Source organism: Castanea sativa, chromosome 3 (assembly GCF_040712315.1).
Source record: "Castanea sativa cultivar Marrone di Chiusa Pesio chromosome 3, ASM4071231v1".
Lineage (NCBI taxonomy): Eukaryota > Viridiplantae > Streptophyta > Magnoliopsida > Fagales > Fagaceae > Castanea > Castanea sativa.
The window spans coordinates 47083734-47155822 of NC_134015.1; the positions used below are offsets into that span (position 1 = coordinate 47083734).

The following is a 72089-nucleotide window of genomic DNA, read 5'->3' on the forward strand; positions in this document are numbered from 1 at the left end:
AGATTTTGGCTTTTTGCTTAAATCAACTTGGCTTTGGATAGAAAATCAGCTTGAGATGGTGATTTGTTGGTTCAAAGTTTGAAATACAAGGGGGAAACAAGCTTTGCTGATGATGGTTTAGTGAGTCAATGAGCCGTGTCCATGGCTCACAAAAGCAAAGCTTGGTTGGCTGCCACAGAAAATGGGGGATTAGTGGAGAATTAGGAGGATTTTGGAGTTGGAAAAAGTAGTAGATGAGCATCAGTTAGTGGATCCACTGATACAATACAAAAGTAAAGAAAGACTCCAATTATCAAAAGTAATGCACCAAGAGAAGAAAAAAAAAAAAGTAGTCTGGATGCTCATCTTTTGTTATATTGACTTTAATATCCTTTTGTTGCAATAAAACTTTTTTTTTTCTTTTTTTGCATAGAAATTCCATATTGACTTTTCAATAATGAGTGATATATACAAATACCTCTTTATCAGTGAAATTACTATTTGTTCTAGTGGGCTATATATTTGGGAGTAATCTTACAAACACATCATTTTCACAATCGTTGAATTGACAATTAAGTTTTAATTTTATATGGGTTTATTATTGATGTAATTTTATTGTTTATTATTAACAACTTACTTTCTCAACAATTATGAAAAGTGATGTGAGAATAGTTATTATGACTCTAGATTTATTATTTATAAACTAATGAAACAAAATTAATGAGTAATGGTAGTTAGTTGTAACTTGTAAGTAGTCATCTAAAACCATAGTTTCAAATTTGGATTATAGGCTTCTGACAAGTTTTTATGTTCTAATTGGTGTTTTAGTCTAATAATAAAAAGCATTATAGAGCAAACGCCATAATAAAAGTCAACAAAATATGTCCACCTAAACACATAAATGTTTAACAAATTCTGGTATTTAGGTGAGTGGGTATGATTGTCATATGATGGGAACAAGTACAAATTATTAGTAGCTTTTCCTACCATTGCAACTTTCGATGGCTAAAGTTTAATGAAAAAAGCAAGAGTGATGTTGTAGATAATGAACAGATAACATATCAAGGACATACCACACCACTTCTCAAACATCAGCTATTTAAGGCCATACAGCCAAAGAGTAAATTCTCTACTAGCTTTCCATAGAGCCCATTGGAATCTTGGATGTCATGAAAGCTTTACATACTTATCAGATTCTTGAATCTGATGAGTATGGAATTCTGCTACTGATACAAATCCATCCATGGGTCCTAAAAAGCATGGGGTTGGATGGGGTTGGAGTGAGGGCTTCATCACCCTCACTCTGCTCCTACATTCAACTGTTTGCCTTTGCATAGTCATTTACCTCAGCTCATGAAGAAGAAGCACATTAATTCTCTTTTAAGTGGTACTGGTCTTTGGCTAAAGCATGGCAAACCGGCAAGTCAGAAAACGGCATCAGATATTGAAGTATTTTTAGCTCTCTCTCTCTCTCTCTCTCTCTCTCTCTCTCTCTCTCTCTATATATATATATATATATATATATTTCCTTCTGTAATGTTGGTGTAGTTCTTGCATGAGAGCAATAAAAGTAGTGTGTGTTAAGAACTTGTTTCCAGACCTACCAAGGTGAGCTTTCAGAATTATTCCATTTGCAGTAGACTAAACTATTGTTTCCTGCAAATTTGAGTAATGATGTGACCACCTTTCTTTCTGTGTGTGCGAGTCCATGCATATGTGTGTTTCTGTAATTCAAATACGATTGTAATATGTAGTTCCTATATGAGCGGTTGAGATCTTATTTTGTTTTCAATTGGTAGTCCATCAACCAATAAAAGCTAAGAACTTCGACAAAAATTCATTCTATTTGAGATATGTTCTAGTGTATGATATGGGACATGACTGAATTTCTCTTCTGAAGAGCCAATTTCACCTTGTACTCGATCTATTTAATTTATATTCTTTTCGAGTTTGAATTCATCAAAGCAAACATTGATTATATTCTCAGGCTACAGTATGGGAATCGATCAACACATTCAGTACCATAAACCAACGAAAATTCTGCTTGTTTTTTGGACAAGTAACTAATGGCTGGTTATGGAACTAACATAGAAAATCTCAGAATTTTGAGCATCTTTTGACTGCTTCCAACCAGCCCATGTGTAAAATTCAGTACTTTGCAAAACTTTAACTGCAATGAACTCGATCTATACATTTCTGGTACATAACTGAAATAGAATGAATTGCAAGTAAAAAAATTCATCTCATTTCTGATATATTGAAATGCAAAATGTACATAACTTGTGACAAGTGACTCTAAATCCACCCACTTTGCATAGATTAAAACTCAAGACAACCCATTTGGCCATCTGGATCTATAGCCTAAGAAAAAAACTCACAACACATATGAGCTCAGATAGGATATCAAATTACCAAAAAGAAGAAAAAAATGGGTTGTTGATAAAGAATAACAAATTAATACGTAACCAGCATCTTGTGTACGACCCTCATTCAGTTTTTCCAAGACCCCTTTCCTAACTTTAAAAGAGAAGCATATAGCAATTCATTCCAAGTATCTGGTACTCCAGGCAAGCACCAATGGCTGCAATCTTGAAATTGTTCAGCGGCGGCATTCTGTTCTTCTACTGTCTTGTATTCCCTTCTGTAAACAGACGGGTGTCCATCTTTTCTGTAATCCGTAAGCCTACTTATGTTCATATATACTACAGGAGATCTCATGCTTTGAAGCACGTGCTCTAGAGTTCTCATCTTTGAAGGGTACTTTGCTAAGTATGTTTCATTAAAGATTGGCTCAGTTTCTTTGTGGCACTGTCCTCCTGAGTTCCATTGGCCCCCTCTGCAGCAACATTAAACAGGTCAGTGGCGCATATAACGCAGGTAGAGACAGAACAGGTCTAACTTCCATTATTCATATCTACATCCCTTACAGAGTTACAGTGAGCGAAAATATCAAGGATGACATAAGTTTTTGCCAGGTTCAGAATATGTTTTAGCCTTTTCAATGTAAAGCAGCATTAGATAAATTCAAATGTTGAGAAATGTTCTCTTAGACTCAATATAAGAGGACATCATTACATGAGAGAATATTTACTTCATCAAAAAAGCTCAGAACTGGATAAGCTTGAAAATTATTTGGTATAGCACTATATAAAGTCAGTCCACTCAATTTGAATGTGTCAGGTCCATGAATAAAAATATCTGACAGAACTGATGGGAGGTTTGCAATTACTACATTATTTAGTTGTGAGGTTAAATTAGCAATTGACAAGTATATATTTCTTCTGAAATATTCCACAAGTTTTGCTATGGTTCACTACAAACAAAGACTTCCCGACATATTCCAGGTATTTATCTGTTAATTCAATTTATCAAAAAACTAAAGTATTTTACCAGTTAATTCTAGACATCAAAATTCCAACAATGAGCTTATGCCAAGTTTCAATAATAAATCAACACATATAGATTAGGTCCCCTATGCAAGTTTGCATCTCAAGATTTTAAATGGTCAATTATGCATAGAGTTTATGATGCAGGAGATGCAGGAAAATTATTATTTAATATTATTTATGTTTGCAAGTCAATTGTATTTTTATGTTTTAGGTCCTAGTAGTTTATTAGGCTATTAGTATTTTAGCATTTTAATTTGGAAGCAAGGTTATTTTTGTAATAAGGCAATTAGGGTTTCCTAGCCAATTAGAACTAGGGTTTAGCAATCCTTTATAAGCAACTTATTGTACTCCTTGAGAAAATAGTTGATATTTTGATGAATGAAAAAAATGGCCGTTTAGCCTTTTTTTGGTCTGGTGCTGACTCTAGGTCTACCTAGGTGCTGACTCCTAGTGGTTTTCCCGCTTGGTGCTGATTCCAAGCAAGGCCTAGGTGCTGACTCCTAGGTCATATCCTTTATTTTTTAGTTGTTTTAATTTTGTTCTGGTTGTCCTACGTCAGTTTAGCTGTACAAAATTACTTTCTTAGCCTAATAACTCGAAAAGCTACCAGAGTATGGCACTGTGAGAATGGAGCAAAGAGAAAAATGTAGGTTGTTAGTGATTAGCACATAAGTGGAGGTAAGCTAGATTAAAGAAATAGTCCTAAACCTGAAATGGGTGAGTGAATATCCTCTGAAGAAAACCTGAGTCCGGTTGAAATCGATGTTCGTGTCAACCCATCTAGCCCAAGTGGTGAGAGCCCTCTTGTATGCTTCCAAAGCCTTGAGTCTTGGGTGCACATAGTTGCCTTCTTGATAATAGTCTTCACTGTAGGACCACCAATGCAAGAAGTCAAGAACACACAAGCTTATTTTTCATGATCACAATAACTATCATGCCATACAGATAATAGTAATATGGTAATTTAAATGCAACATTCTATTATTTGTTCCCAATTTACAATACAGGCTAAAATAGATTTTATTGCCCCTTAACTTTAATGTCGTTTGTCATTTTGGTCCCTACCTTTCAAAACTTACAATTAATCTCCTAAATTTTCAAATTTGACCCTCCCGTGAAGTTCCATTAACTTCTGATTGTTAACTATCCCTAAACAACATTGCTGTGTTAAAAAAAGGGTGGTGGGGGGAAGTAAACCTGAGCAACCACAATGACAGCAATTCAATAACTTGGGATAATTGCAATTTATAAAACTTGAAGGACCAAAATAATAGTAATTCGAAAGTTCAGGCAATTGCACATTCTGAAACTTGGGGACCAAAAATGACAGCAATACCAAAGTTTAAAGGAACTAAAATGTATTGTAGCCTAAAAAATATCGTAAACAATGGCTTTCAGCATTTTCAATACCACAATGTTAGGCATACACAACATAGAACCAAGCTTGTTAAAAAGCAGAATGACAACACTCACCCTCTTGATGTTTTCTCATGGGTCCACCAGTGGCCTGTATTGAAGACTAAGACATCGGCATCATGATACATTGAAGTTGTCTGGTCCATCAAATCCAATCTTAATGTCTCAAATGACCCATTTCTACCGTTGAAAGATGATTCTCTAACAAGGAATGGAGAAGGAACAAAATCCAGAGAACAGTTATAGTCCTAAAATACAGTAAATGCATGGAGAATTAGACGGTTACATACCAACATCTTAGATTATGTTTTAAGGATATTAGGATAATACTCTCAGAAACTTGCCTCAAATCTGAAAGCATAAATGCCCCTCTTCTTAAATTCTTTCCTTCCTGAGATCTCATAAACCTTATCCTTGTTTTTGGCTACATGGCGGAGTATACACACCAAAGATTCCCACATGTTCCTATTCAGTGAATCTCCCACAAAAGCCAGCCTCTTTCCTCTCACTCTCTCCAGAAAATCAGTGGCATTCAGACTGAGAATATAACATCATAAATTAACAGAGGAATAACAACAAGGATTTTACATTTTTAGTTCATAATAGACAAAATTCAATTCAGAGGTTCCCATATTAACAAACATCAACCATACTACACTACAGGGGAAGATCCCCTACCTTTTAAGTCCTCCAATTCTCTCCAAAATTTATCCAGACATGAGACACATGGTATTCAAGAAATTCAATGGTCTTAAAAAACCTATGAAACCAAACAAAGACCATCGGATTTTTTAAACACCAAGTGCCTTGGACTACAGGATACAAATAAATATGGAATGTCGACATTATAAAGATTTGGTCATTTATCCATAAATAAAGTTGATTAAAAGAACAAATCTGGTAAATTTTTCATATGGGAAAAACCAACCATTTGATATGCTACCAAACATTGGGTATGATTCCTGTACCTTGCTATGAATTTTATCCCATTCACCAATTTCTAGTACCTATGAAACAATGCCGAATAACAAGTAACAATACTCACTAAGATGACACCAGATTTTCCAGGTCACCTCACATTAAACATTTAAACTCTAAGTTTGTATATCCAACTTGTAATTATGGAACACATCAAGCTAACAATGTAACTTCCCTATTAAGTAACTGTTTGTTCATTCTTTCAAGAACACTATGCAATTAAAATTCGAATTTTCAATTCAATTTTTCTTGCTCACAAAATCACCAAAAGCATCAAGAGAGACCATACCTTGGGATGACACACCCATTTGGCTGCCATTTCCATTTTAAAAATCCATCATCTGGCCTCTGATGAAGGTGGCAATCAAAATCCCTATCAATGTGAGGGCAAGAACCAGCAGGATAGTAAGGCTTTGAATCATCTCTCACCCATCTACCATCAAATATGTCACATTTCTCATTAGAACCACTACCCATTAGTAGAGAACCATAATTATAAATTGTGCTTTTGTTTTTCTCATCCGAATTTCCTTCTTGACTTGCCTTGTAAGCAATTTCTTCTCTAGTAGCAGCTTTATCTAGTCCTGCATTGTACGAAAAATTGCCCACATTCTTATTTTCTGTGCCATTATTCCGATTACTCGAATTCCTTGCAGATTTCCCTGCTTCTGAATTCATATCTTTTACACTAGAAAGGCTCAAATTCTCAATAACAATTCCTTCTTTACCACGCAAGCTTTCATCTTTCACAGTCTTAGAGAAGTTACCAGAATTATTCTTCCTTAAAATCAATCCTCCATCTGAAGCAAAAGAATCTCCCACTTTCTCTTTATCAGGAAAGCTTCCATTTTTAAGGCTCTCAGTTAAATTCCCAAAATGGGTTGTCCCTGAACCCATCCTTGCCTCCTTAAGATCTCCCATTTTAGTGTCCCCTGAAACATTTGCTTCATGGGTTTTGTAGGGCACATGTCCTTCTTTACTCCCTTGAAACAAACCCACATTGTTCTCCACCTTTGAAGTAGCATTGGAATTACTAGCAAAAGAAGATAGAGACCCAGAAGTACTTGAAAATGGCAGTGTAGAATTAACACCGACACTATTAAACCCTTGCAACCAAGGTTTGCCAACCAATGACTTATTCAGCAAAAGCACAACAACAACAACAAGAGAAACTCCAATCCCCATACCAAACCCAGAAAAAACCTTTCTTCTTGGCAGTGCAAACTGCTCTGAAAGTGGTAGTTTTCTCATTTCCATGTACAATGGAGGTGATGGAAATGTGAAGGGTGAGAGAGGGAATCTATGTGAGCGTAAAAAACGTTTGGATTTTTGGTAAAGGAACAATATAAAGTAGGAAGAGAACTTGAGGTTCGGAGATCACAAGAGTGAAGCATCGGATAATGCTTGATCTTTGGTTCTGTTTTGAAAAAGATAAAAGAGAACAGAGTAGTAGCGTTGAGGCAGAGGTGACAGTGTTTGAAAAGGTTTCTACTTTCCAGTTTCCACCGCTGTTTCGCAGAGAGAGAAAACTGCAAGTTGTAGTAGAATGACCATAATACCTATTCTTTTTCTGTTGTTCCAATGGCAGGAACTAGGAATAATATTATTATCTTCAAATTTATGGCCAAAACTCACATTCAAATTGTCGATTTAACAGTTTCTCAAAGAAAAAAATTGTCGATTTAACTCCTCTAAAAAATATATATATATATATATATTTTCGATTTATCCTATCAAAAAAAAAATTGTTGATTAATTCTATAAAAAAAAAATTCATTTTATCTCCTTTTGAAAAAAAAATGTCGATTTATCACAAGCCTCAAATGTTTAAACTCTTATATTATTAGGGTTTTTTTTTTAATATATACATTTTACATGAGGGATGAGAATTTGAATGTTTATGTTAACCTTGAAAAACCAAGAAAATTTTTTAACTTAAAAATTATAGGTCTATTTCCCATAATAAATAATATTTGACAAAAATACAATTTTTTTAATCCTTAAAATTAAAATTTCATTTTATGAGTTTGATGAATTGTTATTTTTGTCATATTAGTTCGTTAACTTTGACAATGTTGGCATTTTAATCATTTGGTTCATTGTTATTAGAAAAAAAAAACTACATTAACTCTCTTAATACAACACTGATTCACGTCTTTAATATTAAATTAAAAAATTATTTGAATAATATTTTATTCATATAATTAAAAAATTTAACAAAACAGAAAAAAAAATCTTTTTTTTTTGTGAAACCTCATACACCCCAACTCCAACACCAACAAGAAGTCCAAATTTTTCATCAAATTTGAGCTCAAATTAACTTTCCCATTACCAATTCTCCAAAACCCTAATCCCATTCAATTTAATTCCACTTTCCTCTCCTCATTTCCAATCCCCTCACAAACTCATTTTCTCAAAATTGTGGCCAAAATTACCACTTTCTTTACAATCCTTAGAATCCCTTATTCGATTCGTACTCAAATTCCTATGCTCCTCTTATGCTTTAGTACTAGCACTGACACTCTCAAAAACCCTTCAATTAGAGAAAATCTTAATGAGGTCAAAAGGTCTAGGGCTTCTACCTCTTGAGACAGATGTCATGGACCACTAGACAAGTGTATCGGCATTGTTTAAGGGATTAGGGAATGGGTGTGTGCCAAGGAAGCAGTGTGTTTTAAGGTGTACCTAAGGGAAGCAGCGTGTCCTATATTGCCTTCTTTGTGTTGTTGGATTCATATTTGTGAAGATTTTCATGTTATAGGTTCATTGGGCTTTAATCCCACACTCCCACTTTAAAATTTCTTATATTGTATGCATACTTGTGTTACACATATGAACAAAATTTAGATACAGTACTTATATACTATTCCTTAAGTTCACCTCTTAAGATTCTAGCATGTAACTTTTTTTCATTGCTGGAAGTGTATTTTTTTAGTTAAATGGCTACATGACAGAATTTTAAGAGGTGAACTTAAGAAACAACACCTATATATTGTATATAAGTTTTTTTTCCTACACGTATATATATTTTAGGCCAAAATGCAAAACTCACCATCTAAGTTTTACCTTTTGTCATTTCAGTCTTCTAAGTTTGACTTTTATCATTTCGATCATCTAAGTTTCGATTATACTCAATTCAGTCCTCAGTTTACTATTTGTTAAATTGGACCATTAACTTACACAAAACGACACCGTTTTACAGTTTAATTAATATTTAATTTTTTTAATTTATGACTTTCAGAAGAAAAAAAAAAAGTTAATAAAAATAATAAAAACTAACTAAACCCAAAGTCTAAAACCCGTGAAGAACAAGAGGGGGGATAGAGAGATTGAGAGGGAGATCTATGTCATAAAACTAAAAAAGCCTTGAAAATTACAAAAGATAAGCATTGACTTTTTGGTTGTTGATTTGAATCCAAAGAAGAAAATTAAAAACGCGCATACCATCCAAGTCTTCTTCCCCATTAATCGGAAAATCTAACCACGTCTTTGGATGCATACCGATATTCCTCGCCCAGAACCTCATCGGTGATCCCAATGCCACCAAATCCATGCTCTTCCAAATCTAAATCTAATTCCATTTCCGATCCAAACAAGGTGGTGTTCATCGTCTTCAAAATCTAGGCGCTAGCATCAAAACGGAATAGGAGCTATTTTGACTTTGTTCTTCATGGTTTCAGACTTTTGGGTTAGTTTATTTTTTTTAATTAATGTTTTTTCTAAAATTTAGAAATTAAAAAAATTAAATATTAATTAAACTATAAAACGATGTCTTTTGTGTAAGTTAACATGTAATTTAATAGATAATAAACGAAAGATTGAATTGAGTATAATTAAAACTTAGAAGACTAAAATGACAAAAGTCAAATTTAGAGAATTGAAATAAAAAAAAATGTGAAACTTAAAAAATGAATTTTGCATTTTGACCTATATTTTATAAAAAACCCATCTCATGTATAGTTTATTTTAAGTTTCTAAGTTGATAGATTGGCATGAGATTGTTGTACGTGTAGGTTTATCCAATTTGCAGTTTGCATCACACATTTCTGATAATCAAATTTAAACCTTACACAAAAACCATGTGGTAATTGATAAGCTTTGAAGAACAATTTTATTGCTATCCATCGTTTTCTTTTTGAAAGAGAAAAAGAGATTTAAAAAAAAAAAAAAAAAAAACCGAAAAGCCTGTACGATATTAATCTCATATAAAATTAGGTCTCAATCTTATCATAACAAGAATGCAATGAAATCTGTCTAGTATAAGTCTTTTTTTGTTATATATAATTTATTTAGTTTATAAATAACTTTTTAAAGCTTTATTTATTTATTTATTTTTTTTGATAAAAAAAAGTGCAGAGGTGCTGAGGGGCTTTTATGTCAGAACAACGCAAATTGAAAACTCGGTTCCCGCCGACACTTGGTGGAACACGTGGCATATGCTAGTAATAAATACCGTACCAACAAAGTTTTATAGTGATGGTGATGCGCACGTGCCGCTGTCTCACAAGAAAAGCATATATGGGGTCCATGGACCATAATGATGCACCGCAAATTGCAATAATTGGAAGTTTGAAACGTGGCACAGTCTGGGAAGATCAGAACTGTCCATCACTTCAATCAATGGTCTGCGATACTCTGGATTCTTGGCTGGAATCTGGACTATGCAGTAGTAGTACTTGCTTGCACTAGAATAGACCGACGTTCTACATTTTTGAGACATCCGAGCACAAAAGAAAACAATAAAGTTTGGGCTGAACCCTGTGTTCATTCGGTTTTGGAATAGGGAGTTGAGTTTTGTGGGCTTTTGATAATTGGGCTTTTTAGATTTCTAAATTACCATAGTTTGTCAAGAATTTGGGCTGTATCTTTTTACCAAAATTTGGGTTGTATCTCTGTATATTTCTATATATTAAACGATTCATAAAGTTAGTTTTAACTTTCAAAAATACCTCTAATCTAATTAGATAATTCTTATTCTTACAAAATAAAAAATAGGATTAAAATTGTAATTCAGCAAAATTCAAAAAAAAAAAAAAAAACTACTAGATTAACTTTTTTCTTAAAAATTAGCACATTCTCTATATTTGAATATATCTCATGCACATTTAATACTTTTTTTTTTCTAAAAAATAGCACACACTAAACCCAATAATTTACTATAAAAAAAAACCATCATCGCAGGTGCAGAACGTGTGTGATTAGGCTAGTATAGTTTAAATACATGATTGAACAACATCTGAGGTGGATTGATACTTGCACAAGTACTAACTAAGGGTTAATCTGATGGTTGAATAAGAGATCTATGATTCAATTTCTGCCTATACCAAAAATCTATTGGTGTCTTGGTCTAATAATAAACTATTATCAGGAGCATACACCATAGATTGAAACTCTCTTAAAAAAAAAAAAGAGTACTAACTAAGGGTCCTTTGGTTGAAGGTGGAATAGGGAGGACAAAAAATGAGAGAAAAGTTGAGAGGAAATATTTTTAGTGGGTGCTTGGTTGAAAGAAGGAGAGGAAAAAAAAAATGATGAGGCTCAGGTGTTTTCTCTCTTGGCCCACCAAAATATTTTCTCTTCAAATTGGAGAGAAAAAGTTTGGACTAAAACACCCTGTGCTACAATGTGCTTGGTTTTCTGATTTGTTACTTTTTTATTATTACCTAGTATGGGCATGAAAGTAAATTTATTCGAATTACATTTTCTATCCCTCCACTTTTCAACCTCCACATTTCTATCATCTCTCTATTATTTATCCTCCCACTTTTCTACACTTCCAACCAAATGGACCTAATTTGGTTGGAGGGGAAACAAGTTCAAGTTGTGGGGAAAGTGTGGCAATGAAAATATAAACAGTGACACCTCAAGAAGATACTTAATGATACAAGAGATACTATAAATTTTACAGCATTAAGCCACTAACTCTATTTGATTTTACTTTTTATGACTTGAATCGTGTGAAGGCAAGTGGGTAGTTTGGGACAAGTTTGGATTTTTCAAATATTAATGGAATTAATTTGGGATTGTAGAAGTAATTACTTATGTTTAAATTTTATAAATTGGTTTCTAAATATTCAAAGTTTAAGTTAACTTAATATGATTTGACTTGTTATGTCCTGATCTGTGGGAAAATAAATGGGTAGTTTGGGACAAGTTAAAAAATTTAAAAAATAAGTGGAATTGATTAGGGATAGATTTTCAAAATTTTAATAGGATTTTGTAAGACCCCGGAAGCCTGAAGGTTTGGTATGTAAAATATTTAGAGGGTATGGATTTGAAAAACATTTTTCCCCAACCCGCGATTGCCATTCCTATTTTGGATGTTGATGCACAAAAGATAATATTTAGATGTAAAAAACTCGGATAGTTGGACGGCAAGCCTAATTGGAAGTTTGGAACATATGCTCGATAGTTAAGGGCATGCACGGGTCAAAATGAATCGAATTTGTGACATTTTTCAATCCAACTTATCCCACTCAGGTTGAGAAATCCTCAATCTAGCCGAACCCATGGTGCCTCTAAAAATCAACTCAACGTAACTAGTAAAAAACTTTCAATACATCTCTTACCAAAAAAAAAAACCACACACACAGTATCATATTGATAGCCCAATATAAGTCTCTTCAGTATGGTTTACCTATTTCTAATAGTTAACTGCTAAGAGCTTTGGAACTCAATTAGCATCTCCTGCTGTTTTCAATGCACACATCCATTGAAATACAAAAACACCCCCCTGGGGTCCGAACCAAAAAACAAAACCCAACCAGCATATAAAAGCATGTCTTTGGATTTTTCGAAAATGTCACACCAACCCCACCAATCCATAATTAGTTGCGTGGATCTTGTTAAAGATACATGTTTATGTGATGGCCCAAAAGTTTCAAGTATATCATAGGCCCAACTAGGGTTAATATTTTATTATATTAGTTCAATATTGGAAATATATATATATATATATAGAGAGAGAGAGAGAGAGAGAGAGAGAGAGAAAGAGAGTAAAGATTTAGCATACCAACTTTAGATGCAATCCATTCAACAAACTCCCTCTCAAGTGCCCGTTTGTTTCGACTTTAATGGGCCAAAACGCGCATTTTCTAACCCAAAACTCAAAACGCATGTTTGGTAAATTTTTTTAAAAGTGCGTTATTCAAAAGTGCATTTTCTAGCTCAAAGGATTTCTACGTTTTGACACGGCAGCTTTGAGCTGCAGTTGCAAAACGCATCAATGCGTTTTCTCAAAACAAAAATATTACCGTTAGTGAGTTTCTAAATTGCCCATAGTATTTTCTGCTCCTCTATGCTGCTGTGCTGCGGCATCTTGTCTTCTTCTTCTTCTTCTTCTTTTTTTTTCTATTTTTTTATTTTATTTGATTTACGTCTTACATATCTAATCTCAAAAAACCCCCCTTGCTTTGCTTCACATTGGCTGGTAAAAAAAAGAGCTCAAACATAAGGGACTTAAAGCTCAAAAGATAGTCACATATACACAAAACACAAAAGTCTCAAAACACATTGAAACTCACACACACAACAATGGAGTGTACTTGGCCTGAGAGCTTACCTTCTAGCAAGAAAAAGGCAATAGTAGAGCTTGTTCAAGTCCGTGATATTGAAAATCAGCTATGTTCTTTGCTTAATAAGTCAGCTGGAGCCAACAAGGGCTTGGCTCAGCTGGCATGGATCGTTCGCTTCACCTAACCAGCCTAGGTTCGATTCCCGCTGCCAGCGGGCTCTTGTTGGTGGGCTGCTGTGTGAGGGATTTAAGGGAACATAGGTTCGAGCCTTGGCGAGTACCTCGATGGGATCTGTGGGTCTTGTCCCTCACATGGTCTTTGTAAACCGGGTGGCATAATACAACCATAAGGGCCCCCATTTTTGTTTATCAAAAAAAAAAAAAAAAAAAGTCAGTTGGAGACAACAACAACAACAAGAAGAAGAAGGCAGCCCGGCTGACGATCTTGTTCTGAAAATCTTGAAGTCCTTTACTAATATGCGGTAGAGTGCGTGGGGGCTTTGTGTGGAGGAAAGTAAAAGATAAGGGGAATAAGAAGATAAGGAAGAAGTGAATGAATGGATGAGAAAAAAGTGAAAGAAAAAAGTTTAAAAGAGTTTTTGGGTTTGGGTCAAGCAACGTGGGAAAAAATAAAGAGGGAAAGAATACAGATTATTTCACAACTTATTTTTAACAACTGTGATGTTAATAAAATTTTATTTTACAGAGATTAATTTTAAATTAGTACTGTAAAAATATTGCCACATTTTATTATATCTCTAAATTTTATAAATTAGTACTATTTTTCTTTAGAAAAAAAAATAGTAATATTGATAGAATATTTTTATAACAATTTCATAATAAAGTTTACATAATAATCTGTTATTAGCTCTCATTTAGATTTACAGATTATTAGTTCTCATCTAGACTTACTAGTAATATTTTTTTTTTCCTACAGTTAACAATTTGTCATATAGACTTTGTTGTGAAATTTTTGTGAAAATATTGTGTCCATAACTTACATTAAGAGAGGTAATTAAAACAAAAAATTCTCTTTATATATATATTGTCCTTTTTGGTAATTTACCTCTCAAATTACCACTTTTAAAAGTGTTAACCGAACACTTAACTTTTTCAAAAAACATTTTTTAACAGCTTTTACCAAACACTCAGCTTTTACAAAAAACTCAATTTCATATCACACTTCTTAAAAACCCCACTTTTTCAAAAAACCCAATTTTCAAAAAGCTGAACCAAACTCACCCCAAGTCTCAACTAAGTTCATCTGCAACACTTTAGCTTGGATATCATAATTAGAGTACCAATCTAGCTGATATCCAACACCAACAACCATCAGATAATAATAATATACTAGAAACTCGAGCATCAATGCTGATTAGGGTCCATCCAAAGAAATACATCTCTTCCAGCCCAATTCAATGCTTCAAGAACCGCCAATCAATTCCTCCAAGTTAGCATCCCTCTCCAAACCAATGTAGCATCTTGAGGAATTTCAAGGATTGCTATTCTGTAGTCCATACCATACCTTAGCAAAATGTCATCATTATGTGTGGCCCTGTAGCTTGTTCTCATTTTTGCTTTTTCTTCCCTCTTGGGTTGTTTTCTATTTGGTTTCATGAAAGTTTTTTTGGGTCTTAGCCAAAAAGAAAAAGCAAAGAGATCACAATATGTCCACTAAAAAAATCAAATAAAAATCAGATCTTTGGAAATTTAACTACATACCAATTCGGCTCAGTCTATTGAAGCTACAATTTAAGAAGTGTCACGCTCATGAGCTAAGCTCAGCCAACCATAAGGCACCTTACACCTTATGGGCCATGTACATACAATCAGTATTTGTCAGCCTCAAAAACAAACTACAACCATAATAGAAACTACAAGAAAACCTGTAACAAACTCCCAAGATTTCTAGCAGAGGCTCAATAAACTCGATTAATTTTACGAGAAAGAACGATGATACTTATACAACAATTTCCTTTTACTTTATACAGATGAATACAGCAGCTATCAACACCAATCACATATTCCAATTCAAACCACTAGAACTTAAATGATGCCTTGTAAAGGCAAGAGGAAAAGAATAAAAGAAAATTAAAAATCACCTAGGGCCAGAAAGCTCCATTGCTTCTATGACAAGCGAAGATTCTTCTATAAAATCTGAGTATCTTTGAGGAGGGTTTTCACAAGATCGAAATCTGGGTGTCTCAACCTTCTGTGAGGCCTCCCATTTCTCAGCTAAACCATCTCCTTCCAACATTTTTAATACCTCTGACATTTTCGGTCGGTGGGAAGGATTAAACTGAGTACACAAGAGGGCAACCTGAACCATTTCTTCCAATTCAACCCTGTCAAAGTTGCCCTTTAGATCCTTATCCACCATTTGACTTAGCTTTCCTTCCTGATGGAGCTTTTTAACCTGCAAAAAAGTAAGGCTCACATAAGCATCTGCAGAAGGAAGAGTATATTATCTGAGCACTAAAAGGATTCCCCAACTCTTCCCCAGTCATGAGGTGAATTCTTGGCATATATACAGTTTTAGCATACAGCAATTTACTTTTAAGAGCATTATATGATCCTAAACAGGATCAATGTCACAAGGCACACAAACTTTGACACTAGGAGGAGAAATACAGAGAGAATGCAAGACAAGTTGTACATACAATTAGATTGAATTGAAAAATAAGTATGACTTTCATTTACATAAACAAGACACTTCAGACATTTCAAATTGTCAGTTATGTTTAACTTTGCAGCATAATTTGCATTACCAAAACACCCTGAGAGAGAGAGAGAGTACCCAATCAAGCATTACGCCTTTCTGATTTGCTACACGTCCAAAATCTAAGGCTTTATGACCTGTGATTAGCTCCAGGAGCAAAATTCCAAAGCCAAACACATCAGTCTTTTCTGATGATTGACCGGTTGACAAGTATTCTGGAGCAATGTGGCCAACAGTGCCACGCACAGCTGTGGTGACGTGGGATTCTCTGTGATCCAAAAGCTTTGCCAACCCAAAATCTCCAACAACTGCCTCAAAGTCTTCATCCAACAATATATTGGCTGCTTTGACGTCACGGTGGATAATTTTGGGGTCACATTGCTCATGCAAATATAATAGTCCCCTTGCTGTACCTAAAGCTATTCCCTTCCGTCTTGTCCAGTCTAATGCTGGCCTGCCATCAATATGATCTGAAAGGAAACCCAAAATAATGTCATTGATTTTGGGTTGATGCAAATTCTAGCAACTTTCTTAGCAATATAAGGCTGAAAATCTCAAAGTTCAATTGCCAAATTAGCTACAAGCCTGCAACCAACCAACTTAGCTATATAATAACAAGGAACAAAAATGAGATTGAGTAGCACTAATGTCTTCGGGAATGCGACACAATAAATTAACACTTAAATAATATCTTTAAAAAAATTAAAGCTTTTACATTGGACATTTTTCAAAGGCTATATATGACACATGGATAATCTGAGCACTAAATATGAATGTTAAATTCAATGATAGAAGTGCACAATTTGAAATTTACCATTAGGATGATTGCATTATTTGCATCTGAGTGTGCCAGTGTAGTGAAGGTTTGGACCAGTTGTACCAGGAAAGTGCCTGGTGTTGGAAGCTAGATAGATTAAAAAGACAATGGCAGGAAAAGCAGCACCATCATGGTGAGAAGGTAGGGTTGGTAGGGAGTTGAATAATGTGTGGCACAGAACCATTGGCTGAGGTAATGTCTCCCCACCAGGCTAGTGCAACCGGAAGTGGCATTGCTGGAGTTGCCAGTTGAACCATGATCGACAAAGGTAAGAAGCAGTATTGGATAAATAGAGTGCAGTTGGTGCTACTGTAAATAGCAATGATGTACAGAAGGCAATGGTGGGGGCAGTAGGTTTGATTTCTTACATCAGATGTAGTCAATGATTTAATAAGTCTCTGGTAAAAAAACAATACAAGCAGTGAATACACACATATAACCAACTAGTACTTTATTAGCTAACCTCTTAGCCGAGAGGCTACACTTCCGTTGGGCATATAGGGGTAAACAAGGAGACGTTCATTCTCAGTAGAGCAGAACCCACATAGTCTAAGAAGATTCCGATGAACAGCCAAACTTATCATTTCAACTTCAGTCTGAAATTGAATTTCACCAGCAGCCGCATTAAAGTCCTTCAGCCTTTTAACTGCCACTAGAGTTCCATCATTAAAGCGCCCCTTGTATACAATCCCAAAACCACCTCTCCCCAGGATATTCTTAGAGTTGAAGTGGTCAGTTGCAGCTCGAAGCTCCTTAAATGTATACCTTCTCAAATGGCCCAGGCATACTTCCAGGTCATATTGATCTGCCACACGACACATTATAACTGAGAAAACAGGGATAATCATAGAAAGGGAAAAAAAAGAAGAAATAATTACATGCAGCAAATCAGATTTGTAAAAACAAGTTCCTAAAAACAACAAAAATCTACTATAAATAACACTGCTAGGTGTGTTGAGTCACACCAAATACAGGAACAGTAACTATGTCACAGCTTCAACTATTACTTTTTCTAAAAGGGTGCAAATGGTCTTGAAATTTGTGTTTTGACCATTAAATTCAGTTTCTCCATCTTTTCCTTACAATACACTTGAATTATGTCATTCCTTGCTTAAGCAAGGGCATATTTTTTCCATATCACCCAAGCAACGATTCCAATTTCCATTTTTCTGTCTTTAGAATAGAAATTTAATGACTCAGTCCAAAATCCCAATGTTTTAGAACAAGAGCTGTTCCAACAGCTTGAAATACTTCCAGCAGTACAAAAACTAATTATAAAGAAAAGTAACATTCAACCCCAGAAATGTTTCAGGAAACTGAAAATAGAAATCTATTAGAAAGCCATGAGAACAAAAAAGCACCTATGAATGACTTTCCACATAAAGAGACTTCTGAGTATATATACTCCATTCATTCATTTGTAACTGTTAGAATCACAATGTTATAACTGAAACATCAAAACAATAGAGATGTAGCACAAACAAATCATAACCATCTGACACTTGCAGTTGATGTACATCATTTTCATCACGATATGCATCATAACTTCTAACATAGATTTAACCATGAGTGAGCTATAAGATTATGGGTTACTGAAACTGAAATACTAAGTATAGAAAGATACTAACCATTGACATCAAAGAAAATCTGCTGGTTGTGTCTGTATCGCCACCAAACAACAAACCCAACAATAAGAATGATGACAAAGACAGCACTAAAACTTGCACCAAAAGCAATAATCACATGATGGCTTTTTCCTCCAAAGTCGGATTGACCTAAGAAACCATAAAACCCATTTTAAAACATGTCATGAAAGATTAATGGAGAAGCAAGTTGAGAAAGAAAGAGAAAAGTATATAACATAGTCATAAACACCTTTTAGGGCACCTGGAGGGAAAGACAGTGGCTCTGGATTGCCAGCTGAACAATTGTTGTCAGCCTTAGCCCCACAAATCAAAGGATTACCAACAATTCTGAAGAGGGAAATTGGCAAGGAGCGTTAACAATTACCAAATACCAACTTATTGAGGGATATTAAGTGCTACAAGAAAGATGGAATGGTGGCTCACTTGAATGTTCTTGCAGATATTTTTGGCAAGGAACCACTGAGATTGTTAAAAGAAAGGTCCCTACATGTTCAACTTATAAAGGTCAATACATAAGTTTATAAAAGAAACGATAATTTTGTTCTGAGGGTTTGATAAATATGCAGATAAGAAAGTAAATAATTGACTGCAAAGGACAAGCACATACATGAGAGTGAGACCTTTGATTTTGGACAGAGACTCGGGACAAGGTCCAGTTAGGCTGTTGTTGTTCAACCTCCTGACTTGCTCAAAAACAATGTTAAAAGCTGTAAGAATTCTGAAAGCAACGACTTAAGCATGTGGTAAATTGCACAACATTTCAAAAGTATTGTAAAGGAGTCAAAACCAGTATAAAGTTTTTGAAACTTACAAATAATTCAGGTTCGTGAGGTCCCCCAAGGAACTAGGTATCTCACCACTGAATGTATTGTTGGAGAGATCGAGTGTCTGAAGCTTCACCAACCTCCCAATGGCAGAAGGAATTGAACCTGAAATGGCATTATTCTGCAGCAACCTGCATACATATAAAATCATGGTATAAAAATCAACTTAAATGCTATAGCACTACACAACCAGAACTCTCAAGCTGAAGGAGTCTTGGTCTGAATACTTGAAGCAAGATGGAAGTAAAATTAACACCAAAAACAATTAACACTACGAAAGTAATACCCAACTGCCAAGAAGAAGCAAAGCTAAATTCAAAGATCATAGAAAAAGGATGCAATTACTTACACAGATTGCAAATTACTAAGGTTTCCAATAGCTGGAGATATGATACCAGACAGGTTCTGACTAGGCAGTCCCCTGATTACCAAAAATAAATAAATAAAATTGAAAGTGAATGAACTAAAAATACTTCTCAACTTATTTTCTTGGATCAAAATCCATTGGAAAATTAAGGCAACTTACAAAGCAAAAACAGATCCCTCTGCGGTACATGTAACCATCCTCCAGCTACAAGGATCTACAGAATTGCTATCCCAATTCTCCAGAACATTACGTGGGTCAGTGAGAGCAGTTTTTATCGCCATCAAAGCTACAACTGTCCAAAGTTAAAGGGAAAATAAAAATGAAAAATTATTATCTTTGTGCAAAAAACAAATAAATGAAATAAAAGGCAATAAAGGTACTTTGAAGCCCGAGCTGTATCTGGCTAAGACACAGATGAATGTTGTAAATGAGATACAAAAAATGGAAAATGTTGGTAGTTAAGCAACTGTAGCTAACCAAGAATGCATTAACTGAAAAGAAACAATAATTTCCTCTACCCCATATTCAAAAATAATTAGCAAGCAAGCATAACATGAAGGGTTATGTTACTCTTACTCTCTCTTTTTTTGCCAGAAAAGTCTCACCAAAAATTACAAAAATGAAAAAATAAATTCATGCCCAATCTCTGAGTTGCAATTGTAATGAACAGTGTTTATAAATAAAAACAAAAACTTTAAAAGAAGAAGAAGATAAAGGAGGAGAGGAAGAAGAAAAAGAATGACCAAAGTGAGAGTTCAATTGAAGAAAATCAAAAGGAATCATTTGAGAACTGACCTTCATAGTTTATACCAGTAGGAGAAAGAGTAGCAGAAGAAGCCTCCATCAATGCCAAAACCAAAAGACCCACTTTCCAGAACATGAAACTACTTCTTTCCATACTCTCTTCTCAGTTCAGTAAAAACTCTTACTTTCTTTGCCCAACCACAACAAGTACCCACTCATCAAAACCAATATAACCCACAACCAAACAAACCATTCTCACATGAACTTACTTCTCAAAAACTTTTTTCCTTATACAAACAAAAATCCAATCTCAGAATCAGAATCCCATAAAAGCAGACCCACCCATTTACCATAACAAGAAGTCAAGACACTCAGAAGCTGTTACTTTCACTAGCATTTTTTTTTTTTTATAACTCAAAAACAATAAAGACCCAGATGATAAAAAACACTTGGCCACAAAATGCCCAGCTGGGAAACAGAGAATTATGAATCAAAGTGAGTGGGAATGGGCACCAAATGAGCTCAGACAAACAAAACAGCAAAAAAGAAAGAGAATTTTCTCGAGAAAACAAGTGACCAAACATCTAAGCCTGAAATTCTGAGATCCTAGAGATCTGGGAATGCTTGGTGTGATTTCTATATGTTTTGGACAATCCCCACAAATTCCATTTGGTTATGCTTTTGGTTTCTACTTCCCCTGTTCTACTCGTCCCCTTTGATTCCTTTACCATTATCTTCTTTCCTTTCCTTTTCACAAGCACAGCAACAAGTGAGTACAGATTAGTGAAAATAAAAATCACTCACTCACGCACATAGAACCAAACACGCAAAGGCCAAAACAAAAGGCCAAAGTTGGACACAGATACAAATGCAGAACTATTAGCCTTTTTTTTTTACTTCTTCTGAAAAAAAAATAGTAAAAAACATTGTAGGCAGTGAAAAACTGAAATGGGTTGTCTTTTTATTAAAAAAAAATTTTGAGAAAATGAATTTAGTTTGATTAAAAAATAGTGAGTGATTGGATTGGACTGAAGGGATGTGTGGGAGTAATCAGAGAGAAGAATGGGATGTCTAAAGGCAAAGAAAATTGCAGTAAGTTTTTTGGCAGGTCACGTGGTTTGATTGTCTTGACCTCTGTTGGCTTTTTGGCTTGAGATTGCTTTTTTGAAATTTTAATAATCACATTCTGTTAAAGTTTTTGCAGGCTATGGCCCACTGTGCCAGATATATATAATATGCATGATCATGATGTTTAAACCGAAGTTTGAGATGCAATTAACAAAAAGGAGGTATAACCGTGTATGACCCGAACAAACATGAAATTCTTGATGTTGTCGAGTTAATGCGTATCTTTAGTATAATTGTTAATAAATTATTTTAAAGAAGTTTTGGTATTATTATTATTTATTTTTTTTGACAAACAAGGTCAAGATTTCTTTAAGCATTTGAGTTTATGCAACCTCTTATCATATATGCATTATTTTAATACATTGTAAAATCTTATGAAGTGGCCTTAAAATGCTAATAAGAAGTTTTGAATTCAAAATATCACGAGACTTTAGGTACTCTAAGTCAACTTTTTAGAGTTTTTTATACTACTTTTGTTGATATTATAAAAAAATTTCTAAAAATTACTCTTTTTCTTAATTATTAAATTGATAAGAAATACTACACTTGATCTTAGCCAAAAGGCCAAGAAATGTTTTCTTTTTTTTTCATTAATTATGATGTTACTTGATTTAGGATTTTGAATTGGCTAAGTTTATGGAGACAAATGAAATATAAAACATGTTCTGTACCCTGGCCTGGCCATTTTTGTGATAATTTGAAGTTTCTTGAAGACAAGCCTTTTGCTTGCTGGAACAATCCTTCATTCAAACACTAGTAAATCATTAAAGTCAGCTCAAGCAAAAATTATTATTGGTTGAGCGAGAAAGCCCTAAGGAGACATGTACAATTCCTTACTAATTGAGGGGACCTCTTGCTTAGCTAACATTTAGCATACCATAACACAAAAAGGCTTTAGGCCATTCTACCAAAAATGTACACATTCGGAGGGTTGTGTTTTTATGTATGTAGGTGGAATGTTGTTGAACATATGAGTGAGAGCTAATGCCTTGTATCTACTCTCTTTCTCCTTCTTGCTTAGCCTCGAAAACCTAGACCTAGCAAACGAGTCAAGTCAATCGGGGTCAAGTTAAGAAACTTGTCATTCCAAATGGGTTGCAAACTCTATAACTCTTACTTGGTATTTTGAGGATCAAATCAACTTGGTATGACCTTTTTTTCTAACATGCCCAAAAAAAAATTAAGAAACTTTATAATATTGTTTGGGCTTCCTTTTTAATACAAATTAGATAACAAATAAACAAAGACACTCAAAAATAAAAGTTATATAATACGCAAATTTTTAAGTTTACATAATTCAATGTTCACCAAACCTAAATATCCAAGCCTTGACCTTGTGAATAAAGAGTAAGTGAGTGATTGTGAGAATAAAAGAATTTAGAAAATAAAGGGGACAAAAAAAAGAGGGGGGAAGAAGTAAAAGTGTGAAACAAGTTTACACATAAAGCACTAAAAAATGCACACAAAAAATAAATATAAATATTTTTAATTTTAACAAAAAAAATCCCTTTGAAAAAAATGGGTTGACCCATGTGTCTAATAAGTTGAGATCCAATTTTGCCAAGTCTTAACCCACCCATGATTTGATCATACTCTTTATATGTTATTGGTTTCATACCTTATTGATATGCATGTATCATACATCATCTGAAAAACCAATTATATTGAAACCATAGAGTTCTTAACATGCATTGATATCTTGGAGGTATTGGCATGAAGCAAATGTCTCGTTGTAAGAAAACCCTAAGAAGAAGTGTAGAGGTTATGGAGTTGGTGTGGTGAAACCAATGAGTTGTACGTCTACTAAATCAATAAGGTATAGTTTCAAAGGTTTTGTCATTTAGTTTGTCAACTTCTTCTTTATAAGGATTTGCGTTTTGGGGTTCCTTTCCTTCCCTTGTTTAGGGTTTTTTTTTTTTTTTTTTTTTTTTTTTTTTTTTTTTTTTTCTACCTTTCTACTCGAGAAGTTCTCATTTGGTTTTCTATTCATCGCCAAATATTTTTGCCTTTTGTTTTTGTAATATAATTTTCACTGGCATCATTTATCTTTTTTGGTGAAATCTAATTTTAATATTTATAACCGAAAATATTCATCATGTGGTTCTTGTAGAAAAAATAAGAGTAAGTACAATCATTTCATAGATAAGTTGGTAGGTTGTTGATATTTTAATCTTTACTAACCATTTGGCATATTACATAATGAAATGATGATGAATAAAACATATGTGTGCTTCGGAGCGATGTTGTACCATTCTATAAAAATTTTGTAAAGAAAAAAAAAACTAATATGAAATATATAGAGGAAAAAAAAAAAAAAAAGGAAATGCATGCAAGCACAGGCTTATGAGCGCACACACATGCGAGTAAGAAACTAACTTAAAATATAAATAAAAGAATAATTTTGTGTGAAAATCCCTAGTCTCTTAAGGCCTGTTTGGTACATGTGTTTAAACTACAGTTTTCAGTTTTTTTAAAAATACGCTTGAGCGAAAAAATATATGGAAGTACGTGTAATATTATTTAAAAACTGAAAATATGTGTTTAAAATGGTGCACCAAACAAGGCCTTATTTCTCAATTTGCCCTTAATTTTCTAGCAACTACAAAATACCTTCTTTCTTTTTGTTCATTAAAGGAGTTTAGCAGCACAAACACCAATCAATCTAAAGTATAACCCATCAAAGTTTTGTGGCCTTCACTTTTTTTTTTTTTGGTCCTCTCACAGTTCAGTAGGGCTGTAAACGAGCTGAATTTGGTTGAACAGTGAATGTTCAAATTCAGCTTGACAACAAATTTAAAATGTTCAAATTTTACTTGAGCTTGAATTAAGTCTATAAATAATGTTCAAGCTTTAGCTCGTTATTAAGTATAAAAGTTTGAACTCCGCTTAGTTTTAATTGATTCATTATACCTTGGCTCAACTAATTTATTAAACAAACTTAAAGCTAAAGCTTAAAACCTGATTTGTTTATAAATAAAAAAATATAAACAAATTTTTTATCGAATCAAATTTAAACTATTTACAAATGGTTTATTTCATTTATTGCCGTACAGTTTAGAGGGATGATGAGTGTTGTAAGTTATAACGTCAATATTACACTAATTAAAAAAAAATTATAAAATATGGTATGAATTATGTGTCTCTAAAGAACGTGATAATTGAGAGACAGGTAGAGGTGTGCATGGGTCGAGTTGAGGGGATTTTTTGACCCAACCCACCATGATGGGTTAAAAAAATTCAACCCAATCCAACCCATCACATAAGTCCAATCCAACTCACATGAGTCGGGTTGAACCCATGAGTTTGACAAATTTTTTTGTTATTATTATTAAATTGAGTAGAAAAAAATTTAAATATAAATATATTAAAAAAAACCTAAAGATTAGTATCAATGTAACTCCTTCAAGGCAAACAACACTAATGACTTAATAACAATAGTAATTTACTAGGGTTTGTATGAACTAATTGATTTTTATATAAGATAGGAAGAGCTAGTTATTTTAAAATTTTTATTAATTATATAATATATTATATATATATATATTAAATATATGGGTGGGTTGAGTTGAGTTTGGTAGATTTGAAATTTTATGACTTAAACTCAACCCAACCCGCTATCAAAAAATTTTTTGTGATTCAACCCAACACACTAAGGCCTAAAAATCGACTCAACCCGTTAAATTAGGTCAATTTTGACGGATTTGTGGATTTGCTGCACACTCTAGATACAGGCATGAAATATGGTACAGGGAAAAGATCCTTGTATGATGAGCATCTGTTTGGGAGGTGTGATAGTCCTGTCAAGGGATGGGATTAATCCCAATAGGCAATAGGGCTAGGTAGAGTGTGGTAGCTTTCAGAGCTAAAAGCAACAGAACAGAGTTGAGGTCCTTGAGGAGGATAGTACAGAGCATGGGCATGTGGGTGGCAATCTTTGTCTACACAGCGGTCATATATCTCTTCCCCAAAACAAAAAAGAAAAAAGAAATAATTTTTATACTTCACTTTTGGTCTAAGGAATCGTGAGTTTAATATAATATATATAGAGAAAAATAATAATAAAGCGAGGTGGAGGTGCGTGCATGGTTTTTGTACCCTTGTTTATTCTTTGTTGGTTACTGTGTGAGAGAATCTCTAAAATGCGCACACCGCAACACATGCCGCATGCTTTGGGCCACATTCACAATACAATACTGGAATTTTATGCTGCTTGTATCGTATTCTATGTTTTTGGGATGGAAATATACTTACAGTATCTTACTATTGATTTAAAAAAAAAATAAATTCAAATATATTATAATTGCATTGAAATTAATTTTCTTTATCTTTCTCAAAAAAAAAAAACTTTAAAAAGGATAATATTATTTAAGCTTTTTTTTTTTTTTTTGAGAATATAGATTTTATGTAACTTGGGTTGCATGAATTTTATGCAATCAATGGCGGGTAAAAAAATTATCTACATGTAATTATAGTCAAATGACATTTTAATGAATTATGTAGAAGATTTTTTTTAACCACCACTTAATAGGTTGTATTAAAATTTTTGTAACTCAAATTGCATAAAAATCTTGCTCATTATTTAACACTTGGGCTAAAACGTTAATTGATTTTTTATGGGGACAAGATTTGAATCTCATATCTCTTATTAAAAATTAAAAAAAAAAACTCTTCATTTGATCAAATAACTAAAGTCACTTGAGTTGATTCAAAACCATCGAATCATTATTATAAAGTAGAATCATCACACGCATTTTGTGCGTGTAATAATGCTCTTTTTTATGTATTTGATTTTTTGGTTGAGTATTATAATATTTAAAAGTGATATATAAATAACCATTTGTATTTTTTTTTTAAAGAAAGATGTAAGATAATGTGGAATAATGTTTAAAAATAAAATAGAGATAGTGTCCTAAGTTTTAGGTTGAATAAAGAAGATAAAGGAAAAAACTTAAAACTTAGGAATAGTAATGTTGTTTTTAGGAAATACATGTGGGTAAAAAATTGTATGAAAATACGTGTAATATTGTTTAAAAACTGAAAACATGTGTTTAAACCCATGTACCAAACATGCCTTAAATTACTCCTTTAACCAAACATTAAATTACACTTTTAATTAGTTTGCTTTTTTAATTTAAAATTATTTAACTAAAAGATAATTGTATTTTAGAGAGTTTAAGAATTTTTGTAAGGGTATTTTAGTACGCAAAATATTAAAAACCAAACAAAAAATCTTGTTATTAATAGTATAAAAGATAAATAAATAAATAAACCCCTCACAACCATTCCCCCACTTTCGGCAGATAGTAGAAAGCTAGAAAGTGGGGGGCAAGGGTTGGAATTCAAGTCTCCAGAAGGAAGTTTCACACACATTTACACTTAAATTAGGCTAGAGTAGAATTCTATCTTTGTATATAAAATATATTAAAAAGAAGAAGAAAGAAAGTAGAATTGTTTTGAGAAGGACAAACCATCTATATTAATTTTTAACATAAATCAAATGTTAAATTTTTGTAGAGTATATTTTTATTTGTAAGAATACTTAAATATAGGATTTTATTGGGTCTTGAAAAATTCTCGCCTTATTTATATTCATATATATGATCTGTAATAAAATCATGGGAACAAATACAATATAAAAACTTTCACTATTAAACAAAGGAGTTTACAACAATCATCTCCTGAACAAATGCTAGAGGCTATCAAGAACATTTCATTCTTGAATCGAGGGATAAAATAGACCATGATTTCAATTGAGGAGAGCCACAGTATGAACACACACAAAAAAAAAAATCATAAAAATTCAAACTATCATCAATTTAGTATTAACAAAATATCAACAAGTGAAAAGATATAAAAATAATTGTTTCTTTAATATATTGCAATAAAATTATTTTTCAAAATGAAACTTCACAATCTTTTAAATCTTGAAAACCTTCTATGATTGATTTTGTACAAGATATAGCAACAATTTCCTTTTTAATGTATAAAATCAAAGAGTCTATTAAATCAACTACAACTTAATTACGTTATTATCTTATTATATGTCCAGTAATATTCTAACGAAAGGACTAATTACCATTGACAAAAAAACAAGAAAATAAACAAATCAAAAATAAAATAATTATTAAAAAAAACATGTGAGGAGGTCTATTTAGTAAGCCTAACAATGTCATAATGCTTAATGCACAAAGACATATCACAAACTTGATCAAAATTAGTGGACCACTCAATGAAATAGATAAGACAAATAGATTAATAAAAACTAGAGTTTTAAGCTATTCAGTTAAATATTAATGACTCCAACCCATTTATCAACAATCATTAATTATAAATTTCTAAATTCTTATTATGATATTAACGAATTGTATTTATGTCAGGGTGGTCGATACCGTACCGATACCGGCCATACCGGCCGGTACATACCGTACCAGCCAGTGTACCAGTACCGGTACACTTCTATATTGTACCGGAAAAAATACCGGCCGTACCGGCCAATTTCGGGCAATACCGGCCGGTACAGGAAAAAGCTTTTTTTTTTTAGTTTTGTAATTTTTGAATTTTTGTAAGGGCATAATGGTAACTTATTTACATTAACTTATTAGTATTATTTGTTTTCTTAGTATGCAATGAATAACTAAGCTTTCTATTTTTTATATTGTGTTTTTCTTTTTCTTTTAATTGATACTAAAGTCTAAAACTATGAATAATTTGTTCTGAATTGAGGTAATGTTTTATGATAAACTTTTATATTTACTATAATATAAGTGATATATTATATATTTATAAACATGGTTCTAGAGATTTTGGTGTGTGTGTTTATATATATATATATATATATATATATATATATATATATATATATATATATAAAATAGCGGTAAACCCGAAACGGTACACCGGTATTGACCGGTATCCGAAATATATCGTACCGGTGGCCAAACCGGTACAGCCTCCGGTACGGTATTGACTTCCTTGATCTATGTGCATTAGCCATTGAACAATGTGCAGTATGTCGTGTAGGTGTGACATTTTAAATTTTATTATCTAATTGCTAAGTATGTCACTAACTATGCCACTAACGAAATCTAAGTAGGATAGTGCATTATGTATTGTCAACATTTTGAACTAAAAAACAAATGCATCTCGTTTTATAAATTTATATTCAATTTTGCTCAACTTTTATAAAGCAAAATTAATCAACACATTTTATTAATTGCTCGGCAATGTTTTGTAGAGCAACCCCTCTAATGCAAGCACACTGCTATCTTTACACACAGAGAGAGAGAGAGAGAGAGAGAGAGAGAGAGAGAGAGAGAGAGAGAGAGAGAGAGAGAGAGAGAGAGAGAGAGAGAGAGAGAGAGAGAGAGAGAGAGAGAGAGTACCAATGAGCATGTGAGACGCTTAATGGCATGGTGCAAATCCCCAAATGAGTAACAATCTCTCCAGAATGGAGTAGGGTTATGGGTGGGACAATTTTCGTGAAGATGTTGAGGTAACATGTCGTGTACACGAATAGGTTATGTGCTCATGAAATAACAATGAGCATGTGAGACGCTCGATGGCGTGGTGCAAAACCCCAAATGAGTAGCAACCTCTTCGAAATGAGGTGGGGTTATGGGCTGGACAATTTGTGTGAAGATGCTGAGGCAACATATTGTGTACACGAATGGATCATGTGCCCATGTAGTGGAGAGCATAGGAGGCCGAACAATATTCTCTCTCTATTCAACTGATGTTGTATAAATATGGTGGTTTAAAAAGAAATTGATAGATCTAAGATTTGTCAATCAAACCTGATAAGTAGGTTTTTTTTCCTAAGGTTTGTTGTTTGTTGTTTAGGCTAATTTTTATTAGTTATTTGGACTAATTTTTTTTTGTTGTTGTTTGGTCAAATTTTGTAGTTATTGTTTTTTTTTTTTGAAGGGGGTTAAGGATTATGTTAGAGGAAGCGAAAAAAAAAAATCTTGGACTAGAATTTTAAAATTTCATAATTTGCATATACAATTTTGGTAAGGTAGTTCAAATAATAGTTTTTAGTGTTTAAACACTGAAAACTATGGGTTCAAAAAAAAAAAAAAACTTGTGGTAAGAAATTTTATTTAGGAGTGTTTGAGTTACATTTCTCATTTTATGGTGTTTGAACACTAAATTTAGAGAATTCCTCATACCAGTTTTCAGTTTTCAAATAATATTACTCAATAGTACTTTTGTAAATATTTAGAAAAGTGTGGGACTTACTTGTTAAGTCCTCACATAATTACAACTCTCTCTCTCTCTCTCTCTCTCTCTCTCTCTCCCACACACACACACACGTCATCTTTTTTATTTTTTTCTTTCTTTTCCTCCCTTCTCTCTAATAAATATTAATAAAATAATTATACATGAAAGTTACCACTTAAAAAAAAAAAAATACATACACATCCCAAACACATAATTATATATATTTTTCACATTTTAAAATATGTTGTTTGAAACATGGTACCAAACACATTTTGCATTATGAATAATTTAAACACATATTTTCACAACATTTTTTAAACCACATTTTTTACATCATTTTGAACAACAGTACTTGAAAGCTACTACCAAACAGACCCTACTAATTTTGACAAGAAAGAGCTTTTTTTTTTTTTTTAGAGAAACTTTTCAAATTTCATTTGATCTCCCACTCCAAACTTTACATTGTGTCACAACTTTCATTTTTCCCTAACCCAATACCAAAAAGAAATGAACACAAACAGTACTCTCTCTGTGTGGGATAATTATTTTTTTACAAGGAATATTATATTTGTAACTTTTTCACAATACTTTCACAACAAATATTAGGTAATAGGTTGTTATTAATTGTTACGGATGAAAAAAAAAAAAGTAATTTAAGTTATAAATTTAAATTAGAATTAATAACAATTTATTACCTATAATCTGTTATGAAAATGTTGTAAAATTGTTGTGGGGCGTAACACTTTTCTTTCTTTTAAGATGTACCATGTCTGCATGTTATATTATTATTATAAAAAGTGTGGTAAATTGATAATATTACTGAACTAAAGAACTCACAGGACTATACAAAATCACGCTCCACAAATATATACACGACATATATTAAAACATTCTAATGTTTTTTTAATCCATAACAAACAACAATGGGTGCGGCTCCCCTCCTGTTATATAATTTCTCCGGTTCTCTCATATTTTTACACAAATGAAAGACACTTTGCAAGCAATAAATCCTTTGGTTAGAAAAACCCCAGAAAAAAATTATTGAAACATTCAAGGGGGCATGTGGACAGTGGTTTTCCTAAGGAAGCTGTTGAAAGAGATAGAGAAAATTATGTTTGACGTGGCTTATTATTAAGCTTTAGAATTGTTGCCTGGGACGTGTCTTTTATTTGTGTAAAAACATGAGAGAGCTAGAGAAATTATAACAAGAGGGTAGCCATCCCCATCGATAATCATATATTACTATAGGATATGGAAATTTTTTTCATTTTTTTCACCATTGTTAATGTGTTATGTTGTGATTAATGTATAATAAAAATAGTATAAATTATAGTTTCATATAAAAACGGTATTTTAATCACAAATAATCACCTTAACAAATTGTCAAAAAAAAAAAAAAAATCGTTGTCACCAAATTAAAAAAAATGTTGTTTGAAAATACCTGCTGAGAATAACTTAAAAAATGGCAAATGTTGTTAGGACTTTTTATTTTTTTTGGGTTGGTCAGGTTTCTGTTCCCCTGAATTTGCCAAATTTGCATTTAACAATCCACTTTAATAACCAAAAAAGCTTTTAATTGAAAAAAAAAAAAGTAATTTAATAATAATTGTACGATGCCTTGATATGCTCCAAGCTTGGAACCCAAGCCCAAGGGGATGTTTGTCGCTTTGGGAAAACTGAATATTCTCCGATCTTTTTATTAATACTTGGGATTTACTTTATTTGTACATTCATGGGAGTAGTACTCAATACTCAAACCATTCTTTTCTTTATCAATAAAAATGGCAGAGATTTCAGTAAACAAGGTGACCAAATTCAAGGGTATTTTGGTCGCTTTGGGAATAGGGTAATTCTCCTATTAATCCGCCCCTCGGCTCCAGAATATGATGCATACTACTATAGTAGTAACTGGAGTAGTATGTCTTTTTATTTATTTTAATTCACCCTAAACATGTTTTGTTTACCACATAGAGAGAAAGAGTGGTTTATTGTTTAGAGCTTTACTTTTTTAATTTTTATTTACCACATTGTATAATGGCCTATTAAAATATCATTGTTTTAGTAGCATAATTGTCATTTTCAAGGCATTATTATTCAATAGTCATGTTTGGATTGCTTGTGAGGATTTTTTTTTTGTTTGTTTAATAATTTTCACAAATTTTTATTAGGGCTTCAAGGCCTTGCCCACATCCTCTCCCACAGTGGTTGAACATGTTAAATTGTTAATGTCTTGATTAATGTTTTATATAATCTCACTTGGAAACCTTAAAAACTTGTTTGCAGCTTTTTTTTTTTTGTTCATAATTACCTGTAAATTAATATCCCAGCACTTATAATCCGTTTAGATTGAGAGGGAAAAAATGGGAGTAGATGAGAGTTGGTCGAAAATTAGTCTAATTTTCGGTCAACTTTACTCCACTCTCCTTTGCTCTCTCTCTCTCTCCTCAATTCAAACAGGGCTTTAGGCTTTAGGCTTGTTCTTAAAAAAAATAATAGTATCCGGGCTAGAAGGCAACTTGTGATTCCTGTATATTAAAAAAAAAAAAAATGATTGTCCAACATAATTTATTTTCGAATGGTGCCATGCTTATTTGGTAGGTAGATTTTGGAGGATGGATAAGCTGTCAGCGTGACTGTTGTGAGAGGAGAATGAGAGGAAAGAATCTTGTGTCTCTTGTCTGGTTGACAAATTAAGGGGAAGGACATATTCTATTTCTTCCACCATTATCTTTGTGGGTGTGTTTTAGAAAAGAATGTAAATTTAGCTCCCTTTTTGGAAGTGGAACAATTGAAAAAGATTGTGTTTTAATCGTTCACTTGAGTGAGTTGTCAATTTGCTGCGAAATTGGTCAAGGGAAGTGACAATTATATGATCAAGTGAAGTGACAATTATATGATCATTTGCATGAGATGTAATGCAAGGATACACAAACTTTCTATTTGAATTAACTTGTTAAATAGTTCGCTTGAGCAAAGGGTAGATTGGGTGAAACAATTTGAGATATTAGAATTTGGTAAAATTATATAATAAAGTGTACCTTAATTAAAAGGTGGCTAACAAAAACTTTGTAGTCCAATTGATACCTTATGATGTTTTTAATAAAGAAATCTAAAGTTTAAATCTTTCACTCTGACCATTGAATTATTAACCAAAAAAAAAAGTAAGATTGACTATTTCGTAACTTATCTAGTAACAGTTTAATAGTGTTATTTTGGAAGGTTTGCTACAAAGAAAAAATTTATACATACAAGATAATTACAGAATTATTAAGAATTGCTACTATTAAATTCATACTTTGTTGTATCTTAGAGACAATTTGATAGGAACCCAATAGCAAAATCTTTTGAGTTTAAATATTTTTTCTTATGGCCTGTTTGGGAGTTTAGAGAAGGAGGAGAGTAGAGGGGAGTAGAGGGGAGGGGAGTAGTGGGGAGGAGAGTAGAGGAGAATGATTACCCTCCACCTTGTTTGGATGTTTTTTTTAATTAGTAAGGGGGAAGGGAGTAATTAGCCCTTCCCCTTGTTTTTAACATTGTAATTTTATAAATATAATAAGGGTAAATTAGGTAATTTACTTTATCAATAATTTTATGTGCTCTACTCTCCCTCCAAATCTCTCCAATTTGGGGGAATTAAAAATGAGGGGTTGGAAGTAGTTGAAACCCCTTCAAACCCCTCCAAACCCCTCCCCCTCCTTCCTTAAAAAACTCTCAAACAAGGTAATTGAATTACTCCTCTTCCCTCTACTCTACTCCCCCTCCTTTTTTAAACATCCAAACAGGCCATTAAAGAACCTCATAGGCAGGATGGTACCTCTCCACGAATTGGGCACGTAGAGGTTTTAAGAGTGAGATTTGAAATTCGGACTGCTGGATTAGTAACAAATTAAGAAAAAATACCATGAGTAGCAATTACCTGACAATCAGCTGACAAAACAAATAAAAAAAGGGAGGCAGCAGACGGAGATAGGATCATAATTCATATATATAGGATGGTACCAATAATACAAGATTTTTGGATAAGGAGGCACCTCTGTCACCACCACTTCTTCTCTCACAATAATTTTTCTTCTTGGTTGCTAGAAGATTTTTGGGTGTATGCTTTCATCTCTAAAACATAAAGTAATATGTAATCAAATACAGAAGTCTATGAGGGTCCCAAACCAACATCCACCAAACTCTAGCAGATTAGACAGATTGACCTTGATGAAAATACATATAGTTTTTTTTTTTTTTTTTTTTTTTTTTTTTGAGAATAAATAAATGTATTCTTGGTGATGTTGTCCATTGTTGATTGGAACTCAAAGTCCAACATTGATGTTGCCCTGCATGATTCGGTATCACCTTTTGAAAACTTTTCTTGCTAAAAGGAGAAGAAAAAAGCAAACTTTGAATGATGAAAAACAACTTAAAAAAAAGAATACTAGAAAGTGGAAAACTTATATAGACTCAACAGTTGCTCATAACCCTTTTGTCCTCAGATTTGTTCCCTTCAATCACATTACTGATAAATTTTTCTATAAAACAATTTGACTTTAATGTTAACGAATGTTAAAAGGCAAGAGCTTTCTAATTCAATTACTATATTTTAGTGTTTTTATGAAAACGTTTAAGATTCAAATCACTCATTCCTTAATCACCGAATTATGAAAAAAACGTGTTGGTCATAAAAAAATTGAACATTAAAATTCTATTTGGTCTATTTCTAGATGCTGGAAATTTTAATTTCGGTGTCTATCAATATCTTTGAATTATCGCAAAATCACTTTTCTAATAATACTTTACAGTGGATTTGCACAAATTATGGTAGCATATGAAATCCGAGGAGGGGGGGAAGAATGAAAATTTAGATGATTTCGTAGGGGCCCATGATTGAGCCACTTGAGTCATTTCTTGGGCTGGGCCCGTTTTGCACGTCTTGGCAGTGGCAAATCAACTGCCTATACCAACTGGGATTATCTTCTTCTTAGTTTTTCTTTAGGTTGGTAAGAAACACTCTAAAATGGTTGGTGAGGAAGTAAGATGTATACAATTATCTTTCAATTATGGACGTCAAACTGATTTATTAAACATTTTGTGTTCGGTTGGGAAGAATATAAAGTGAATTTAAAAAAATGTTGAGTCATTTTGACTAATATTGTAAGACTTTGTCTCTCAAATAAGCAATCTGAGGTTCTTTCTCCGCTTATACCAAAAATTAATTGGTGTCTTAGTCTGATGATAAAGGGCAATTATCAAGAGTGAATATCATAGATTGATGAGGAAAAAAATAAATAAAAAAGAAGCCATGGTAAGACTTTGAAACTTTCAAAAGATAAATTCCCATAATTTATAAGATTTTGGAATATTACTAATCTTATTCTCCCGCATCTTACACTTAAAACTTGTGAACTTTTCTTATAGGATTTCACCTAGCTTTATTAAACTTTTCATGATTTCTAAAAGTAGTTTCGTAGTGCCTACTAAACACTAAAGATCCAATTTCTTAGGAATTTACATTTATAGAAATTTAAAATAGTAAAAAATCTCAGCAAATGAGCAAGCCCTAATAACCACGAGTCAAGATTGTATTTTTTTTCAAAGTACAATTTTTTTAAATGGGGTTTTTTTTTTTGGAAAAAAAATTGAAACAGATGTAGCTTCAAAAAGCTAAAAAAAAAACTATATTGAATGTTAAGAGATTTGCATCAGCTCGTGCAAATATTTTTGTCTATTTTAGCATAAGAACCTATTTTTTCTATTTTACATATTTACTTTTCAAAACACCTCACACTAGATTATTTATTTTAAACTACATTTTATTGAAATATCAATTTTTCTTTATTTTTTTAATTGTTTATCTTTCTTCACACATAGCAACCACCATCCACTTTTTCCTTCATCCTTAAAATTTGAAAAAAAAAAAAACTAAATGCAAAATGAATAGTATTAGTGTAAATTTACATGGTTACTATAGTAAACGTGTAAATTTATACAATCATACACGGACTGATGTAGATTATTTTAAAGCAAAATTGTGTAAATTCTATACTTTTTTATTATACACGGACTGATGTGGATCATTTTTAGGCAAAATTGTGTAAGCATAGTTTTTTTTTAATACCAAAAAATGGTTATTTTTATTTTCTTAATCAAGGTAAGGTCCCTATTCTCCGAGTGATTGACACTTAAAAGATACATATGCCCTATAGTTGTAAGAAAAAAAAAATGTATGTAAGCATAGTTATTTTTATTTTTTTACCAAAAAACAGGTTATTTTTATTTTCTTAATCAAGGACAAAGACCCTATTTTCCAAGTGATTGAAAAAACTTTAGAGTATTTGTTAGTTGATTGGTGTAACTAATCCAAGGAAATGAGTAAGACAATGAACCATTGATCGTGATGTTTACTCAAATTTTTAAAGCAAATTTGAGAGGGATTTAGCTTTTTAAAAAGCAATGGCTTTTGTATGAAGCAACAATTGAGCTGCTTGCCAAAAACTACAGTAAAAAGCTGAATCATCCTCATATTAGACATTCCGCAGGTAACTTCTGCATTTTATAAGCTTAAAACATTTTTCGAGAAACCCACAAAGGGACCCTTATTTCACTCTTTGATTTACAATTCTTAAATCTAAATCAATGGCTTCGTAGGATCAAAGTCACCACTGCAATATTAGAAAAAGTCTAATAACTTTTTTCCTGTTTTGCTTGGAAGGACCACAAATTACATTTTGTCATTTGGAAGAAAATGGGACCATTTTTCTTCAACATGACATATGTTTAGTTTAGGCCTACATTCTTTTTGTGGTTGGCAACCAAAAACTATGGAAAAGGTTTTGGGCCTAAATCTCAGAGACCTTTTTGTGTTCGGTTGGGAAAAATATAAATTGTTTTAAAAAAAAAATTGAGAGTTATCAGTCATTCAGTTTGACTAACGTTACAAGATTGAATTTTAGTTTAGATTTTAATTGGTTAAGTCTCTTTTCTCTTGAATAAGAGATTTAAAATTCTATCTATGTTTATACCAAAAACTAATTAGTATCTTAGCCATATGATAAATGACAATTATCAAGAATAAACATTATAGATTGAAACTTTACCTCTACAAAAAAAAAAAAAAAAAAAGTCACGGTAAGACTTTGAAGTTTTCAAAAGATCTATATTCCCATAATTTATAAGATTTTAGAATATACTAATCTTATTCTCCCGCATCTTACACTCAAAACTTGTGAACTTTTCTTATAGCATTTCACCTAGCTTTATTAAACTTTCATGATTTCTAAAAGTAGTTTCGTAGTGCCTACTAAACACTAAAGATCCAATTTCTTAGGAATTTAAAGTTTTAAACTCTTAGAAATTTACATTTATAGAAATCTCAAATTGTCAATAGTAAAAAATCTTAGCAAATGAGCAAGCCCTAATAGCCACATGAGTCAAGATTGTATTTTTTTCAAAGTACAATTTTTTTAAATTTCATTTAAAAAAAATGATTTTTAATTTTTAATTTTTTATTATTATAAAACAAGTGTAGTTTCAACAAGCTAAAAAAATAAACTACTCCAGTATATTGAATGTTAAGATATTTGTGTTAGCTTGTGTAAATATTTTTGTCCATTTTAGCATAAGAACTTTCTTTTTTTATTTTACATACTTAATTTTCAAAATACCACGCACCAGATTATTTATTTTAAACTACATTTTATTGAAATATCAATTTTTCTTAATTGTTTTTTTTTTCATACACAACAACTACCATCCACTTTCTTCTTTCATTCTCAAAACATGTAAAAAGATAATAAGAAATTAAATGTAAAATGAATAGTGTTAGTGTAAATTTACATGGTTATTATAGTAAATTTGTAAATTTACACAATTATACATGGACTGATGTGAGTTAAATTTAGGTAAAATTGTGTAAATTCTACACATTTTTTTATTACACACGGATTGATGTGAATGCTTTAACACTTAACAAATACAAATGCCATTAAGAAAAAAAAAATGTATGTAAGCATAGTTATTTTTATTTTTTTTACCCAAAAAAAGTTATTTTTATTTTCTTAATCAAGGACCCTATTCTCTGGCCGATTGAAAAACTTTGTAGTATTTGTTACTTGTTAGTTGATTGGTGTAACTAATCCAAGGATATGAGTAAGACAATGCACCATTGATCGTGATGTTTACTCAAATTTTTAAAGCAAAATTGAGAGGGATTTAGCTTTTTAAAAAGCAATGGCTTTTGTATGAAGCAACAATTGAGCTGCTTGCCAAAAACTACAGTAAAAAGCTGAATCATCCTCATGTTAAACATTCCGCAGGTAACATTTGCATTTTAAAAGCTTAAAACATTTTTCGAGAAATCCACAAAGGGACCCTTATTAGTATTTGATTTACAATTCTTAAATCTAAACCAATGGCTTCGTAGGATCAAAGCCACACTGCAATATTATAAAAAGTATAATAACTTTTTTCCTGTTTTGCTTGGAAGGACCACATTTTACATTTTGTAATTTAGAAGAAGAGGGGACCATCTTACTTCAATACTACATAAGTTTAATTTAGGTCTATTTGTGAGTTTCAGTTAACTCAATTGGTAAAATTTTTATTGATTGTATAAGAGATCTGGGGTTCAATCTCTATCTACATCAAAAACTGATTGATATCTTAGTCTAATGATAAAGAACTATCATTAAGAATGGACATCATAGGTTGAAACTCTCATTTAAAAAAAAAAAAAAAATTAGGCCTATATTCTTTTTGTGGTTAGCAACCAAACACTATGGAAAAGGTTTTGGGCCTAATTCTCAAAGACCTTTTTATTAAAGCCTGAGCAAAAGATTGCAATGTCAGTCAGTCATGGGCCTCGAATGGAATTGGCATTGGCATTGGCATTGGCATAGCTCGTCCAAATGATGAAGACTTTTTAGTTTTAGTTTTTGTTTTAGTTTTTTTTTTTTTTGTTTTGTTTTTTTTAAGATTGAGAAGACCAAATATAAAGAACAAAGTTTCTCTTCAAACTAGTTTCAAAAGAAACTTTTCAAACTTCTCATATATCACTTTTTTGTGTGTGAATTTTGAAAATCTAACCATTGAATTTCATGTTTCTTATGTTCTTAACATGCATATCAAATTTCATTCAAATTAGATATTATTTATTATTCAATCAATAAACTTATTTTTTATACACAATTTTAAATCATAAAAATTTGAAATTTTAACATTTATTTGATGAGATAGTAATTGATCTTTGATCTTCTTGAAATTTTACATGCATGAAGAATATAATAACAATATGCAATCTAATGGTTAGATTTTCAAAATTGACACTTAATATATATCTATAAAGATATATGAGGAATTTGTAGAATTTTTCTCACTTTATTCAAAAATAAATGATCTCCCATTTTGTTTTGACAAATGGGCCATGTTGGATTCGGTTCATATGACTTGTTCAGATTAAATTAAATTCGTTATGCATTGGACTGAAATAGATTGTTATTCTAAAAACACGTACCTATCCATTACGAATTTACGACCAATATTTTTTGATGAAAAGAAAAACTTTATTGAAGTCGAAAAGCCAAAATAGCACACAGAAAACAGAATAGGGACTGCCTTAGCCTTACACAGATTGATTAGCCTCCCTTAAAATTACATTTACAAAGGCATGGCTATGCCCTAAATCAAAGGATCCAAAAATTGAATTAAGTAATGCCCATCTGGCAAAATTATGAGCTTTTTTTTTTATTAAAAAAATTATGACCCATATTAAAAAAGAAAACTTGAATATTTTCTTTTTCTTTCATTCAATATAAAAATAATAGACAAATAAATCACTTAAAGATGATAATATTTGTGGCTAGCCTTTTTATGATATTTCGCTATTGAATTAATGAAAGTTATTACCCTTTTCAAAAAAAAAATTCCCCCCCCCCCCCCAAAAAAAGCTCAATACCATGGTCCTATAATATTAATTAACCCATGGTCCAATAATGAGCATCGGGTGCATCTATTTTATATAAAATATGAAATAAAGTTAAATCATTTATAAAAAAATAACTAAGTATATAAATGTAGGGACACAATTTAGTACCTAAACCCAAAAGAGGAAAGGGAATAGGCTCAAAGAGCCCAATACAATGAATTTATAGAGAATAGGTTGGAAATCTAGATTCTAATGAGTTTGGATAATAATCATAGTGGGCCAAGATGACAATAGAATAAAGATGAAGCAAATTTATATAAGGAAAATCGTCATCGGACTCAATCCGAGGAGGCTAATTCTTCTATTTATCTCACTTAGGGACAAATTACAAATATTGTTCTTCAGTTTATAGTGTTTTTCTCTCTTTTTTCTCCAATTTTCATCATCTGGGTCCTTTCTCCATTTTATACTATCTTCCCCCTCTGTCTCTACCCTCCACATGTAGATCAGACTGCTGGTATTCATCCTTGTCCCATCAGCACCTTCTTGAAATTTTTGGGAGTAGCTGTAAGATTGAAAACTGCTGTTCAGGCATCACTTTCTCATTAATGCAACTAGAGAGCTAGCTACAGGGCATTCATGCAGTGGTAGCAGCTTTCTCTTAGATATTTCATAGCTTTTCTTGGTCCTACGCTCTCATGATGTATATCCTTACCAATAGAATCTCCTGGAATATTGCTTCTAGGGGGCAGATCACACCTTTTGACCTCTGACACATCCAGCCGAGGATGCATCTCTCCTCGTCCCCCCCTCCTCAGACCATTGTAACTAAACCTTGTTCTCCGTTCATCAATGTTGATCTCTATAGCAATGTCTATCCCGTCCTCGGACAATTGGGCATCCTCGGATCGGGCCCCCGGCCCAGTTTACACGATTGGGCCTATCCTCCCTATAGTAGCCCCTCGAAATCCCCCCCTTTAACTCCTCACAAAGAAGAGGAGGATTTCGATACTAACCCAAGTACCCTATTCTTATCGTGCATCAATCCTATCTGCGTAGATGCCTTTTTAATCGCCCAACACATGCTCCTAAAGCTTCGGCATCCGAGACGTGCCTTCATTAAATTCTTGCGGCTCCATGTTCCCCACGTTCTACGATGTAATGCAAATCCAACGGCCAGGGATTTTCTTGAAACTTGAGCGGGAAATTTCCCGCTTATCTCTCTCCCTAATACAAATATCACTTAAATCCTTCATTTCCTTCATTTTTGCACTCATAAATATCAAGAGCTAGTCCGAGGAGAGTTTCTTTCTACACATAAGTCCTTTCATCCCTTTTTACTTACTTTTCTCTCTACTTTACTTTACACAATCTCCTTTTCTCCTTGGCACCCTTAATTTCCCTTCACAATCCTAGTATCTTCATCCTTCCTTCACACATGGGTAGATTCGCTTGTTTGGTAGACTTCGAAGAGAATATAGAAAGCTTCAAAGCTACATATAGGATCCCACCAGGAGTTTCGATTAGATATTGTAAGGAAGGGGAATGGCACTAGAAAAGATAGGAGGGAGAAGTAGTAATCCCGATGATTGCCTTTATAGAGGGAGGGATGAGAATCCCCATGGGCACGGTCACTAGGGATTACCTTAGGGCTCATAGATTAGCTTTCATCCATTGTGCCCCAAACATACTTAGAATTTTAGGTAGTGTAGACGCCTTTAACGAGAAAATGGGCTTAGGTTTTACCCATCACGATGTCAATTGGGTCTATAACCTTCACCACTTAAAAAGGCAGGGATACGACCTAAAAACTAGGTACCCCGAGTTTAGACTCATCTCTTGCCTCCCTAAATCCAACAAAGGGATAAATAAAGACTTTTTAATTGTCTCCGAGGTGTGGCATGATGGCCTCCCCTGTCCGACGAGAGAGGGGAAACCAGGTGGGGTCGTAAGTCTAGGTTTATTGCTTCTAAATCTTCTTTTATTTTTCTTTGCTCTACTCTGTATCCATCTTTCCTCATCTACGTTTGTAAGCGTACTCTCTCTTTGATTGGCGTCACTTTGTTACTGACAATGTTTTGTTTCTTAATGACTTTGCAGATAAGCACGCCGCCGAACCGAACTTAAGCCTTGTCAACCAGCAAAGTTTAGACCGAATATTTCAAGCCGAGGTGTTTGTCCACACAGACGGACAACTTCGAGCGGCACATCTGATTCTTGGCTACACCCTGCTTTCCTACAACTTCCAAGCAACAAAGAACATGATAATGGCAAAGGACCTGCGCCTACCTTTAATCAACGTCGCCGTCCTTGGTTTCCTCAACCCAGGTCTGGGACCACAAGGTGTACTGAAGGTAGAATCCCTCCTTCAATATAAGGCCGAGGACAAAGCAATCCCTTTACAGCCAGCCACTTCAAAGGGAGAAAAAGAAGAAGACGAAAAAGAAACAGAAGTGGTTGAAGTGACTGATTCCGAGGACGAGTTCACCGTCTTTGACCAGCCTCAATCTTCGGAGCCTCAGATTTATGACCCTTGCCACCTCCCCTTAGCTCAAGTAAGCAGCGTCTAAGAAGGACAAACATTCCTGAAGTAATGGGGATTCAGCGCAAACCTAAGGGCAGCTTGATGGAAATAATGGAGTCCCAGATTAGGGGGAAGGCGCCAGAGGCTGCTGGTCAAGCTAAACACCCCCCTCCTCCCACGTCTCATGATACTCAACAGGAAGCTGCAAACAAAAAGAGAAAAAGGGAACAGAGAGGGAAGGACGTGGTAGAAGAAGGCAGGGATGTTTTCTCAAAGGAAACTGAGCCTCAACGAAGGGCCAAGGTAGCTAAGACTACCCAAACCAGGTCATAGAGTGATGTTGTACTTGGAGACAGAGAACGTGACCTCCGCACCAGGGTACCAAACTGGAATCCCCCCTTGGTGTTGGATGGGTCCCCTCTCCCTGCTAACTCCTTCATTAGGGACCCTCAGCAGGGGAAGACTAGGTACGTAACAGATGCCGTAGAGTAAGCTTTGCTACTACCCAACGATATGACCGAGCTAAGGATCATAAGGAAGCACGAGGTGTTCCTAGGTTTGAAGAGAGACCTCGCCAAGGTAAGTTGTTCGAACTAAGTCTGATGTTTACTTGTTCACTTTCGTTTAACTTTGTCATCAATACTTATATATATATATATATTATTTTATTATTTATTATTATTTTTAAACTTTTCCTTTACTTACTTGCTGTGTTTCCTTTGTACGCTGTCCAAGCCGTTTTCAGGGCCGAGCAGTTGGTAGATTATTCTTATTGGCAATACAAGGATGAGGAGGGAAGGAGGATTGCTGCTGTTGAGGCCTTCAACGTGGCAGAAAAAAGGGTGACGGAATTGACTACCCAGCTCACAGAGGCCGAGAGGGACAAGAAGAGTTCTGAGCCGGCATTGGAGGGGGCGGAGAGATAGGTTAAGACCCAGCGCAAGCAACTTCGCTAAATTGAGAGTGACCTTGCTGCTGCTGGGGAGCAACTCAAAGTTTTGAAGAAAAAGCTGGAGGATGTTGAGAAGGCCAAGGACCAGGCTGAACAAGACGGCTACAACGTGGAGGTAGTTAAGACTGAGGAGGCCCTTAACCAGGTAGGTGTTGAGGCCTCCTCTGCACTAAAGAGGGCAGAAAATGTATACTACCCCCGCATAATCTGGGCACTAGGCTCCTCAGCCTCTTAGGAGGATACACCCCTAAACATTGCAAGCCCTATTGAAGAGATTCTGACCAAGGATCCTCCTCCTCCTAGCAGTCCTCAAAAAGGGGTAGAGCAAACTGGCACACTTGACAAGGAGCAAGAAGCCCCCAAGAAAGCTCCCTCCGAGATGATAAAGGCCTCTGACGCACCCAAGGATTCTTCCAAAGGAGGGGTGGCTACTCAGAGCCATGAGCTGACCCTGGTAACCCTTCCCATCCCTGCCAAGGAAGATCCGAAGGGCAAAGGTGCGGCCTCCTTGACAGTAGCAACCGCCCAACTTGCCAAGACTCCCAAGGATAGGCTTGTAATAAAGATGAAGTCATGAGTTGTCATTCTTTTGTCGTTTTGTTTTTTTTTTTATTTAAAAAAATTTATAATACAAGTAGACCTTTTGTAAGTAAATTGCCTTTTTCTAAGGCACAATTCAATGAAAAATATACGTTTTTCTTTCATAATTGTGATACTTGTGTCATTCCCTTGCATAGTTTCTATTCTACTTAACACTTAACTAACATGATAATGAGATATGACTCCATTTGGTTATCTGCATAAGTGGTGATACAGTTACCACACTTTCTAGATTAACAACAAAACATATTAAAACTACTAAGTCCACAACATCATTAAAACACACCTTTAACTTCAAAAATCATACACAACAATAGGGCATTCATCCAAATCATTCCCAACAAGCTTAATGGCCTTGAGGAGATAATCAAATATTACTCAGATAACATATATATTTGAAGTACTTACAAATGTTTTAAGTGATGCTCATAAATTCCCATTTGTTTAAGTCACTGTTGTGGGAATCCTTGCCATTTAGCATGGATGGTTTTATTTGAGACTTAAATAAATAATGGAAAGTACTATTTTACCTAAAGCAGATGGTTTGAGGAACCATGCATAATGATGGTTTGAGGAACCATGCATAATTATGGTTCTGTTTAACACTTAGAAAAATGATGAAAAATATCAATTTACCCAAGGTATGTGGTCTGAGGAGTCAGGCATAACGAATGTTTTGTTTGATATTTAGATAAGATAACCTGAAGTATTAATCTACCCAAAGTAGATGGTCCGAGGAACCAGACATAACTAAGGTTCTGTTTAACACTTATAAAAATGATGAAAAATATCAATTTACCTAAGGTATGTGGTCCAAGGAGCCAGGCATAACCAAGGTTCTGTTTGATACTTAGAAAAATGATTAAAAATATCAATTTACACAAGGTATGTGGTCCGAGAAGCCAGACATAACCAAGGTTCTATTTGCTACTTAGAAAAATGATGAAAAATATCAATTTACCCAAAGTATGTGGTCTGAGGAGTCAAGCATAACCAAGGTTCTGTTTGATACTTAGATAAATGATGAAAAATATAAATTTACCCAAGGTATATGGTCCGAGGAGACAGACATAACCAATGTTCTGTTTGATATTTAGATAAGATAACTTGAAGTATTAATTTACCCAAAGTAGATGGTCCGAGGAATCAGACATAACTAAGGTTCTATTTAACACTTAGAAAAATGTTGAATGTAACACCTAATGTAATAAGCAATTTATGACAAAAAAGACTTTCATTAATAATAATACCTTTCGTAAGTTATTTACATTCCAGGGGCATGGTACAACATTTTCATCTAGATCTTCAAGATGATATGCCCTTATCCTAGCTATCGAGGTGATACGATATGGATCTTCCCAATTGGGCCATAATTTTCCCCATGCTGGATTCCTTACAGTACCCAAAACCTTTCTTAATACTAAATCCCTTGACGCTAGTGGCCTTTAACTTCACGTTTGAGTCATATCCTTGTTTGAGCTTGTACTGATAATATGCCAATTGAACTATGGCGTTTTCTTTTCGTTCTTCAACCAAATCCAAGCACCTTTCTAACAATCCATCATTGCTGCTTGGAGTGAAAAAGCTTGTCCTTAGTGTTGGGAAACCGGTCTTGAGAGGAATCAAAGCCTCAGCCTCATAAGTCATTGAAAAAGGGTGTCTCTCCTGTGGATCTATGAGGTGCAGTCTGATATATCCAAAGGACGTGCGGCATCTCTTTCATCCATTTTTCCTTCGCATCATCCAACTTTTTCTTAAGCCCATTCACTATTACTTTATTGACAGCCTTAGCCTGTCCATTTCCCTACGGATACGCCGGGGTGGAATACCTATTCGTAATACCCAGATCACAACAATATCTTCTGAAGGCCTTGCTATCAAACTGAAGGCCATTGTCCGATATAAGGGTATGACGAATTCCAAACCGGGTGAAATTTTTTTTCCAAATGAACCTCTTTGCATCCAAGTCCTTGATATTTGATAGTGGTTCAACTTCAACCCACTTGATGAAATAATCTGTGCCGATAAGTAGCCATCTACTATTTCCTGCTGCCTTTAGGAAGGGTCCTACAATATCCAAGTCCCACTGAGCAAAAGGCAAAGGGCTGGATAGAGGATTCAAGATGCCCCTTGGTTGATGAATGTTTGGAGCAAACCTTTGGCATTGATTGCATTTCTTCACATAATCTTGCGTTTCTTTCTGTATGCTCAGCCACTAGTATTTTTGGGTAAGGGCCCTATGAGATAAGGATCTGCCTCTTGTGTGGCTTCCACAAATCCCATCATGTAGCCATTCTAGGAGCAATTCCACTACCTCAGGATGTATGCATAGCAGATACAGTCTAGAGAAAGAACGTTTGTACAACTTTTGGTCCTCGGATAGCCAGAACCAAAGAGCCTTTCTACGTACCTTGTCCGCTTCGAACTTCTCCTCTGGCAAGACATCTTCTTTAAGGAATAGCACAATGGAGTCCATCCAACCTGATCCCGCCCTGACTTGATGAACTCGGACTATGTCTTCTTTCATCTTAGTAGGCTTGTACAAATCTTCAACAAGGATAACATAAGGTAAGCTTTGCGCCGAGGATGTTGTAAGGGTGGCTAGAGAATCAGCATGAGTATTTCTACTTCTAGGGAATTACACTAAGGTGCAAGACTCAAACCTTGACTGTAAATGTCTTACCTAATTCAAGTATTTTTGCATTCTCGGATCTTTGGCCTCTAACTCTCCTTCTACTTGGCCTACAACCAATCTTGAGTCTGAGAACATCTTCACTGTTTTACCTTCCATCTTCTAAACCATAGTCATCCCTACCAATAAGGCCTCATACTCAGCTTCATTATTTGTGGCCGAGAAACTTAACCTTAAGGATTTTTTAATAACGATCATCTCGGGAGAAACTATAACTAGCCCCACTCCGGATCCTACAGTGGTAAGTAATGGACTTTTGCTTCATGCAATGACTTGCTCATGTAATAAATTAGTCTCTACACACCAATGCTGACCCGTATCAGCACCAAGCTCACGGCGTGGGAAGCCATGGCGATGTAAGCAAACAAAACCTCATCCTTCTTGGGCTTGGACATCACAGGTGGCCGAGAAAGATATTCCTTAAGTTGCTGAAAGGCCATAGCACACTCCTCGGTCCATTCGAATCCCTTCCACTTATTCAACAACTGGAAGAAGGTTCTACATTTGTCTTCGGACCGAGAGATAAATCGGTTCAAGGCAACAGTCATTCCCATTAAATTCTGGACTTCTTTAGAATTCCGAGGTGGCTGTAAACTGTTAATTGCTTTAACTTGATCAGGATTGACCTCAATTCCACGATGAGGGACCATATAACCTAGAAATTTACCTGATCCCATGCCAAAAGAACATCTAGAAGCATTGAGGCGCAATTTGTGTTTCCTTAGTATCCCAAAGATATTCCCAAGGTCTCCCACGTGCTCAAACACCATCTTACTCTTCACTATCATATCATCTACATAAACCTCAATATTTTTACCTAGTTGTGGCTCAAACATGTTGGTTATTATTCTTTGATAGGTAGCCCATGCATTCTTTAAACCAAAAGGCATCACTTTGTAGTGATAATTTCTTGTAGGAGTGACGAAGGCTGTTTTCTCTTGATCATCCAAAGCCAGGGGTATCAGATGATATCCTTGGAAGGCATCTAGAAAATTCATCCAAGTATACTTAATAGTGGCATCCACTAATTGATCTATACGAGGCATGGGAAAGGGGTTTTTAGGGCAAGTTTTGTTTAAATTTGTGAAGTCTACACATACTCGCAATTTCCCATTCTTCTTTTTTACTACTACTGTATTAGCCAACCATTCAAGATAAAATACCTCCCTGATAGCCCCTGCTTGCTAGAGCTTGATCACCTCCTACTTGACAACTTCAGAATGCTCCTTAGATAAGCGTCGATGTGGTTGCTTCTTTGGTATGACAGTTGGGTTGATATTTAAATGATGACAAATGAAGCTCGGATCCATTTCTAGGGCCTCGTAAGCATTCCAAGAAAACACATTAATATTTTCCCTAAAAAATATCATCAACTCTTCCTTCTCTTGAGGTGGCAGTTGAGCTCCAACTTGAAAATACTTTTTTTTATCGTTACTTATAATAACCTTTTCTAGCGCTTCACACTCTACCCCCTCTTTCATACCATCAAATAACATTGGTTCCTTTGATTGCTACAAACTTTGCTCATTTGATGCCGAGGACTCTCCTTCAGCTTGATGTCTAATTGCGGCCACCAAGCACTGCCTAGCCATAGACTGGCTCCCTATCAGCTCTTCAACTTGATCACCGGATGGATATTTCATCTTCAAATGCAAGGTAGAGGAAATAGCTCCCATGACATGAAACCAGGGTCTTGCCACGATGTCTGTGTAAGGAGAAAACACATCCACTACTATGCTGTTCACCTCCACCACCTCCAACCCAGCTTGCTCTAGTAGTTTGATCTAACCCTTTGCTATGACTACCTTCCTATCAAAACCTACCTAGGGTGAATCATAACCAGTTAAATCTCAAGGCTTCAGCCCCAATTCCTTATACAAATCAAGGTACATAATCTCCACCCCACTGCCCTGATAAACCAATACCTGTTTCACATCATACCCCCCAATCCTGAGGGTAACCACCAACGCATCATCATGTGGCTGCAAGGTACCAGCCTTATCCTCATCAGAGAAACTCAACGCTGGTCAGACCTCCATCCTACTCCTCTTCGGCTCGGGGTAGGATGTCTCTACATGTGGCTGGGCTATGGACAGTACCCTAGAGTGGTGAAAATTGACCCTTCTCGGGTGGAAATAATAACATTGATTGTACCCAGAGGTGGTTTTGAAGAAGCATCCCTCTGAGATCCTGAGCCAACTTGGCCTCCTTGCCCGTTGGGGTGATATAAGAATTGCTTTAACTTGCCACTTCGGACTAGCTGCTCTAGGTGGCTTCATTGAGTTCGACAATCCTCTGTAGTGTGCCCTCAATCCTGGTGGTACTGACAATGGAGGCTTTGGTTGCGCCTTGTGGGGTTTCCTCCCATTTTATTTGGCCATTGAAAAAATGGTTCATTCTTGATTTTTACTAAGATTTAATGCACTGGTTCTCGAAACAACATATTAACTGCTTGTGGTGCAGCAGCAGCCCTAGACTACCAAGAAAAATCCCGTCGAAGACGATTATTGTTGTACTTGTTTGACCTGAAGTCCCTCCTATCTTAAGAGACCACCTTCGCTTTGCCTTTACCTAATTGTTGGTCATCCTTGACCCGCTTATACTTATCAATACAGTCCATGAGCTGACGTACATTAAAAATTTAGGAAGTCAATACCGTACCGGAGGCTTTACCGGTTTGGCCAGCGGTACGATATATTTCGGATACCGATCAATACCGGTGTACCATTTCGGATTTACCGCTATATAATAATAATAATAATAATAATAATAATAATAATAATACACAAAATCTTTTTGTTCATAGATGGCACGGATAAGATTCTAAAACTAAAGTGGTGTAGTTGAAATTTGAAATTCAAAAGTTATTACATTTACATCACAGTAACTTCACATGGCACACAAAACAATAGCCACAAAAACTTAAAAGTTGTCAGTGGTACACAAAAGAATAGCCACAAAAACTTAAAATGCCTAAAATAAAAAGAAATGAAAGGGAATGGGAGGCAGAATCGGTAGATAGTTGAAGAAGAAGAAGAAGAAGAAGAAGAAAAGGGAGATGAACAAAACAAGCGGGGCAGATGATCGGCGACGTGGGAGTGACGACCGGAAATGCAGGGACAACGACAAAGATCATGAGTTATTTGCCATTAACTTATTTTTTATATTTTTCTTTCTTTTTTATTTTTCAATATTTTGTACCGGCCGATTTTTATTTTTCAGCCGATATGTCCAGAATTCGCTTGTATGTCCGGTATAGTTCGATATAGTTTGGTATTTTGAGCAGTACAAAACAAAGGTGTTTCAATATCAGTTGACCGGCCGGTACGATAAATTTCGGCTGTACCGGCCGGTACGTTACGAAATTGACTCCACTGTTACTAACTGGTTTTTCTGTTAACAATTTCCTTAGACCGTGCTCAGCAGGCAGGCCAACCTTAAAAGTTCTTATGGCCACATCATTAAAGTCCCTATCAACCTCGCATAGTCACAGATAGTAGGGAATCTAAGGGCTGAAGAACCCTACTGCACGTAATAAAGCGAGACCTAAATGCCCGGGTGAGTTCCTTAAAGGAATTAATAGAACCTGCCTCTAGGCCGTCAAACCACCTCATTGCCACAAGTCCCAAATTGGATGGGAAAATTTTGCACATCAAAGCCTCATTCTTGTAGTGCACAACCATCCTCTGGTTGAAGTGGCTCACATGCTTCACTGGGTTTGTTCAACCATTGTACATGGTGAATGTAGGCTGAGTGAATCGCCGATGAAGTCTTCCTCCTTCAATTCTACACGTGAAGGGTGATTTAGAAATCTGGTTCAACACTCTGCTCATAGCGTTGTTCCCCAGGCCTCTGTAAGACGAATTCCTATTTTTGCGGCCATGAGGGTTGTCCTCTTCATACGAGAAAGACTCACTAGGGGGAGTCCTTGACCTAAGCCTGTAACTACCATCCCTATCATCATTATAAGAAGTGTCAGAAATGGAAGGAGTTTGCTTCCGCCATTCGTGGCGCAACTTCCTCTTCAAACGATCAATCTCTAATTGCATGACCTTGACACTATCCTTGTGAGAGACATGGCTTCCACCCCGAGATTGGCTCGTGCTAGTATAGGTGGTGTGCACACTTCCCTCTCGATCCCTTCTTCGTTCAAGACTAAGGGAATGATCTTGACGTTGGGACCCCATAGACTCTGCTTGGTTTGGACCTGAACCTACTATAACTTGACGTTCAATTCACTAAAACACAAGGATCGCCACAGATGACGCCAATTGTAGGGACACGATTTAGTACCTAAGCCCAAAAGAGGAAAGGGAATAGGCTCAAAGAGCCCAATACAATGAATTTATAGAGAGTGGGTTGGAAATCTAGGTTTTAATGAGTTTGGATTACAATCATAGTGGGCCAAGATGACAATAGAATAAAGATGAAGTAAATTTATATAAGGAAAATCGTCATCGGACACAATTCGAGGAGGCTAATTCTTCTATTTATCTCACTTAGGGACAAATTACAAATATTGTTTTTCAGTCTACAGTGTTTTTCTCTCATTTTTCTCCAATCTCCATCCTTTGGGTCTTTTCTCCATTTTATACTATCTTCCCCCTCTGTCTTTACCCTCCACGTGTAGATCAGACTGCTGGTATTCATCCTTGTCCCATTAGCACATTTCTGAAGTCTTTGGAAGTAGCTGTAAGGCTGAAAACTGCTGCTCAGACATCACTTCTTTATTAATGCGGCCAGAGAGTTAGTTACAGAGTATTTAATGCAGTGGTAGCAGTTTTCTCTTATATATTTCATAGCTTTTCTTAGTCCTATGCTCTCACGATGTATATCTTTACCAACAGAATCTCCTGGAACATTGCTTCTGGGGGGCAGACCACACCTTTGGACCTCTGACACACCCAGCCGAGGATGCATCTCTCCTCGACCCCCCCTCCTCGGACCATTGTAACTAAACCTTGTTCTCTATTCATCAATGCTGATCTCTATAACAATGTCTACCCCGTCCTCGGACAATTGGTCATACTCGGACTGGGCCCCCGGCCCATTATACACTATTGGGCCTATCCTCCCTACAATAAAATTTAAAAAATAAAATTTAACATGTTCAGTCAAGAAAAAATGTATATAAAAAAAAATCTATCATAAATTATTGAAAGAAAATAATCAATTTTAGTAGTAGATTTAACATTCGAAATGATCATTTTGCTAAAACTAAAACTTTGCTGAAACTGAAAATTTAACATGTTAGGTCAAGAAAAAATGTAGAAAAAGTAATAATAAAATCTATCATAAACTATTAAAAAAAAACCCAATCATATTAGTAGTAGATTTAATATTGGGATCCATTTATTTTGTTGAAACTGAAAAATTTTTGCTGAAAGTATTATAGATAAAGGTAAAAGTTAGATGAAATAGTATAGTGAGACCCATGAATAGTATCAAAAGTGCAGTGGGACCTATGAACAATAGTAAAAATAAGCTGAATAGTAAAATAAGTTGGCAAAATTAATCATGCCAAATGGATACTCGATTATTTATGAATGAATTAAATATTAATATTACTTTTAAATATAAATAATAAATTTGGAGAACAAATTAAGACTTCCATATTCTTTATTAAAAAGTAGATCGATATTTACTAAGAATTCTATTTCAATTACTATATAAAAGATCACTTGGAAGCAACCATTGTTATAGTTCAAGAAATAGTGTGTCAATAATAATAAGCTCATAGAATAGATGCAATTCTATTTCTTATGTCTTTCACTGGTAGAACCCATCATTATAGCAACAGATGTATGGGTTAACCTATTTTTCCATGGGTCTAAAAAAGCATTTATGTAGACTAGTTTTTATCCTTCATATTTGAAAGAATTAACGCCAATAGCATTGTGTGTGGCTCAAGTGACACCTCATTATGTTTTTAATAGAAATGTTTGGATTCAAATTCCCCTCACTGGCTGTAACTATTGAATCATTAACAAAATCTTTTTATTTATTTATATAGAATTGAATGGATTAACAAGCGCGACTCAAATTTTGCTAGGTCCACTTCCTACTTGCCATGCATGCATTTGTAAAAAATCCACATCTATAGGTGTCATTTTGTTAATTTTTATTTTCTTCTTTGTGGTTTGTGGTAATATTATATTCTAAAGCCGAGATATTGGGCCTAGTTTAGGGTTTGCAGTGACAGACAACCGTATTGATCCAACGGATTGAAATCTAGGCTTGGGACTGACTTCGTGTTGGCGAATGCAAAATGACAGATTTGGTGTTTGATAATGCAGGATGACTTTTTAAGTTCAAATCCTAAAATTTCTGGGATGAAACTATTGAAGTACTGATACGCTTTCTTATCATTTTTATTTTAAAAGAAGCAAAAAAACAAGAAATAAAAACAAAAAAAGTATGATCCAAGAGTGTCAAGTTTTGCCTATAATCTATTCTATGATTCTATCTTAATCCGATGACCCTACGTCTCTACCTAACATAGAGATTATACGTTGGATCACATGGAAAATTTGGATGTATATATATAATTTGCTGAAAAAATTATTATAAATATCATAAACAAAAGAACGTCAAGGCATAGTGGGTCCTTACCATCTCTATCATCCGAGTATTTTGGGTAAATATTGCAAAAAATGGAGTTTTTTGTGGTTATAGATACTGTTTCAAGTTATTTGGGGGAATGAGGAGAGAGAGTGAATTTTGGCAACAGTGTTGCTGAAATTATAACAAAAGTAGGAGAGAGAAAAAGAAAAAGGAAGAGAGAGAAATTTTAGAATTTCAGCAACACTATTACCGAAATTCCTTCTGCCCAGCCCTTGTCCGAGTGAGTGAGTGAGTGCGTGCCCAATGCGAGTGCCCCAAGCAAAAAAAAAAAAAAAAGTTTTGTGGCAATCCCATTGCCGAAAATGGCGGGAAAAAGTATTAAAAAAATGGCAATGGTATTGCCGAAATAGGAGGGAAAAGAGAGAGAGAGAGAAAAAAAAGAAAAAAAAAAGAAAAAGAATTTTGGCAATGGTATTGCCGAAATAGGGGGGAAAAGAGAAAAAAAAAAGAAAAAAGAAAAAAGAAAGAATTGTGGCAATGTATTGCCGAAATAGGGGGAAAAAGAAAAAAGAAAAAAAATTGTGGCAATGCCATTGCCAAAAATGAAAAAAAAAAGTAAAAAAAGAAGAAGAGGAAAACCAATTGTGGCAATGTCATTGTCGAAATAGAAGGGGCGTTTCTTCGAAATATATAGATTTTAAAAAAGTGCATAGATTCTAAAAAGTACATAAAAGAAAGTTATAGAAGAAAAAAATGATTGATGTGTACTGTAAATAGAAAAAAAATAATTAATGTGTATTTCAAAAAAAAGTACGTCCACAAAGAATCTCTATTTCGACAATGCCATTGCCACGATTGGTTTTCCTTTTTTTTTTTTTAACTTTTTCTTTTCCCATTTTCGGCAATGGCATTGCCACAATTTTTTTTTTCTTTTTCCCCCTATTTCGGCAATACATTGCCACAATTCTTTTTTTTTTTTTTTTTTTAATTTTAATCTTTTTCCCCCCTATATTGGCAATACCATTGCCAATTTTTTTTCTTCTCTTTTCCCCCCTATTTCGGCAATACCATTGCCAATTTTTTTTTTCTCTCTCTTTCCCCCCTATTTCGGCAATACCATTGCCAAAATTCTTTCTTTTTTTTTTTAAAAAAACTTTTTCCCTCCATTTTCGGTGATGAGATTGCCACAAAACATTTTTTTTTTTTTTTTTTGCTTCGGGCACTCGTATTGGGACACACACTCACTCATTCACTCGGGCAGGGGCTGGGTTGGGTAGAAGGAATTTCATTAACAGTGTTGCTGAAATTCCAAAATTTCTCTCTCTTCCTTTTTCTTTTTCTCTCTCCTACTTTTGTTAGAATTTCGGCAACACTATTGCTGAAATTCACTCTCTCTCCTCGTTTCCCTAAATAACTTGGAATGGTGCCTATAACCACAAAGAACTCCATTTTTTGCAATATTTACCCAAAAGACTCCTATCATCCACCTTAAAAGTGATCTATATCAACGTGGAGGGCAATATAAATAATAATGTCATTGCTCAATGTATGCACTTGATGATTTAAACTTACTTGGATCCATATTGTTCTTTGTAGGACTTTTCTTTGATATCAATGAAATTCTTAGATTATAAAAAAATGCTTAAACAAGTTGGTCACATTTTTGTGGTAAAGAAAGTGTACATTATTTTGTTTGGCGTATAAAAAAGCAACCGTAACTTAACGATAATGAACTCTAACTTGGATAATATGGGAGAAGAGCAGGGAGATATTCAAGGTCGGTAGAACCAGTGGCTAGCGGACCATCATGAGGGCCAAGGGAGGCCTTGGGCCCCCAAAATTTTTGAAAAAAATTAAGGAATTTTATATATGGTAACGTTGAACAACAGTTTTCGTTGTTTAAACAACACAACACTTTTTCATCCACACGTATTTTTACAACACTTAAACAACGTTACCAAACGGACCTTAACCTTATCATTTTGGCCTCCCATACTTGATCATATACATACATACATACATACATATGTACACACACACACACACACACACACACACACACACAAGAAAGTTTGAAAATAAACATAACTTTCATTTAAATAGAAGAAAAATTATAGAGTTACAAACTATTTTACAAAAAAAATAGTTCAAATTCTTGATGTTGTGAGTGATTATTGGTAAATGAAAAAGTGATATTAATGGTGGGTCTAGATGAAAACCAATAGGAGGTTGGTCACATCAACATTTTATAAAAATATTGTAAAATAGAATATAATCCATAAATATATATGTCAAAAAATTATAATAATTAAAATATCTTTAAAATGAATACATAGGTATTTTAAAAATTACCTCAACAAATAAAAGGAAAAGGAATTCTAATTTTCATCTCAACACATCAAGGGTATACTTGTACCACAATAGTGAAAAAATTAAAAGGTCAGCAAATTTGTTGATTCGCCGCACCACCAAGTCCCCCACACAATTGCAGAAAAGTTTGCTCACAGTTGACTCTCTCTCTCTCTCTCTCTCGCTCTCTCTGTCTCCGTTGACATTTGCCTTTTTTTTTTTTTTTTTTTCATTTCAGTTCTTTCCTTTTCCCACGCTGCTGCAATTTTGTGTTTACAATATAAAAGTAAAAGTTCTGTGTGATTAGATTAGACAAGAAAGAGTGAAAGACAAGCTTGAATCTTCCGTAGGCCCCTCAACCCTATACAGTGTTACTTTACTTTTCATTTGCTTTCTTTTTTTATTTTCCTTATAATATATTATCTGTTATTATAATAATCAATATATTATATACCGTATGACATTATAATTTATAAATGTACTTGATTAGTTTGATATATACAGTATATATTACTATATTAACATGTATTTAGCGCTTCAAAAAAAATGTATTTAATTGTTGTTTATAGCACATATTGAGTTATGAAGTATTGTACATTACTATTTTAGATTTCATACACAAAAAAAAAAAATTTATATGACGCCCGAAAGATAAATTCTTAGCTCCACCGTTGGGTATAGAACTAAGATTCCATGGCCATAGCTGCCATTTCCATGATAGATCATTATACATTCAATTCCAAGAGCCAGAGAATTAAAAAGATAAATATAAAGATGAAGTCATTGAACAAATAACGATAAAAAATTGACCCACTTGGGTGGGTGAGCTTTGAAAGGCAATCTTAATTTGGTGATTGGTCGATCGGGTCCTTCCTGGGAAGACTTAGGAGGATTAATTAACTGCTAACCTACCAGGCCGAAGTTCACGAACTTGGGGATTCTTTTCAGAGCTATAAATTATTCGTTGTAATTGAAGACAAGTAGGAAAGTAAAAAAAAAAATATAAACCAAAGTCACCAACCAATGAACAATCATAAAAAGGATATAAATTCTCAAAGTGACACCTAAACTAATTAACAAACTCACATCTTAGACTTTCATCTTATATCTACACATACAAAAAAAATGGGAAAAACTCCTCCCCTAACCACAAGTATCTAAAGTCTAAATTCTGATGCATACCTACTAAATAAGTAAATAGAGCTTTCTGGGGATTCAGCAAAAAAAGAAAAAAAAAAGCTTTCTGGGGTCCTTTCCCATTTCCAACCTTCCTACATATGTATAGGATGCACAAATGGCAGATGGGCTGGATCAACTTCCTTCTTTGCAATAAATCATCACTTATTCAGCCACAAAAAAGAAAAGAAAAGGAAAATACTAAAACCACAAACATATTACAAAAACTTGATATGATAAATGGTTATTGGTAAAAAAAAAAAATGTTAGTAGTGGGTCTAGATGAGAACTGGTAAAAATTTGTCATATCAATAGCATCTAGAATATCATCTTGGATTAGAGCTTCTTCATCATCATCTACGATAGTTTGGTGTTTCACCATTGTTTTGTTTTATCTTGAGGTTTTGTATTTGGTGTGAGAGGGAATGGATGGTTCGGAAGCTCCTTTATACAGAGAGAGAGGCAAAATGAGTGATGTAGAACACGAACAGTGAAGAATTTTTTTTTTTACAAGATAGAAATTCTACTTTAACTTAATTTAAGTGTATATTTGTGTGAAAGATACTTGAATCTCGGCTTTTGCTTCTCACACCTTACACCCTACAAACACTTATACCTGTGTAGTGATCACTGTGCCAATGGTGTGTGGTGGTCAGTAAATACTATCATTATTGACTTATTAATGCTACCGTTATTAATTAATAGTAGTATTTAATTAATTAAGTGAACACGTGGCAAGTTTTTATTGGTGGAGTATAGAGTGAAGCAGGAAAAGTGGGACAGAAGATTTGGGCTCTAATTATTATTTTATTTTATTTTATTTTTTGATTGTTGTTGTTGCTGCTGTGGTACGTATAATTAATTATTTGTTTGTATGTTGCTCGGAGAAATTCGGACGGTAGCGAAATTGTTGCAACAGAAGCCAATAGGCAATATCTTTCGCGTGATATTTACCGAGAAAAGTCTTGTTAATGCCTTAAGGGCTGTTCAAAGTAGACAACTCAAAGAAATATATTTTAACTATGAGCTACACTTTTTTTTTTTTTCGTAACAAAAGAATTGGGTGCTATCTTATCTTATATATTTGAGTATATTTTGACTTATCTAGAAGGAGTTAATAAAACTTTTTGGATATATACTACTGTCAGTTTTTTTAAAACGCTCTTCCATTTCTTCGTGTACGTGTTAAAAATATTTAGTATTCTAATAAAAAAAAGTTAATAAAATATTAAATACAACTTAATTAAAAAAAATTTTAAACCTAAACTTAATTTTAAGTTAAAAGCTACTCAAAGGTCAAGTATGAGTTGTCATGAAATTTCTCTAGGAAGAGCAATACACTTGTTTATAATTCACTTGCACAAATTTAAGGGACTTGTGTGTCTTTTTCTTAATTTGGGTTCCTTAGGGCACCTTATTTAACATGAAAAAAAAAAGTTTTAAGTATCATTCAATATAAGTATTAAATTAACTTTAATTTATGACCATAGAGCAATAATTAATAAATTCATTTCAAAATTTCATATTATTTTTATTGAAGTGGAAATTTCACAGTAATTATTGCAAATTACTAAAGTTACTATTTTTTTTTTTGTGTTTATAAACTAAAGTGCTAATAAATGTGTATGATTAGTGAAATTTCAATAAATAATAAATAATTATTTATAAATTATCTTTATGTGTTAGTTACATAATATTTTATAAGATTCATATAGTAAAATTTGTAATATTTTTACGTTACTCTTGCATTGTTTTTCCATTACAAAAACAAAAACTTTCTAATTTCTATGGTTTCTAAATACATGTATTACATCATATATTACACATATGTACATTTAAAAAGAAAAAAAGAAAAGAAGAAAAACTCATTCATTGTATGAAACAAAAAATTTCTAAAAAGTGCATGTTTCATATAAGTATGCCTAAACATATAAAACACGCATGCATCAAACTCTTTCGTATTATATTTGTATAAAAATACTTCAACTTGACTTAAGTTCAATACTTTTATTGACAATATAATTATTTATTTTGTCATTATATACAAAAATTAAATTACAAAAAATCAATATTTTTAGTTCCATAGTTTACTATTTATATCAAACATCAATATCCATCTATTAAGGATTTTCTATAATTTGAATGATTATATCTTCTTATATATGTATATATCATGTACGTTTGTATATTAGATTTTAAATAATTTTTTTTATTATATATTATAATGATATGAGGCAACAAATATTTTTGTTTTTAAAAAAGTGAATGTAGGAATATAAGAAATACCATATTATTCATTACGTTGTTATATATTTTGCTCGAAAATAAAATTAAAATTGCGGGAAAATATTAATTATTTTAAATACTTAATTACTTGAATTTTTTTTATAATATCTTATTTGAATGGATTCATGCCAAGGGCTTTGTAGTTTAAGTGTTCAAGGGACATCTCATTGTGTTTTTAACGGAAATTTGTAAGATTCAAATTCTTCTTGTCTGTTGTAACTATTGAATCATTAAAAAAAAAAAATTTAGAAAAATTTGAATGTATAAACAAGAGCGACTCAAATTTTGCTAGGTCCACTTCTTAATCTAAGTGTGTGTATGAAGCTCACTCTTAAAAGACTTGAACTTATCCATGGTAGTATTATATTCTAAAGCTGAGATACTGGGCCTAGTTTAGGGTTAGCAATAACAAACAACTGTAATGATCAAGTGGATTGAAATCGAGGCTTGGGCCTGACTTCATGTAGGCGAATGCAGGATGGCAGATTTGGTGTTTGATATTGGATATCTTTGATTCATTCTAGTCATCAGCAAACTTAGTCTGATGATACTTTAAATTCTTTTATTCTCATTCTTTATTTTTTCAAAATCCCGCCCCCTTCCCATTTGGCCATTTCTACCTTCACAAAACAGCAGCCCTTCAACCCCTCCAATACCCCAAAAATAGGGGAGTGACTCACTTTCAGTTTTTTTTTTTTTTGAGAATCACTTTCAGTTTATAAGTCTCATGTTTCTACCCCTTTTTAAATAGATGACACGTGGAAGAAAAATTAATCCAACTGTTAAAAAAAAAAAAAAAAGTCAAGTTGAATAAATTATCCCACCATATTAAGGTCGAGTAATTCTTAGGTATTGGAGAACGGAGAATGGTGTACTTTCTCCTCTTACATTTGTGATGGAGTCTACTCATTAAATTTATGATGAGGTCTATCATGAATGTGAGAGAATGAAACATAATTTCACTATATTCCGATAGTATCTAAGAATTTTCAATTAAGGTAACCCAAGAAATTTTAACAGAACAAAACAAATTTAAGACTTTTTTCTTGGCCAACAACTTCACCTCTTGAACGAAATATACACGTGCTTTATCGCCTTTCAATCCCTTCCTTTTGCGCTCCACCTTAGCTGATCTGAAATCTTCATGAAATGCACTGTCCACCTCCACAGCTCAAAAGCATCGGTCTTGGGTTGAGCGGCATGGTGGTGTTGGATTGGGTTGCAGGTAGGCGGTGTGTAGGGCGGAGCTAGGAATTTTTGTTTGGGAGTCAAGTTGCGGCACTAATATATTTATCAAAGCCACTTCCCATCCACACATATATACATATACACGCTTTTTTTTTTTTTTAAATTTTTATATATACACTTTTTTTATTTGATAAGTTATATATATATACACACATCCAAAAAAAAAAAAAGCTTAGTATTTTCAATCAAAATTATGTTTGATGGTGATCTTTTTAAAATAAAATTCATTTTTACATGAAATTCTTAAAAAGTTTCATTTTCAATACAAATTATCAAATTTTATACTAAAGTAAGTAAAAAAATCTTTCAATTGAACTAATGAAACTTTCAAAAACATGAATGATCCAAAACTTAGAGGAATAAGTTATGCTATAAACATATTTGAAGTTATCTTGTTCTAACCCATTATGTGGCAACTAAAGAAACATTTCATCTGTAGTTTTAGTGATAAGATTTTTTTAATGAGTTAATATCTTGTTAATTGTCTCATAACAAGTTGAAAAAGATAAATTCAAACATGTTTGGGTCCAAACTTTATTAAATATTTAACAGATATAAAAGCACATTTTTACAATAAAAAATAAAATTGCGAAAAATAAAGTTGTTTCTATAACTATTAAACCAATTATATCTTTTTTTAAGAGCATCATTGGATTAATTCAAATATTTGAATGACCAACTTTTATTTTTGTAAGCTAAATTTTGAAAAGATTAAAATTGTTATATATATGGAAAAAATTCCAAATTTGGGAGGGGCCATGGCCTCCCACCCATGTACATGGCTCCGCTCCTAGTGGTGTGGGTCACAGTGTCGTAGATTTGGGTTGAGGAGGCAGATCACTGGTGTAAGGAAAGCTTGAGGTTGATGATTTGGGCCATCGGTGGTAGTCATTTGTGCTGTCTGGCTGCGGTCGTAGGTGGTTTGGGATTTCAGTATGGCTAAGTTTGGCTAACATGGTGGGTTTTGAGTATTCAGTTTATGCTGTATTTTTATAGTCTGGCGTGGTGATGTTGCAGGGTGAAAAGGAGTAACAGACAGAAAAGAAAATGACAGGAATTAAAATGTCTTTTTATTATATTTTGTTTTATAATATTATTATTTTAAAATGGGAGGAAATATGAGACTTGTAAACCGGAGGTGAGCCACCCCCAATTAGAGCCCAAAATACACAGAAAAATTCAGACTTTTTCAAATACCCGAAACCTTCCAACAACCATTCTCATCACAATTCCTCCACAACAGATCATTCTCAAAGAAAACACAAATACCCCAGCAGGTAAACAAGAGAGAATAGTTTTTTTTTTCCAACCCCAGAGCAAAGAAAATTCCTCCTTTTCACCATCAAACAAAAAAAGGCTCCAACTTTTTTTCCATTTACTCAGCAACAATAACAAAAGCAAGCAAGCAGCAAGGCATGAAAGCAAAGTAAAGAAAGAAGCAGACAGGCAAAACTTGAAGGTAACACAACTTTTTTCCATGGTATTTTACTTTAAATTTATGCAATGCTTGTTAGACTCTACATGTTCAGATGCTTAGATTTGTGCAAACAGTTGTACTATTGCACAAAAAAACATGTATGCATCATTGTTATTCATACAAGCATGCCTTTGAACACAGAACGCACAGCATATCTATATGCACGTGCCACTTTCATGTAACACAAATGCAAATTGAACACAGATTCTATACAAATAGAGCATATCCACACAAACATATTTTCGGATTCACAAACATATACATACACCATATCCACGGAACCTAACACACGGGCAAGCCCAAAATCAACATCCAAATCCCAATCAGACACAAATCCCTAAAAAAGAAACCCAAACCAAAAAATTTCCTTTCTTTCACAAACCCTCAAACAAAACAGAAACCCAAACCCACGGACTTACCAACGAGTCCAAATCTTCTGTCCCACTTTTCCTACTCCACTCTATACTCCACCAATAAAAACTTGCCACGTGTTCATTTAATTAATTAAATACTATTATTATTGACTTATTAATGCTACAGTTATTAATTAATAGTAGTATTTAATTAATTAGGTGAACACGTGACAAGTTTTTATTGGTGGAGTATAGAGTGGAGTAGGAAAAGTGGGACAGAAGATTTGGACTCCTTACCAACAGCCCACACCCAACCCTACCTTCTATCTAACCAACCAAAATCCCCAAACCCAAGCAAGTCTAAAACACAAACAATGAAAAGGGGGAGCTTTAAAAACAGAAAAGAGAAAAGAGAGAAAGAGAGAGAGAGCGAAGGACGGCGACCACCTGTGGTGTTGGTACAGCTGAGATCGCCGGTTGTATGTGGTGGCCAGCAGCGGAGCAAAGTCTCGGCCTTGGGCTGGACTTGAACCATGAGAGTTTAGAGAGAGATCGAGAGACCATCGCATACTCTTGGTGGTCACTCCACAAGCACTTGGGGCAAGGGCCGGATCAAGTCTTCGAGAGTGAAATTCACACATATAAATTTAGATTAGATTAGTTTAGAGTAGAATTCTATTTAAAAAAAAAATCGAGAGATTCTCAGGAGAAGACGCGGCTGAAAAGAATAAAGTCGGGTTGACCCGACCCACTTAGTAATTAAACTGGTTCTACCAGCCCAACCCGAAACTCAGCCTAGACTCACATGTTTGTCAGCAACGCGTGAAGTTGGTCTCCTTAGGGCTTTATCCCAAGGGATCAGAGGGGAGCTGCACGCTCGAGCTGGGTTAGGCTGTTGTCTGTCTGAGTACATGTTCTAAAGTCCAAACGCATGCCACCTGGTCTGATTGGAGCGGAGCTATCCTTTTCATTTTTATCAATAATTAACGTGTGCTCTTAATATTTTTTCAATTTTTAAGCTATTTACTTTTAGAAATATTTTCTTGAAAATTGAAAAAATTGTCAATATTTTTTTAATTTAAATTTTTTTTTAAAATAAAAATTATTATGTGCCCTTAAGATACACATTAATAAAATTTATTTATAATTCATTATCAAGACAAGACGATACTATTTAAGACCCAAAAAAAACAGAAAAAGAAAAAAAAGATCAAAGGTTGTGATTTGGACCTTTTGGTTGGTGGGGCTCTTTTGTTGGTATTATTTCTTGTTTGTGTTTTATGAATTATGACGTTGGAATGGTTCAAACTGCCAAGGAAACACTTTGAACTCTGAGGGTGCATAGTGCATTTAGTAGACTGTTGTAATAAGTACTATAATATAATAGTTACATTTATAATTTAGCTATATAATACTCATTCTGTTTCTATTTGTTTGTCTTATTTTAAAAGTCAATTTTTTAAAGAAAATATCATTTATTATTTTGTCTACTTTATAAAAATGTATAAGCTTACAAAACTACTATTAAATAAATTAATCAATTTTTTTTAAAGAGTTATTCTTAATGAGGAATTATATTAATTTTTAAAATATTTGTTAGTTTTCTTTTTAAATAGTTTTGAAAATAAAGTAGGGGTATAATAGGAACATTAGTAAATTAATGACTTTTATTTTTAGAAACGTGACAATATTTTGAGACATCCCAAAATGGAATAGATGACAAACAAACTGGGATGAAGGGAGTAGTTTGGTTATGGGCTTATTTGGTAGACTATAATAAGCACTGCATGTAATGTAATAGTTATTCTCATGCTTTAGCTATTCTTTAGTTTGATTATATTTTTATTACAAAGAATAGTCATTCTTTATAAATAACTATATTTCAAAATGAAGATGCAAAATTACTATTCCTCTTTAAAAGGTTGTATTAGCTATTTTTTAGTAAGTACAATAATTTCAAAACTTAATATATTTCCAAATAAACAAACATTTCATATACATCTAATAATTATAAAAATAAAAAATCATAAGAAATAACATATATCTCTCTTAAATTTAAAAAAAAAAAACAACTTTTAAAGAGATATAATTGTATGAGCGAGTAAAATATTTCCTAAAATAAATCTTAATTTTTAATCTAATATTATAACTCACCACCAAACTTATGAATAAATTTAGTTATTACATTACAACACATTTTATTCATAGTAATAAAGTTTACAATTCATGTCGTAATCTCTATTTAGTGTACCAAACGTACCCTATGTTTTTATTACAGGGAATATTCATTTTTTACGAATAGCTATTCTTTAAGAACATCTCCAATAGTTTCTCTAAATTTTTGTATTGTTTGGAGAATGAACAGTGATTTTTTCCTTTTACTTACTCACTTTTTCAAATTCACTTTTTCAAATACACTTTTCAACAGACTCTCTATCTTTTTCTCTATTCCAATAAAATGTTATTTCTTCATTATTTCTTTATTCTTTTTTTAATATTTCTTGATTCATCTATATTTTTCAAATTCCAAACAACATTAACAATTATATATTTTTTTAATGAGAAATGTTGCGTTTATAACATTTTTTTGCAATACTTTCACAACAAAATCTTATATGGTAAGCTGTTACTAGTTCTAATATGAACCCACTATTAAAATTATTTTTTTACTCACCAATATCAACTAATAGCAATCAGCCACTTAAAATTTATTGTGAAAATATTGTGGAAATATCGTAGTAATGTTACTCAATTTTGATTTCTTATTCCTTATATTATTATTTCTTTCTTTTTTTAGTTTTTTTTTTCATCCATATGTTTTTTTTTTCCTTGTTTTTTCTCTTCCAAACACCTACACCTACCCCTATATCTATCTTCACTCTTTTTTTGACCTTTTGTTTTTCTAGTTCTTGATCTACAGACTCCAGAACATGTCTCCACTTCTCCCTCTCTCTTTCTTTCTCTTTCTCTTACACACACACACTCACACACACAAATTTCTCTCCTTCTATCTCACACAAACAAATTCTCTCTCATACACACAAAGATAATTGGCATAGAAGTGGAGATCGGCGTTCTACATTTCCTTTTTTTTTTTTGTTCTGGTTTGATTAGTTTTTATTTTATTGTTCAGATTTCATTAGATTTATGAGAAAGATTGTTTTTGTGTTTCAAATCTTTTGATTGTTTTTTGTGTTTTTGTTATGATTGTTGTATGTTTTAGTTTGTAACCGTTGAGATAGAGAAGCATGAAAGAGTGAAGTACAAAAGAGAAAAGGAAAATCCATATTTTTTTTGTTGCTGAGCTACAGTGCTTAGCCAGAGATGGCTAAGCCTGTGCACTGTAGTAGTTATATTATTTTATTGTGTTGATTATATTATTTTATTGTGTTGAATGCTAAAATAAAACCACTAATGTTGGATATTTTGTAAAGTGCGGTGATAAAATAAATAAAATACATTTTTGTGGTGTCAAATTACTAAATTTTTGCACCGCTAATGCTGATGCTCTAAGCATTAACACTAAAAAAAAAACAATTAAATAATTGGAAACTAGTAAATTAATATTTGCAAAAAAAGTAAACTAATAAATTAAAGAACGGTAATTAAGTAAAATATATAAACTAATGAATTAAAGTATTTTAAGCCATAATAAAGTTTATTGTATTAGAAGAAAAATATGTCAAATGAACTTATATCATATTTTTTATTCTTTCGTTAGGAAATCATGTAGGCCCAAGCTTTATCTTCTACTTAAAATTCATCTTCTAAGTGTGCTCGTTTTGAGTGAACAATCTTCCATAAAACCTTGTGCAATGAATTTTTACAATACTTTTTACCTACACGTATTTTTACAATACTTAAACAACGTTACTAGAACAATTTTGTTAGCTTCTTTCTTAGCCTTCTCAGACTCCCTCAGATTCTTATTGAGGGCTACTATTTGCTTCTTCGCTGCTACGTAGTCTTCCTCGGTCTAGCGAAGCTATAGACGTTGGGCCTTCGCCTACCTCTCAGCCACCCCTAGAGCGGCCTCAATGCTCTTTTTCTCACTTTCTGCCAAGTTTAACTTGGCGGTGACCTTGTGCAGCTTTTTCTCTGCCACCTCAAAAGTGTTCAAGGCGACAACGCGCCTGGCCTCTACATCGTTCATCGTCTGGTGCGTGCTGACGATTATTTCCTTAGCCCTATGAGCAGCCTGGACGACCTTTTTCCCAGAAATAAAAAGGAACAGTAAACATATTCGGATCAAAAAAATTAAGTATAAAAAAAAAACTAAAAAATGATGATGAATAAATGAAAATTGAAGAAGAGTTAGATGGTAATCTTACAAGAGCGAGTTCCTTCTTCAGTGTGAGGAAGACCTCATGTTTCCTCATCTGCCTCAGTTTATTCATGTCCCCGGGCAGTAAAAGTGCTTGCTCTAATGCATCTACCATACAAGTAGCTGTTCCCGAATCAGAACTTCTTATGGAGGCGTTGGCAGTTACATCAGCTCCATCAGCTACATCAGCTCCCGAATCAGAACTTCTTCGCTGCCGCGTAGTCTTCCTCGGTCTAGCGAAGCTATAGACGTTGGGCCTCCGCCTGCCTCTCAGCCACCCCTAGAGCAGCCTCAGTGCTCTTTTTCTCACTTTCTGCCAAATTTAACTTGGCGGTGACCTTGTGCAGTTTTTTTTCTGACACCTCAAAAGTGTTCAAGGCGGCAACGCGCCTGGCCTCCTCATCGTTCATCGTCCGGTGCGTGTTGAAAATTATTTCCTCAGCCCTATGAGTAGCCTGGACGGCCTTTTTTCTAGAAATAAAAAGGAACAGTGAAACATATTCGGGTCAGAAAAATTAAGTATAAAAAAAAAAACAACAAAACTAAAAAATGATGATGAATAAATGAAAATTGAAGAAGAGTGAGATGGTAATCTTACCAGAGCGAGTTCCTTCTTCAGTGTGAGGAAGACCTCATGTTTCCTCATCTGCCTCAGTTCGTTCATGTCCTCGGGCAGTAAAAGTGATCAATCTAATGCATCTACCATACAAGCAGCTGTTCCTGAATCAGAACTTCTGATGGAGGCGTTGGCAGTTACATCAGCTCCATCTAGAATCGTGGTTGGGGCCCAGGCGAGGGCAGATGCTGGGGCTTACATCTTAGCCTCCTCTCCAAGGCCGTCTAGGATGTCCAATCCTGCTTGGTTCCCATTTAGGGCTCGACTTCCTTGGGAGGATGGCTCTTTCCTCCCTCTACCACCTCCTTGCCCTTAGGCTGATCCATTTTCCTTTTGTGATCAGCCTGGTCAGCACGTTGAGGTTGGGTGGGTGGAAGGGAAGGAAGTTTGGGCTGGATGGACTTCCCTTGCTCTTGACCCTTAGGGGAGGGAAGTTTGGCTTGGATGGTCTTCCCTAACTCTTGACCCGCCACTTGGGACTCCATCAGGTCTCGGAGGCTCTGTCTGCCCCTGCATTGGATTGGAATTGTGTCCAAGTTGGTGGGTTCTTCTTGCGAGTGGCATGCTTGTTTTGGGGATGTAAGGCCGAGGTCACCGGCTAGACCCCCCGAGGAAGAAGGTAAGTTGAAGACGTCAAATTCGTTCTCGGAGTCTGAGACGTCAACTATGTCCTCCTCTCCTTTGATGATAGGTTGGGAGGAGGTAGCTTCACCGGTAGTGTGTTGAAGTGGAAAGGCTACTGTAGGAACGCCTTCTGGGATAGGTTGGGTGGTGAGAGTGCCTTCTGGAATGGGAACGCCCTTGGGAAGGAGAAAACCTGGAACGATGACGCTTATCTAGTGCAGGCGGGGGTCGCTGGCCCTTATGACACACTTCGGCGCCTAGAAGCTCTTGGATATGGGTGTATATCCAAGAATTAGATGTGCCACTCTAAGCTGATCTTCACTGTGGATGAACACCTCGGCCTTCACGATCTTGTCCAAACTCGGCTGTTTGACGAGATCGAAGTTTCGAATAACAGCACGTTTGTCTGCAAAATCATCACAAAAATCAATGTGAGTCAAAGGAACATTCATATAGAGATACAAAAAAAAAGGGAGCAAGGGGGGTGATTATGAAATAATTAACCTAACCCTAGAGCCCCACCTGGTTTCCCCTCTCTTGTTAGGTAGGGGAGGCCATTGTGTCACTCCCTAGATATGATCAAGAAATCCTTGTTTAGGCCTTTGTTAGAATCGGGGAGGCATTGGATAAGCCTAACCTCGGAGAACCTAGACTTTAGGCAGTACCCCTGCCCTTTTAGGTGGTGGAGATTATAGATCCAATTAAAATTATGATGGATAAGTCCCAACTCTATTCTCTAGTTAAGTGCGTCTATACAGCCTAAAATTCTAAACATATTTGGGGCACTCTAGGTAGGAGCTAACCAGTGAGCCCTAAGGTAATCCCTAATGATTATGCCCATGGGGATTCTCATCCTTCCCTCTATAAAGGCGATCATCAGGATTACTACTTCTCCCTCCCGCCTTTTCTCATGCCATTCCCCTAACGTACAATATTTAATGGACACTCCGGGTGTGATCCTATACAGAGCTTTAAACTCCTCTATTTTCTCCTCGGAATCTACTAGAGAGGCGAATCTACCCATTTTCAAGGGAGGTTTGAAGGTATTAAAAGATAAAGAGATGAAAGAAGAGCCGAGGAGTAAAAGACAAAGAAGAGAGAGAAGTAGATGAAAAGAAAATAAGCAAAAGAATTTATGAAGACTTACACAAGAAAGAAAACTCTCCTTGGAATAGCTTTCGGTAATTATGAAGGCACGAGTGGAGTAGGTAAGCTTGCAAGTTCAGTGTATGAGTGCAAAAGTGAGATAAAGGATTAATTTGGACGGTATTTATATCAAATAAGATTTACAAGCGGGAAAATTCTTGCCCAGGTTCTAGCAAAATCCACAACCGTTGGATTAACATCATGTCATAAAACGTGGGGGACGTAAAGCCATAGAAATTTAATGAGGGAGCATCTCATAACTCGAAGCATCAGGAGCGTGCCTCGGGTAGTTAAAAAGGCACTCGCACAGTCAGAGATGATGTATGATGGGCACAGAGTGATTATGGTGACATCGAGATCCTCCTTTCTTACCGAGGAGCCAGAAAGAAGAATCTCGATGGGCTATTGTGGGTGAGGAGGAATATAGAGAGGTAAAGTCTGATCGTGACCATCCGAGAAGGTGGTTCGAGGAGGAATATTTCCTCGGCTCAGCTAAACGGAGGTCGGAATGTATTGTCTACCGTCTAGAGGCAACGTCCCATAAGACTCTGTTGATAAGGATATGCACCACAAAAGTATAGGACAAAAGAAATCCATGAAATATCTAAAGGGAAAGCTGCTACTACCGCATTAAATGCCCTACAGCTAACTCTCTGGCCGCATTAATGAAGAAGTGATGCATAAGTAGCATGGCTCAGTCTTACAGCTGTTTCCAAAGGCTTCAAGAAGGTGTTGATGGGACAAGTATCCAAATGAACAAGCTGATCCATACGTGGAGGTTAGAGAGAGGAGGAAGAATGGTATAAAAGGCAAAGGAAACCCCCAGAATGAGGGGATCGGGGAGGAAGTAGAAAAAACACTGTAGACCAAATAACAATATTTGTAATCTATCTTTAAGTGAGATATACAGAAGAATTGGGGGGTGTTTGGTGGTTGTTTTCGAACAACTATTTTCAGTTTTTAAACAACATTTCACGCATTTCAACATACTTTTTCACCCACACGTATTTCCATAAATGTTTTCAATCAACAATTTTCAGTTTTTAAACACATGTACCAAATGGGCCCTTAGCCTTCTCGGATTGAGTCCAAGGATGATATATAAAATATGTTTCATCTTTACTTTTTGGCCATCTTGGCCCATTACAATTGATAAACAAACTCATTAGAACCTAAATTTCAAACTCAATCTCTACAAATTCTTTGTATTGGGCTCTTTGAGCCTATTCCCTTTTTGTTTTGGGCTTATGTGCAAATTGCGACCTTACAGTAGTGATTAAGGCCAATTTTAAATTTTCTTTGTATCACAAAACAAAGATATAAATTATTTGATTTTTAAAGTACGTAGAAATTTACCTTAATTAAAAGAGATTTTAAAGTATGTAAATATTTTTGATAATTATGTCACAGAAAGTTAATCTCATTCGTATAAGAATCTTGATCAACCACAAAGTTATAGTTGCTATTTAATATATAAATATCTATTTTACTATAATAGTTTTTTAGTACCTATTTGCTAACAACAATATATCCACTCACTAAAAATTTCTAAAAATGATCACGAATATCAATATTTTTCAACAATAAACAACTGAGTTTTGTTAAGAAAAAAAAAAAGATAACAAAAGGCATGTGTCATCGAATTTTTCATTAGATAAATTATGAGTTTCGAAAATTTAAACCTAGAAATCAATGTTTTTTGAATAATAAATAAAAAACCTTATAATATCATTCCAACTTTTCAAGAATTACTGCCATCTAAAACTCAAATAACATGAAGAAAATTTTTGGGATGTTAAAATTTAGCGGGTGTAATTTAAACATTACACAATAAAATATTTTAACAATCATAAGTTTTCATTAGGATTTAACTGAGGGAATAACAATATGACATATTTGCTATTTTTCAAAATATTAAGGGAAAAATTGCTTGATTTTAATGATTTTAAAGTTTAATGATTTTCCTAAGTATATGTCTTTGTTTTTGTGTGTAAAATTGTGTTTTTACGTAAAATGGTGTGCAAAGAAAAAAAATATTAAAAGTCAATCCAAGAAAATTGTATGTGAAACAGTGAATTTTGGCTCAAAAAAGTTGACTAAACCAACAAAAAATTTATAAAAACACAACAGAATGGCACAATATTTTCATAATACCTTTATAATTTTGTTATATTTTATTTTGACTTGTAAAGAATTAATAGTTCAGCAGTTTTGAGAATATTGTGATGACAACAAAATGTCTTAACATTTTCACACAAAAAATGTTGTCTACGATATTTTCATAACAAATTATAAATAGTAGGTTGTTACAGGTTTTTATTGGTGGGAAAAAAAATAGTTTCATTGGTAAGTTTAAATTAGAACCAATAACATTTACCATCCATGATTTGTTATGAAAGTATTGTGAAAAATATTGTGGACGTAACAATTATATTTTCACAATTCCTTTATTTTTAGTTGTGGTTGGTTCTAGTATGATATATTTTTATTTTATTTTAACTTATAAGAAATTAACACTTCAACAATTGTGAATTGTGAAAAATAATGCAAATTGGACAAACCAAAAATAATGTAGCACATCTACTGCAACTTTACGCATTCACCCAAAAAAAAAAAAAGTGCTCAACGAAATAGTAAAATTTGAACAAATCAAAACTACTATAAATTTTCCCATTCACTCTTTTTATATATATAAATATACATTGTACTTACAATGTAAGTTTATATTTTAAACAAACAAAAATGAGCAAATGTTGTACACATATGCAAAATTTGTGCAATATTTATCTTTTTTTTTTGTTGCAAATGTATGTAATATTTGCCATTTTTTATGCGCCTATAATATAAGCTTATATTACTACTACAAAGTAAACATATAAAGATCCTTAAAAAAATTAAAAACAAAATATAAAAACAAGCTTAAACCAAATTGGTGAACTTGAAGAAAAGATAAAAAAGGGGAAAAAGGGCAGCCCACTAAACCAAAATAGTTCATGAGCCTATTGGCTCTTTTTATATATAGATTTTAAACACATAAAAATTGGCAAATGTTGTACAATATTTATCATTTTTTTTTTTGCAAATGTATATAATTTTGCCATTTTTTGTGTGTATACAATATAAGCTTATATTACAAGTAAAAAAACAAAAAACAAAATCAAGCTCAAACCAAACTGGCGAACTTGGAAAAAAAGAAGAAGAAAAAGACAGCTCACTAAACCAAAATGACTATTGATGAGCCTATTGGCTCTTTTTATTGTTCATGAGCCTATTGGCTTTTTTTTATATATACTAGTAAGGGTTGCAAATGCAAGGCATGTGTTGTCCCTTGAGTGAGAAAATTTTAGATAGAATTTTTTTTTGAATTAGTATCAAATCATATTTTTAAATTTAGAATAGTTATTTAACATACGATTATATATTTAGTATGATAATTTCTTAGAACCTATTTAGTAAAAATAGTGTCTACTCACAAAAAAATTCTATCAAGAATGATAACAAATGTTGTCAT

The 72089-nt window shown here is 34.0% G+C and overlaps 2 protein-coding genes and 1 pseudogene across 2 annotated transcripts; all 3 read right to left on the minus strand.

Annotated features, from left to right (window-relative positions):
* Nucleotides 1-2201: 2201 nt before the first annotated feature.
* LOC142627040 (protein trichome birefringence-like 2) lies at nucleotides 2202-7168 on the minus strand. Its single transcript, XM_075800821.1, has 5 exons — nucleotides 6052-7168; nucleotides 5129-5321; nucleotides 4842-5032; nucleotides 4077-4235; nucleotides 2202-2815 (listed from the first exon to the last, which is right to left on the minus strand). Exons 1-5 carry the CDS (start codon nucleotides 7017-7019, stop codon nucleotides 2470-2472), a joined length of 1857 nt encoding a protein of 618 aa, XP_075656936.1. The 5' UTR covers nucleotides 7020-7168; the 3' UTR covers nucleotides 2202-2469.
* Nucleotides 7169-14933: 7765 nt separating this feature from the next.
* On the minus strand, nucleotides 14934-21326 carry LOC142627568 (protein NSP-INTERACTING KINASE 3). Its single transcript, XM_075801444.1, has 11 exons — nucleotides 20444-21326; nucleotides 19808-19940; nucleotides 19631-19702; nucleotides 19269-19412; nucleotides 19065-19136; nucleotides 18881-18940; nucleotides 18687-18784; nucleotides 18440-18586; nucleotides 17275-17616; nucleotides 16073-16464; nucleotides 14934-15691 (listed from the first exon to the last, which is right to left on the minus strand). Exons 1-11 carry the CDS (start codon nucleotides 20544-20546, stop codon nucleotides 15374-15376), a joined length of 1881 nt encoding a protein of 626 aa, XP_075657559.1. The 5' UTR covers nucleotides 20547-21326; the 3' UTR covers nucleotides 14934-15373.
* A 682-nt stretch (nucleotides 21327-22008) lies between these two features.
* Nucleotides 22009-22096, minus strand: LOC142630113 (U2 spliceosomal RNA; annotated as a pseudogene).
* Between the last annotated feature and the right edge of the window lie 49993 nt (nucleotides 22097-72089).

Bases quoted from the DNA above. Each gene is read 5' to 3' on its own strand.
- LOC142627040 (XM_075800821.1), bottom strand. From the start codon at position 7,019: ATGGAAATGAGAAAACTACCACTTTCAGAGCAGTTTGCACTGCCAAGA. The intron at 5,033-5,128 runs GCAAGTTTCTGA...ACTGTATTTTAG, and splicing joins TTTATGCTTTCAGATTTGAG to GACTATAACTGTTCTCTGGA. The intron at 4,236-4,841 runs GTGAGTGTTGTC...GTGGTCCTACAG, and splicing joins CATGAGAAAACATCAAGAGG to TGAAGACTATTATCAAGAAG.
- LOC142627568 (XM_075801444.1), bottom strand. From the start codon at position 20,546: ATGGAAAGAAGTAGTTTCATGTTCTGGAAAGTGGGTCTTTTGGTTTTG. The intron at 19,413-19,630 runs GTAAGTAATTGC...ATATGTATGCAG, and splicing joins CTTAGTAATTTGCAATCTGT to GTTGCTGCAGAATAATGCCA. The intron at 17,617-18,439 runs GTTAGTATCTTT...GTCGTGTGGCAG, and splicing joins GATTTTCTTTGATGTCAATG to ATCAATATGACCTGGAAGTA.